Genomic DNA, 60,709 nt, shown 5'->3' with positions numbered 1-60,709 from the left:
TGTACATAAGTGTAATTACATAATTTGTATCAAATTCAAGACATTTTTCGACTGAAATACTGACTTGTGAAATGCAGAACTTTTCCTAAGAGGAAAAAATAACTAAAATAAATCTTGAGTCCCACAACACTTTCAGAGGCTATAGAAACTTCTAAAACAAATTTTGAAAGTATCTAAAAAAAATATCCCTATACTGAAAATAGTTGAAACCTTCACAAATGCATCTTTGAATGAGAAGAGTAATCATGGTAATAGAAAAGTTTTTTTCACCATGAAAATGACAAAAACCATGAACTAAACACACTATAAAATAACATTGATAAGACATGTTTTCGTGACAAGACCTAACATTGTCATCTTTATATAAGTGTATATCTACGTCTATTTAAATGCATTTAATTTTTCAATATAGAGAAAAACAGGAGCACCACGATAAACATAAACCTTTAAATGCAAGGACAGGATAGAGAAAATCAGGAGCACCTCAAAAAACCATAAACCTTTAAATGCAAGGACAGGATAGAGTACACAAAATAATACTGGTAATCAATATGATCATGAATACATGTATATTTAAGGGGCAGATAACTCATGTAAAAAGGGGACTATAACTGTGGATATCAGAGCTGAGTATTAAATGACTGATTCTAAGCATTATTATAAAATGAATCAAATGTTTCATCTTCCCTTACATATACCGCATGTATGTTATACCAAGGGGACTATAAATGAGGATATTTATCAAAGTTGAGTATTGAATGACTGATGCTAAGCATACTTATAAAATGAATCAAAGGTTTCATCTTCCCTTAAAATACACTTAGCCACAGCAGCTGGAACATATACCTCTACCAACGACCGAGTGTTCTTATTTGACCGACAAGGTCCTTTGACAAATTGAGCAGTAACATGGTGGCCATACTTGCCATCCGATTTAACGTGCTTAATCTGTTCAATTAAAGACCTTAACTGTGCTTTTCTATGATTAAAATTTCGTTCAATATCAAACTCTCGCCTCTGAAAAATATGTCTAATTTTTTCAAGTTCTGCATCACACATAGCCTTACATTGCAGCAACTGTTGTGTATGCTCACTATGCAATCTCATAACATTCATTTTAAACATAGGTATATTTATAAATCTGAACCTTACATAATTTTCCTTCATTTCCATTGTTTGTCTACATCTTAACTGCTTTTTTCTTCCCTCTAGATTTTCTTTCTCATATTCCCATTCTTGCAGTAATCCATTTAAGCTCGCCTGGTGTCTAAATTGAATTTCACTGAATTCTTGTTCTAGATTCATTATATCTTGTCTAGTGTGAGCCTCACTATCAAGTTTTTGCCTCTTTTTCATTGGTGAAGAGCAGTTCTTTTCTGCTTCAACAGATTCCTGTAGCCATATACATGTTAAATGAGTTCCTTCAAGCATTCCTTTTTTAATGTGGTTCTTACTGCGGATGTTTGAGGCAAAAGACAAATTTGTATTTGGATCTTGAATTCCTTTGCTTTCCCACTGATTAATTATATCTCTTACTTCGGGGCTTTGTATATCAAAATATTTCCTTTCAGCCTCATAGTCAATTTTACCAGTAACTTTTTCAATTTCTGGTTTTTCTTCATCGGTGATCTTGACCTCTGTGACCTTGACCTCAGTTTCCTTGACCTCTGCATCTACCTTTTCTACCGCATCCAAAATTTTCTCTTTATTATCATCAGAAGTTTTCATGAAATTTTTATTTACATCAGTGGGAGCAATGGTTGCCTCTTTTTCACAAACAGTTTTGTTTTTATCAACATGATCAATGGCCTTATCTGGTTGAAGTAAAATAGATATCTGTTCTTGCAATCTATATTTATTTTTTATGGACTCTGGTAAGTCTGTGATTGTCTCGTCCAATAATGTAGCCTCGTCTTCATCATCTAGATCAATGTCGTCTGCTTCACTGTATGTAAAATTATTTAATCCAAGAACGTCTTCTGAATTCGAAACATCCACTTCCGATTCGTCTTCCGTTATGTCAATGTCTGATAACAGTGATGTAGTTAAATTAGAAAATCTTCCCTGTTCTTTTGACTTTAATTCATTGGAAAAGAAGCTTTCCATATTGATCTTACTTAAATTATGTTCTTGACCCTTAGAAGGGGCCGGAATATAGCTCTGATCTGAACATTTCGAAGTTGAAGTTGAAGGAATATTCTGATTTGAGTCTTTTGATGTTGAAGGAATATTCTGATTTGAGTCTTTTGAAGTTGAAGGAATATTTTGATTTGAGTCTTTTGACATTGGCAGGTTTTTGTCAGCAGTACTACTGCCCTTTAAATCGGATGCTGTTTCTTTAGCACAAGAGTTTCCATCTTTTCTACTTTCATTATCATCTGGTGTTTCATTTTTGTTCTGTTGTTTAGAAATGTCAAACATATTTGCATGAATTTCGCTTTTCTTGGAATCAAGTGTTTCATTTTTTGCTATGATTGTTGTGTCAAGTTGGGACTCATCCATTTGAGTATTATAAATGGTGCTTGTTTTCTGATTTTCACCACTCTGACCTTGTGTATCATCATTAGCATACAACATTTTCCATTCTTTTAAGCTTGTTTTGTCATCAATTTGCTTTTCTCTATCTTCTTCGTTTACCTCATGGTCAAAAGACGGAGATCTTCTGGGTAGCATTTTTGTATCGTGAAAAAATTTATCCCAGTCATCGTCACTTCCCTTACATAATTTAAAAGTATCGGAGAGCAATTCATCAAAATCCATATTCGAAAGCTCTGATTCATCATTTTGGAACATTGATATCTTTTTACTTCCTGATTTGGCAAAATTTCTACTTTCATTTTCATTTCTATCTTTTTTCTGTTCTTTTATCACTTGCAGATTGTTTGATGCTGCCACTTTTGTAAGTGCTGCATGTAGAGGTGTACTCTGTGCAAACTTGGAGAATTTTCCAGAATCTAGAAATGAAGGTGTTGCAGGTTCTGACAGCAAGAATCCTGGATCCTTTTCAAAGTCTTTAATAGGTGATAAACCTAAAGCTGGAGTATAAGCTCCCTTTCCCAAATTTTCAATTTTATTTTTAGTATTATTCTGAGACTGTTTTAACCCATCTGAAATAGTAACATCTCCATCGGTTTCATCCATAGTTTGCATAAGTAAAAGCTCACTTTTACGGAGAGATTTTGGCGGGCTCCAGCCAGACATTTCTTCACTAGTTGTGGTATACATATCATCAGAGCATGATGTTTCGTCTACAGTGTCAAATTCAGAACAGCTGTACAAAGTTGAACTTTCAGACTTGGATGGTGATTTTCCAATATCAGGAACAAAGGTACTTGATTCTTGGCTACCCTTTTCCTGATTCTCAGACTTCCTTGGACTTTCATTGTTTACCTCTATGACTGTTACGTCAGCACCACATAAACTAAGAATAGACTGGTGAAGGTCATCTAGCTTTTCTTCCGAATCTGACATCATGGACACTAAATGGAGTTCTGAAAGATCAATATGAAACTGTTAATACATAATTTGTTTTGTCATTTTTGTATTTTCTTCTTAAATTGAACAATTTGAGGTCGGCAATAATAAATAAAGCATTTATTATTTCAGTACCGAGTAGTGATTTTACCTAAAAAAAAAATTTTCAATCAGAACATTTCCATTTTGCAATTTTTCACTGTTTTCAAGGATTTGCAATTATAATGCACCCATTAATTTCGCAATGTACAGTTTACATATATCATGCATATATAAACGTACATGTATAACAAAACTTTGTACATTACTTATTAATGTCCCAAAATCAATATTCAAAATGACTAATATTGTTAAATTCAGTTGAAACAAAAGAAGCTGTATGAAAGATTGACTAAACCAAAATTATTTAAAAAAAAAAAAGAATGCACTCCAATTCTTATATTCCTATTGTATGCTTATAACCAAGGTTAATATTGAATTACTGAGTAATAATCCTTTCTAGTTCAAGTAATATGGTTGGAAATCATTTGTGATCAATGTGCATCATTGTACATATCTATGCTTTTGAAGGACAAACAGGGAAAAGACTGTAAATATATGTCATACATTTGATGTTGGGTCCAAACAATGATTATTATGAAACAAGTGTATCTGAATCATAAATACTGACCACAGTGTCAAGTAAACAAATATTCTTATTATATATATATAACAAAGAGCATGGAAATACTGCATGCCCTAAATATTACCCATTACCAACAGGGAATTGAGGTCAAGCGACCAAAAAAGTTCATTTTTCACACAATTTGAATACTGTGGATTTCTTATCTTTATTGTTTGGAAAGAACTTTTATATTTGTAGATATTTGATTCCCAGGTCCTCATACATTCTAACATTCTAATAGATAATATGTAATTCGTTATACTTTGGAATGTGTGGTTCATAATATTTCAATCAATTTAATTGAAGTCTGGAGGTGGCATGTAAGATAACGGCTAGTAGTCTGTTGTTATCTATGTATTATTGTTATTTTATTTATTTTCTTTTGTTACATCTTTTGACATAGGACTCGGACTTCTCTTGAACTGAATTTTAATGTGCGTATTGTTATGCTTTTACTTTTCTACATTGGCTAGAGGTATAGGGGAGGGTTTAGATCTCATGAACATGTTTAACCCCGCAACAATTTTGCGCCTGTCCCAAGTCAGGAGCCTCTGGCCTTTGATAGTCTTGTATAATTTTTAATTTTAGTTTCTTGTGTATAATTTGAAGTTTAGTATGACGTCCATTATCACTGTACTAGTATACATATTTTTTAGGGGCCAGCTGAAGGACACCTACGGGTGCGGGAATTCTTGCTACATTGAAGACCCATTGGTGGCCTTGGGCTGTTGTCTGCTCTATGGTCGGGTTGTTGTCGCTTTGACACATTCACCATTTCATTTCTCAATTTTATTCCTGGGTAACCTCGAAATCCATGGAAATTGGTATCCAACGAATTATATTGTATCCACAGTTGTTTATGTCTTGATTTACTTACCATTTAAGTTGATATATATTCAAATAAGAACTAGAAAGCTACTGTTTCTGTACTTTGTTTATCTAAAAAATAAAATATCTTTATAGTCTTTTTAAGACATATCATACATAAATGCTACAAATATTTGACAAATCCTTGATCATATTTTTATACATTTACCATGTTTACCACGTTTACAATGCATTTCTAATAAAATTTTAAATTGAAAGGCAATCAATTTATATCCCTTGTGTATAAGATTTTTACCAACAGCTTTCATTCAGGCATTTACATACAGATGTACATGTGTTTGCCCTGCAGACATAAAACTTGTTTACAAATGTGAACATGACCTTACAACAATGTATTTGGACACATACATGTAATAGTAAACATTGATACCATTAATAACACAGATTAAAATATTAAAAGGACAGAAAAAACACAAGGACTTCAAAGGAGATTAAATATAAGTATTTCATCTGTAAATCAGTCAAATCATGATCAACATTCACCAAATGCATGATATGTATGGTCTATTCACATGATTTAGATTAAGTTTGTTTAAAACTGCACACAGGTTTTAAAAGGGAATTTTCATTTAGGTCTATATATAATCATGATATATAGATGTATAAACCCATATATGATGATACTCTTTTCCTGAGAAACAAAGTGAAAGTAGTAAAAAAAAAATTTTAATATATACAAAATTGAACATGAGTCTGCAATTAGAATACACTAATTTGGGAATTCAAATAAACATTTGAACTATACAAAATTGAACATGAGTCTGCAATTAGAATACACTAATTTGGGAATTCAAATAAACATTTGAACTAACTTATGTCAAGTTATACATGATAAACAACATCAAACAAAAGTTGTCTAAATTGTTTTTGAAGCAGATCTAAAGCTATCAAAATTCTCTTTAAAGCCACAAAAAATCAATAAACATCTGTGCCCAGAGAGCCAGCTCTTAGGGTTATCATTATGCATGTTGATACTATATCAAAAAAATCATTTTTTTCAAAAATCTGTTTCGGAAAGATAAATTACGCATAAATAAAAATTAGAAATACATTACAGATTAAAGTTAAATAAAACTGAAACACTTAGAAACAATAAATAATCTCAAAAGAACATACATGTAAGAACTTGGGGTGTCTTCAACCTATGCCAACATTTGATAAAAATATATTCAACCTATGCCTACAAACAAAATACAATAGGTGTTGTTATAACAATTATTAATTAATAAAAGGTAAAATACAGTCAGTATATTTTAGCATTAAATATTACTCTTCATAATTCGGAGTTAGAAATTCAAAACAAAAATAAAGTAATTTGCAAAATTATGTTGTAGTAAAAATGGAAATATCAAAAAAATTCTAAAAGACAAAAATTGTAAAATAAAACCCTTGATACTAGAAAAATTGAGTTGAACTAAATATTATTATAAAATTATAAAAAAAATAGACTAAATTTCTAAAATTTAATATCCAAATATCACAATACTTGAGAAGACTAAATTTCTAAAATCTAACACTTAAATATAACAATTATACATGAGAAAAAAAGATATGGAACTCCATCATCCAAATTGATAATTAGATAAATTAAAAATAATAAGATAATTTGCAAAATTAATATATAAAATGAGTAATTTTTATAAACAAACTCTCGTGGAGTCATTACTTTGTGACCAACATTAAAAGATGTCCAAATTAAGGACCACTTTGTAAAACCCACTAAAGACTAGAATATGCCGTTAAACTATCCTTACTCCTGAGATATGTTTGTGAAACTGGTGCTAGAGACTCAAGGATAAAGTTGAACATGACACCAGTTGATTGTACAGATGCAGCATCATATCTTATAGTGTGACTATTGAGACAATCATATTAATGAAATTCGTTTTAATCTCTGTATGTGTTGGAATTAATTGTGAACATGTAACTTAGATATTTTACAGGAGTCAGTCTTTATGAAATACACAAACTAATACCTTTGTGAAATAGATATCCTCAACACACCCAATTACCTACATTTTCACTAAAACTTGTAAAAAAAAATATATTGAGTATTCTTTAACGCTAGGTTTAAACTGGTTGTATATTGATTAGCCCCTAATTAATTTATGTTTTTATAACACTTAATCTGTAACAAATTATTCAACCTATGCCAACATTTTTTCACACAATTTTATAACTTTTCAAAATGTTGGCATAGGTTGAATGAACCGAACTTGGATAACATGGTATAGCATTGTATTAATTTCGAAATATATATGTTTCCTGACTGCAGGACCTACATGTACCTACATCTGTACATGTACATTTTTTGTACATTACTAGTAGCTATACAAATGGACATACTGTCTTATTTCTTACAAGGTTATTACATGTAGGTAATAAAATTAAAAGGCAATTAACACAATGGCATTGTGGATTACATAAATGTGTACCATTAACAATCTCACCAGGTGGCTAAAACCAATTAACCCCATGCATTGCAGTGTGGGATTATAAATGTGTACCCTGTAGGGTAGTCTCATCATGTGACTGTTTTTTAAAAATGCATCCTTCTTTTCTTATTGATAATAAAAATATTAAACTTATTAACATTTTATACTTTATACTTTTATACTTACGTACATGACATGACAATGATATACATATTTCAATAAAAATAATAGAAAATGTGCTATACATTTATTAAACTGTATATATTGACATTTTTTTTATATAGATATTGCGAATAGTTTGCCTTGAAGAGCTGTCATTTTTATCTAAAATACTATCTAATTATTATACTGCTGGGGTGTAGAAATATTTGCTTCTTCTTTTTTTTCTTTTTTTAGATTTTCATAGGTATATTGTTTAATGAAAAAACAAACATTTCATATTATGTTATTAAATTATTTCAAGTTTTTCTTAAAATCTATATCATGTATACAGAGCATACAGAGCATTTATAGGCAAATTATAAAATAAAATATTCAAAATCAACATTATTTTTGTTTCATCTAATCACTGCTAATGTTTTAAAATGTTTAACAGTATTTATAGTTCAGACTGTAAAAGATTAACAGTAAATGTAAATAATAAATTGAAGAAAGATAAATTCTTAGAACATCAATCTTTTTTGTATACTACAGAGTTGTTTTAAAAACTTGACATTTTCACCAGCATGACTAGAGATATGTACTGTACATAGTACATGTAGCACAGTATTCATCATTCATCGGAAGTTTGATTTCTTTAGATTTTGAGTTGAGATTCAAATTTATAAATACTTAATAGTACACATGGCAAGCAAGTCAAAAAGAATGACGAGTTAAGTAGAAAAAGAAAATGCTAACAGAGAAAAACATGAAACGCAAATGGAGAAGGACAAGGAGTACGATAAATTGGGTTATTTTGGTTTATTTAGTGCCAATGAAAGTGCCAAAATGAAACACACGATAATAAAGCAAACACTAAAAATTAAAACGCCAAAATCGTGTAACGGTACGACAATATGGTAATGCTTATTGTTGGGAATTTCCCCCCCCCCCCCCGTTATTTTATCATCCGTATATTTCCTACAATTTTATACATATTCAAATCTGCAAATAGATACCTACATTTTAGTTAAGCAATGTTAAATCAACAATGTTCACTATTTATCAAATGATTTATAGCTAACAATAAAATACTTCAATATTTATTGCAACCATTTATAGGGCAAGTAACTTTTTTTTCTCCAGACAAGTAAAATTTACAGTTTTACTTGCCCTGGGAGAAGTGCTCACAACAAATATTTCTACACCCCAGCAGTATAATTTTATTCTTATATGCGCATTTACATTCAATTTCTATTTTTCCAACTAAAACATTAAATACAAATTAAAAATATTATTTGCCATTATCAAATGACTAGGCCAAAATAAAAAGATTTTATGTTTGCCCAAACGCAACCGACCCAAAATAAACCTGCTGACTCCAATTCTTTTTTTGACGTTTTTTGGAGAATTTTTTTTTTCAGATTTTTTTCTTGTCTGCCCGTCATCGTATAAACTTAATGTTTGTCGTCTTTGCTTTTGAAAGTAGCTGTGAATAAGATAAAAAGAAAGCGTGTTAGAGATGCAGTTAATCGATATACAATGGTCTCTGTTTTAACGAAACGTAAAGAAGTAAAACATGTGTAGTGGCACAGTTTTTTTAAGCTGTAGTCGTCTGTTCTACCAAACCCTTACCTATATGCTCAATGTTAATTTCATCGTGTAATGGAATATCTGAAAGGAATATTCAGGTAGATTTGTTCAAAACCAAGTGCAATCGAATATTTTCAATTTTATTCAGACAAGAAAGAGATCAGGTATATGCAAATTTCAACCTTGCAAGAAGATTAAGTTTTTACTGAATAAAAAGGAATTATTTCTTGATAAATTGTTGTCTTTAATTATAATCTTCGTAAATCGTGTGAATAAGATGCCCTTTTACTCAAATAGTTCAAATTTACAAGTCCCAGTTGGCAAGATCAAAACGTTGCTGTTTGGGAGAATTTGATAAAATTATAATAGCTCACAGAATCAGAAATATAATCTTAACTGAATGTAACTCCTTCTCAATAATTTTGTTACAATATAAATATAAATCCCTTTTGACAAGAGAAATCTGACTTTTGTCAGAAATATTTTTTTCACATGTGCAAAAGTAAACATGGACGCCATATTGGATTTTTATACTAATTTGTGAGGAAGCCTCTAACCCGAATAATTCAGTCGTTATATTCCACTGATCTACGAAGGCTACATTAACGCCTGAACGTCTCCCTCTATCAAGACCGTCAACCGGAAAATTCACACCGCTATGCAATATGGGAATTTTTATTTAAATTGGCAGCTAAGGAAGGAGGAGTTCCAGATGTTAATTGATGTTAAATGATGTTAACTGATGTTAATTAATTATTATCGGAGTTGTGTTAATTGAACACATGTGTTTGGTAAGACCATTACAAGACAGCTGCGCAGGCTCATTATCCTGATCGCCGCCGATTGGCTCACTCTCACAGAGAGCAGGCGACGCGGCCAATGATCATAAGGAGTTCATGCCCTCTTGTGGGAGAAAATCGGACATGGAAAGGGCTTGAATTATTCAAGTTAGGAAGCCTCTAGAACCTTGACCTAAAAATAAAGTCTCCAAATTGTTATCTTTATGCAACTATATTTTATCAATAATGATTATTTGAAAAAACAAAACTTGATTATTTAAAGAAATAAAATTATAACAAATACATTTTTAGTTTGGATATTCTACAGAACATGCTTTGATCTATTTATAGCCAAATTAGTTTACCTGTGTGATAATGTGAAATATATTTTTTTTTAAACAAAAAAAGACACAAACTATGGATGGTAGATACTGTAATACTTCATATAAATATTTTAGGACATTTAATCTATTTAATTAGATATAGAATTTAAAACTGCAAACAAATTTAATCATAACATATAATCAGCTGATTTTTTTTTTTACACAAACATCGTGTTGATGTAACTGTGGAAAATCACTTCATTAATCCACCAGCCCTTTCACACATATAGCAATTGTCAGGGTTATAAACATCTCAGGATACAAATCGTATATATAATAGTAGACTTATTTATTTTACAGGTTTTAAATTCATGGATTTTGGTTGTCTCTACAAAGGTTGGACAGAAAAAAAAGATATACTGTTTTAATATTTTCATGCAAATTCTGAAAAAAAAAAAATTTGCCTACCTACCTACCCACACTCAGTCATCATGGGTCGGGTTAGTGCAAACTGAAATATTTTTAATTGTGGCCTTATTTTCACAAAATCAGGAAATGAACTAGTCCAAATAATTATGACGTCTTGAAAGGCTATTATAATTTTTTTATTTGACGCCTTACTTCGACGTTCGACGTTGAAGTAAGGCGTCAAAGAAAAAAATTATAATAGCCTTTCAAGACGTCATAATTATTTGGGAAATATAAAACTGGTAATTTTTACTTTCATTCACGATCACATGACAGTTTATCATAAAACAGGTTGCCGGTATGTGTAACCCTAGTTATGAGAGCCACTCAGCTATGCATACCCACATGCGGGTACAATCAGACTCTGCCACTCAGCTATGCATATTACCCACATGCAGGTACAATCAGACTCTGTCTATTTATATAAGATGTTCATTGAATATATTGTAAAGTACCATCTACACAAAGGAATGAACCAGTCAAAATGAAACATTGTGAAACCCCTGAATAATTCATAATTTTCATGTTCGTGTTGTGGCAAAAATATCTGTGGGAAACTTCGTCATGTCATACTTTCAAATTATGGCTTATGCGTTTACCTACAAACAGTTACACCTCGTGCACATTTCTTCTGCCAATTTAGTTGTTCAAGTCGGCATATTATCAAAGTGGCACTTGAGACAATTCTTTATTATTTCATGGGACTTTTCTTAGGTTTTCCCTTGAAAAAAACTTCAGTTCTCTGTTTCTGTTCCCGTTAGAGTGAAAAATCGGCGGGAACCAGAAAAAAAGTCAAAATCTAGCACAATCTGCGGAAACAAAATTGGGTACAGTTCCGTATTTTTAGTTCGCGAGACTAATCACAAAAGGACAAATATATTTATAATGAGACTGTAGATTAACCACATAGAAGACTAGAAGAGAGAGAAAAGTCAATACATAATATATATAGGATAAAATTTCAGAATCCATTTAAACAACAAACTTGATGTTAGCACCTATAAAAACTGAGAAAAACAACTTACAAGTAGGGTTACACTAATGTCCTGACAATGTCCTGACAATGTCCTGACAGAAATGAAAATGCTCAATACTTTTTCATAATTTGAAGGATTTACTTGAAATTTAGAATAAAGCAAGATGAGAACTTATATTTAATAAATAAAATTTAAAAAAATAAAAAAAATATTTATAAGAGTTTGAAAACTTGACCTGACCAACTTGACTTTGAAACTACTAATGTCCTGACCGATATGAAACGGATAAAAAAATGTATTATTATTGAAAGGATATACTTCAAATTCGATGCCAAGGCAGATTGAAACATTTGATACAAAAATATAAGAAAAAAAAAGAAAAAAAATATTTTTAAGAGTTAGAAAATTTGACCTGACCAACTAAGTACTCCCATGACTTATGTCCTGACCGGTGTAAAATGCTTATAACTTTTTTATTCTTTGAAGGATTGATTTCAAATTCGATGTTTAGGAAGATTATAATACTTTATATAGAGATACCAGAAAAAAATTTAAAAAAAATAATTTGAAGAGTTAGAAAACTTGACCTGACCAATGTCCGACTCTGCCGCCTGACTAATGTCCTGACCGAGGGAGAAAATGTTAATAACTTTTTATTATTGAAAAAAAAAAGACTTAAATTCCATACCAAGGAAAATGTTAGCCTTTAATATAGGAATTTATTAAAAAAAATGTTTATTTTAATTTTTGAAAAGTTAGGAAACTTGACCTGACCATCTTGATCTTCGTCATGAGGAATGTCCTGACCGTTATAAAAATGCCAATAACCTTTTTGTTATTTATTGGGATATTACCAAGTTTGGCATCAGGGAAGATGACAACACTAAGTGTAAGAATGTAAAATAAACATTTTAAACTTGACCTGACCAATTTTTCCCTTGTCCTGCATTGTCATGATCGATGAAGAAAGAAAAATATTGCTGTTTTTTTTCCTCTCTCTCTAAAAGACAGAATAGGCTTGATTCTTTAAATTATATGAATATTTAATTATTTTTTTTAAATATAGTTATGAAAGAACGTGTGCACTTTTTATAATTCATAATATATGTGTAGAAGAAAGCGAAAAGACAGTGACATAATAAAATTATGTCTGTTATAAGTTTTCATATTTCTATGTGATTCGAACATAATTCTACTTTGAATGCTTGTAAAAACATAATCTTGAAATCAAGAGAAGCCCATTTCCTGTCCATTATTTATGTTATTTGACATGTTTAATCCCTCATTAACTAAAAAACCAAAAATTGAGTGAAATAATTAAGAAAAATATAGATAAGTATAAACACTCAAATTTGTGTTAATTTGGATTAAGATAGGTGTGATTAAACTTTTTTTAACTATTCATGTCACTGTCTTTAGACTTAATTGCATTATGTACATCTTTATCATTTCATTATTAAATCATGAAGAAAAAGTGCATTTACTAAGTACCTAAATCATCTCTAATAACATATCACTTTTGTGATATCAAACTTGGTTATATCCCTTTCACTAACAAAAAAGTTATTGGCATTTTTTTTTCATGATGAAGATCAAGTTGGTCAGGTCTGGTCAAGTTTTCTAACATTTCAAAAATTAACAAACAATTTTTTTTCCAAAATTATTATTTTGAATATTGTAATTTTCCTTGGTAAGGAACTTTAATTAAGTCAATTCTTTCAATAACAAAAAAGTTATTAACATTTTCTGCATCGATCAGGAAATTAGTCAGAAAAGAGTCAAACGTTGGTCAGGTCAAGTTTTCTAACTCTTCAAATTATTTTTTTTAAATCTTTTTCTTGTATCTCTATATTAAGTATTATAATATTCCTCAACATCAAATTTGAAATCAATCCTTCAAAGAATAAAAAAGTTATAAGCATTTTACATCGTTCAGGACATAACTCACGGGAGTACTTAGTTGGTCCTGAGACTACTATAACATGTTATAGTACTCTCAGGTTGGTCGGGTCAAATTTTCTATCCTTAAAAATATTTTTTTTCTTTTTTTCTCTAATATTTTTGTATCAAATGTTTTAATCTTCCATTGGTATCGAATTTGAAGTCTATCCTGTCAATAATAATATATATATGGAAGTGTTTAACGACCTTGACTGGCCTTTCAAGGTCGCTAAACACTTCCATATATATTATTATTGACAGGATATACTTCAAATTCGATATCAAGGAAGATTAAAACATTTGATACAAAAATATTAGAAAAAAAAAAAAAAAAAAAAAAAAAAATTTAAGAGTTAGAAAATTATAATAATACATTTTTCTATCCGTTTCATATCGGTCAGGACATTAGTAGTTTCAAAGTCAAACTCTTATAAATATTTTTTTTATTTTTTTTTAATTTTATTTATTAAATTAAAGTTCTCATCTTGCATTATTCTAAATTTCAAGTAAATCCTTCCAATAATGAAAAAGTATTGAGCATTTTCATTTCTGTCAGGACACTGTCAGGACATTGTCAGGACATTAGTGTAACCCCTACTTGTGTGATAGGACGTTAATATTCAGTTGCTCATCAATGTTTGTCTACGCACACAAAATGATTGATAAAAATGTTAAATTTTTTGTTGATGTCCTTCATTCGTTTGGTCTTAATGCTACAGAAATACACTATAGGTAATCGTATGAACTTCGACAATGACTTTAGGTAGGGTGTCTAAATTATAATCCTTAGAATTTTTTAATAATTTTCCAAAATGTAGTTTATATAATGCTTTTTTTTAAATTACAACAAGACTGTGTCACTGGGCTTATTTTCACGCTACACACTGTTAAAAATTGACAGATTTTGTATAGATTATGCATGGAAAACCCAATTTTAAGCAATAAAGCGTAAACTACACCATAGAATTTTGAGATAACATATGAGAATATAGCTTTAATAGTAATGCTTTCAGTTAATAAAAATAAAAATGGGGTCACCGGACCTGTTCTCTTGCTACATTATAGAATAGGTAATTCCTAATACATTCTATTGTAAAATTTCCTTAATCTGAAGTATCTGTCTTTGTCTCACAAAGGTCGATTTTGTATGCAAATTAGTTCACAGAATCCAAACTAAACTTATTTGCATACACAATTGAATTTTGTCTTACAATTTTCCAATTAGGTAACAAAAGTCAAGTCTGTGTAACAAAACTGAATTTTTGTTAAACTGAACTCATTTTTGTTGAACAAAAGTCACTTTTGTCCGTACAAAATCGAATTTTTGTGTACAAAACCACAAGAGTCCCATTCGGCGCCCCGTAGCAAGCAAAACTATAAGCCATAATTTTTAATAATTCATTGATTGCTAAAATAGTAAATATAATGATGATTTTTTTTTAAATCAAATTATTTGTTTACTAGTATTCAACTGTACAGACTACCTGTTAAACAGACATAGTAATATACAAATACACTCATCATAGATACCAGGATTATATATTTTATTTGCACCAGACGTTTCGTCTACAAAAGACTCATCAAAGACGCTCGAATCAAAAAGTTAAAAAGCCAAATAAAGTACGAAGTTGAAGAGCATTGAGGACCCAAAGTTTCTAAAAAAGAAATTGCCAAATACAACTAAGTCTAAAAGGTTAAACGCGAAAACTGAACTTTGAGGAAAATTCAAAACGGAAAGTCACTAATCAAATGACAAAACCAAAAGCACAAACACATGAAACAAATGGACAACAACTGTTGATAAGATCATATTTTCCTGCGGTAGAAAAGCCTAAGTATTTCAAAAATTATAATTTAATACACCAGACGCGGGTTTCGTCTACCGAAGACTCACCAGTGACGCTCAGATCAAAATAGTTATAAAGCCAAACAAGTATAAAGTTGAAGATCATTGAAGACCCACAATTCCTAAAAGTTTTACCAAACAGGAAATTTATAAAAATGACCATATGAATTGATATTCATATCAACGCCGAAGTGCTGACTACAGGGCTGGTGATACACTCGGGGACGAAACGCCCACCAGCAGTGGCATCGACGCAGTGGTGTAAATAGTTTTCAAAGGTACCAAGATTATAATTTAATACACCAGACGCGCATTTCGTCTACATAAGACTCATGAGTGATGCTCAAATCAAAATAGTTTTACAGTCATTTGTATCACCAGAAGCAAACATGTTGAATACGTCCTTGCACATTTGCTGGTGAACCATTAGAAAACGCCTGATTTGAGTTTTTCGTTTTTAGAATCATGTTATTTTAATTCTATTTTTAATGTATGTATTATTTTTACTACCTTTGTTGAATTATCTAACAAACACCTTTATAATTTGCTTTATTTACAAGTATAAGCAATCAGGGACAATCATACACTCTTAGAACAATAAAAACTTTCAAAACATGGGGCAATCAGGGTTTTACGTGAAATATCATTGGCACTCATACCACTATCTATGTCAGAATTTTGATTTTAAAAACATGAAAAAAAGTAAAATCACAAAAATACTGAACTGAGAGGAAAATGTAATCGGAAGTCCATAATCACATGGCAAATGACAAAACACATAAAAAACGAATGGACAAGAACTGTCATATTCCTGACTTGGTACTGGCATTTTCAAATGTAGAAAATGGTTGATTAAACCTGGTTTCATAGCGCTAACCCTCTCACTTTGATGACAGTCTCGTCAAATTCAGTCATATTTACAATGATGCGTGAACTAAACAAAAATAATAAAAAAAATTAGTCAAAATATGGGTACAGCAGTCATCATCGTGTAATAATTTTAAAAGGAACAATCTAACAGAATTATCAAAAGTTCACGTGTCAAATACAATCTAAAGACTTTTACTGTAAATCACACAAAAAGGCAAAGGATTTTTATTAACATACTTTTCGTTCATTTGCATAAGGATTTTTTTTAAAAGAAAAGTATTCATTTGCTTGAAATAAATCTTGAGTAAAGGGTACCATTCTTTGAAAGAGGAAGTAGGGTGTTTACCTTAAAATTCGAGAGTGAAAATGTTTCTGTTTTTTACAATGACATTAACGGTTCCATGTTTCTGCACCAGATGCGGATGTCGACAATAAATATATAATTATTGATGCCTAATAACACTGAAATATATGTGGCTACAAATTGTCTTCTACAAATGTATAGATGAATGTAAATTATCTGTTTGTCTAAAGCCTTGCTAAATTTCAAATCTCCAAACAAATCGACATTTCAATTTCTCATGCTTAAGACGATAAGTTACATAACAATTGACAAATCATCAATACGCTGCTCAGAACATATTAATGTTAATAGATAATAATGTTTGCCTAGCTGTTTTTACCACTCAGAGTGAGATATAAAAAAAAATCGAAAAAAAACCACATTCTTGCTATCTATATTACAAAACAAATGTTCTATACATTTCTTTTCCATATTGCATAATGTTAAGAGTGTTAAAATTAATCATGCAAGTTTTTGAGTCACTCTGGCACAAAAGATCGCACGACATTGTCTATTGGGCCATTGCAAATTGGACATTGGTTGTGCTTCTTCTTCAGACGTCGGCAACACGATTCGCAAGTAGCCAAATGTCCACATGGCTGGATTGTTACTTCTGGCGGATTTAAACTACACTCAGAACAAAGCAGTCTTCTGTCAGTGGTAGATTCACATGAATGATGTCCAGCGTCTGTAAAGACAAATATTACATGACGTTATAATAATTATACTGATACATCAGTTGGAGGTCCCTTCTTTATCTTAAATTAGTCTCTCTTAAGCACCTTTAGATTTTGTCACTATCGGAGGAGAGATATCAGAATACTTCAACAATACTGCAGTTGAGGACGAAATTTGATTCAAAAGTCTTCATCTATCTATGTGATATACACATCACATACCTTTCCAGGCATACTTGACATAAGCGAAGCAAACTGATAACAGTATAATTTATTTGTTGTTGTTCAATAGAAAATAGCCTCAATGTTTATGATAAGGTGCATATATATATATGTCTCCTGTATTTTAGGAAATTAAACAAGGACTAGATATTCAAACGTTTTTTTCTGAAGTGTAATATGTAATATAGTATGTAAACTGGGAATCACTGTGCAAAATTTAAAGAGCTGGGTTTTTCCCGCAGCCATCAAGACATGCAAGATGTGTGTATGCTTCCAATATATAAAATTTCATATAAGGCTAATATTTTCACGTAGGATGCGCGTTTTGTCTACATAAGACTTTGCGGTTAAATTTAAACATCCGAACGGTAAAATTAAATTCAAATTTGAAGAGAATTAAAAACCGAGCATTTCTATAACATGTGTCAAAAATTGGATATATATTAATTAAAAGAGTCAAATAAACTTATTTACATATATTACACGCACCTTCTTGATAAGGGTATTGTGGTTTTGCGACGTTATCAAGTTGTGGCCTACTGGCCGACCTTGCAAAAACTGGGGGTTCCTCTTCAAACACTATCGACAATAGTTGAATTAAACCTAATAAATCCGAATCTGGCTGAAAATAGAAGTAGTAAAGGTTTGATATTTTTTAACAACACTAGCTTACTCTTACGTGTCTGTACACATACGATAATCGTACTATACGTGTAACAATTTCAGAAACCATTTTGTACCAAGTTTTTGAAGCAGATTTTACATTTGAAAATTTATGTGGTTTATTCAACCCAATAACCATAATAACAATACATGTTAGAAAAATAACTACTTTGTACTGTATGATTGGAGCACTCGAACGTTGTCCAATCTTCCGAATGAATCGAATCCGTCTTAGTTACTAGAGGTTTCCAGATTTGCTACGTATCAGGTACGGTTAGTACGTAACACAACCGTTGGTGTTGTTTGGGAGGTTTCATTTAATGCATGAGATTATTGTATGTATCATGATGAAAATAAAGAAACAAAATTTCAAATCAGTGATAAAAACCTTAATCTTTTATTTTATTACGATTTCTCTGCTTCTAGAAAACCTTGCACGTGATTTTATACGATGAAATTCATTTCATGCACAAACTGAGTTGCCTCGACCTTTATATTCTAAAAATAGATTTGTGTTTCTGTATGGCTATGTTTTTGTTTTCAGTATATATTAAGAAAAGGATTAGAATAAAGAATGTTTTCTAATACTCAAATATAAATTGGAATAATTAGAAATTATTTATTAATAATATCTTACTTGTACCTTACTGGTGTCGTTAATGACTACATAGACGGCTCCAGGGGGAGGGGGCTTGGCGCATGGATGGAGCGCCCCCCCTTTTATGAAAAGTTCTGGATGCATCACTAAACTAGTACACGTGCTTATGGCAAAATGAGTTCAAAATTGTGTTGATTTCTCATTAAAATAAATTTTTATTAATTAAGCTATCTTTTCGATCATTGGAGCAACATTTTTTCATAAAACGCAACACACATTGTAAAACCATCGATCTATCTTAATATCTATTGTTATTATGTCACTAGATATTGTTATTACATTAATATTTGTAAATATTGTCGCGAGTAAAATTGTGTATTGCACGTGCCTGGGAGTAGTATAATATAATCTACGAGGGGTAATGTTAAACCAATATTCATCCCTTAATCCTTTTGTCGTACAGCATTGCCAAAAAAACTTCATACAACACAGCGTATTTATTTTGTTCACTGATAACGACAATAATTTGACGCTAAATTTACACTTAGTCTAATGCAATAAGAATATGTCTTTCTAACTCTTCGTAATGGTGTACGGAAAATACTATGTTGCTATATAATGTCTTTTGCACCATTTACAACTGATTTATGGACTCAAAATTAAGGATCATTTTCATCGGTTGGTAAATGTTTCTATGTAATTTGTTCGGATTTATATGTACTAGTATCATGAATACGATACTATTTAAAATATATAGTGAACTCCAGTTTTTCTGAGTTTTCACTCTCGGCTTACTGCGAAAAAGATATATGATCAGTTGTGTTAATAAAAAGGGCATGTTTCTAAAATTTATAGACCATGTTGATTTTATGAGGGTATTTTTTTATGAAAAAAAACCCTTTAAGCCCGACGGTAAAGATAATTGTGCAAAAAAGAAGGATGTCAAGTAAATACGATATCAGCCATATCTCTATGCATAATTGTTCAAATTGAAGATGTAAACGATCTTGTATTTTTTATAATTTCTTTCCGTACGTCTGATTTTTTCTTTTTTTCTTTATTCAATTCTTCAACATATATATACAACTATGTACAACAGATATATTACATATAACACAAAATTATTACAAGGCAATGTTATTTAAAAGTATAATGACATACATAATCAGTACAATAATTAGAAATCAAACGTTTTGACACATTCGATTTTTTTGTAACAGAGTATTAATTTTTACAAAGTATGTCTCTCTGGACTTTTTCTTTATATTGATTGAATATCCATTGACAAGAGTTTTAGACCTCACGCGTACAGACTGAACAACGATTTGGTTTTGTATTAGTTTTGTCATTTTTCTTTTGTTATTAAGGTCAATTTATTTTGTTCGAATTCATTTTATTTGATCATGTTTTCTAAAAACTTACCAAAATAAATACAAAACTTTAACATTTTACAATGATACATAAATTTATTACAAAGAAATTTTTTAAAGTTTTAAATTTGTTTTGTAATTTAGCTTCTTTGTATCTATGTAGTTTCACGGGGAAATAACTCTTAACTATAAACCTTTCGTACCAACGGTTACTTGCAACGGTTGCTTGAAAGCATAATCGAGTGCACACGATATTGTTTCCCACGAATACAAGAAGAAACCACATGAAATTAGTCCCAAATTACAGCTAAAAATTCTAAAAACAGTTCTGCATATGATTCCTAAAACATGTGTTAATATAAAGTGTATGCATCAATAATTTTCAAAAGTTAAATGACGGCTCCCAATTCGTACTACGGTTGGTACGGTAGCAAATCTGGAAACCTCTAGTAGAGGTTTCTCAACATCTTACGAACGGACGAAACTCTACGAACGTATCGTTATAGAGCAGTAATTTTGTTATAATAAAATCCATAATAAATGTCTTTCGATACTGCAGTGTGTTTAAAAGACAACAGTAAACAACTTAATATCCTTTTTTTGCAACCTTGCATTTTATTGTTGTCATTAAACATCCGTGTTCTAATTTATTTTCTGTTGTTGACTGTGTCGTTTTCTTACGTTGAGTTTTGTTTGATGACATGTCGTAAATATGCGTTCGATTTATCTCCCTTATGTATAATTCAAAAAGAACATTTTTTATAATGTCCTTGATCTACGCATCTAGTTTGCAATTGGTTGATTGATTGTTCGGCAAATATTCCATTCATTTCATTGCGAAATTAGCGTTTGGTAAAGGATTGATAAGTGATTGAGATAACACAACTTTAATATATTTCATATATCCACATGTCCCTTCTATGCGTCCAATTGGTTTGAGTTACTATGTCGGAGAGTATCTTGGATAGATACGTCGTAACATAGCATTTTTATTTCTAATATTTATTGGGAATCAGTTTAAGAAATTTAAAGGTGCACTCTATCTATCGTTAGAAATAGAGTTTTGTGTGTTTTTGTTGAAAGTATGAGTGCTATAGCCCTAACAAAACTGGTAGTTACATATTTATCAAAATATATATTTACATATTACACCCCTAACTTAAAAGAAAAATGAGAAATATGAAAAACAGAGAAAATATGCACAGTATGCCATAGAAGCTTACGGAAACAATAAACAAGATTTTTTTTATGTATATATACTTATAATTATACTATAAAGGAAACATTCACACATATAATTAGAAACGCCATAACAACAAAACAAAAAACACAATATATAAGTTTAAATATGTATTTCAATATTTTTCTTTATTTTTCTTGTTAAGTCTACTTATTTATAACAACAAATCAATCATTTGGATTTTGGTGGTTGGGGCACAGAAGTTATTCCGGAACTTATTTGGATTTTTTTAAAAATTTATATCGAAAGGCGTTCACTCCTAGATTTATTTTACCTCATGTCCACGAAAGAGTTTTTACCGTTAATCAACTTCTAGCTAAGATTCAAAAAAGTTTTCTATCCCTTTCCATCCATATATCTATATTTACCTTTTCCACATAAACTAAATAGTGATGTTGTCATCATGTGTATTAAAATTTCTAACTGTCCTTCGATAAAATATTATATATTCTTCGCTTAAATTTATAGATCAGTAAGACTTTCAACTGTGTTGATTGAACAGTAAATTGTATATTATATAATATAGTCCGGCCGATTGTTGCAGATATAGAGCAGAATTGCTCACTTCATGAGGAAAGCATGAAACTTTGCATAGTAGTTCTTGGTTATATACCCTTTGATTTCAGCTATGGACCCACTCTAGAAAATCCAATATGGCTGCCATTTTCAAGATGGCGGAAAAACGTTGAAAAATTCAAGATTGTCCTAAAGGTATTCTATATAATTTCGGAAATTAGAGTAATGAATCTTTAAAAATGGACTTCATGTTCTTGAATTTGTTATCAACTAATTTTAAAGTATAAAATACATAATTTGTTTTTTCCAATAACACATAAGTTGCAAATATGGCTGCATTTACCAAAAAAAATTAGTGAAATTCAAAATGTTAATCAATATGTTACATGTTACTGTTATTGTTCTTAAAAATCTTTCAGTTTCAATGGTTGGAATAAAATAGGTTTAAACGAGTCGATTGACGTTAATATAGGTCGGTTAAATGTGGTGGAATAGTAGGTAACTCATCTGAACTTTGAGGCAGTGCCGAGGGCACCTTGTCTCGTGTCTAATCAATGCCATGTCTTACGTCACTTATCGCGTTTTTACCTTTCTTCAGGCGGATAAGACGATTGATCATCTACAATGGTAAGGTGGCAACTATTTCCTTTTCCAACTACGTGCGTAACCAACTTGCAAGTATTCAGCAAACATGGTCCAAAAATGCACTCCTGATCAGCACTTTATTAGTTTAAATGGTAACAATCATGTTGAATTTGGCGGAACTGTGATGGTTCGTTCTATGCAAACTAGCTGAGTAAAATCTCGTTTCCACTATTAACAAATGGCACATTTATCACTTTATTGTTGTTGGTAATTGTGGGAGTACTCATGTTTATCACTGCGCTCAGTGTGTCCAAAATAACTAGTCTAAGTATAACATCGTATGGTAATGGCTCTTTGCACACATCTCATTGTATGTTTACTCTATTAATGTCTAGAGTCGTTCCTTATAATCTCCCCAATAACAAGCTGTTAACCCAAACCACGTAGCGTTACGTTTTACAAATCTCCATTTTCTGCCGGAATTGATTTCGCATTAATGTGACCATTGCAGCATTGTCCACAAGCATGCTCACATTCTGGTCATGTATAGTACCTCGTACTACTAAGCTCTTCCAAATGGTTCGTCCGATGCTTTTTGGACGAGGCAGTGGACCGCTGTTCGATTTTGTGATGAGGTGATGTTTCATTGCCAATAGACTTTGAAATCTGAGTTGTCCTACTGGCCCGACCTTTTGCTCCATTGTTGGGATTACACTTTGATTTGCTCCGTATCCTGGTGAAGGTGACCGTTGTCTGAAATATTCGGGATTTCTTGCCTTACGGTCATAAAACTTTCGAGCAAGATATTTGTACTCAGACTCAAGAATCAACCAATCAAAATACAGGATTTGGTGTTTCGAGCATGATTTTTGTGCTCTAAGCACTGAGCAAAGTTTTATGACTTCAACCCCTGGAGGTTGTCCGTGGAGATGCTAACCGTTGTCTTAAGGGACTATATGATCTCTAGCTTAGTGGGGTGTTGCTGATCGATAGGCATTAAGCTTGGGTGTACTTCTATTTGCCGATTTACTGCGATTGTATTACTTAAGAGATCTTCCACGTACATATTTATCAGGTGATTTCCATTGAACTGTTGATCTTCCATGAGTATTGATCAAAAGAACCGAGATTATATTGAAAGGCCATAACATCAGCTAGTTTTGTGACAATTTGTGCGAGTTTAAGCAAATCATAATCCAAAGGACTGCTCATATTTTCTTTATCGGTCGGTGATACTGTGCCATCAGCAAAGTCGACTTATCAATGGTCACAGTTGGCATAATTTATCCATATATCGCCATCTGGTTTGCTTTTGAGATTTTCAATTGTTTTAACGCCTTGATTAATGTTTCTGGGTTCCTCTCTTTTACATGCCTTGAAGAATCTTTGTCTTTACATCCTCGACGGAATGTTTTGCTTCCAATCTGGTTTGATAGTCTTTCTTGCTGAAGCGCTGTTTCAAATGAATGCTTTTTTAAGGCCTTGGAATTATCATCTGTGTTTACCTTGCGAGCGTACTCATAGCCAACATCGGCCTGGCTATCACGAGCTTACATACATGTTTCCTGATTTCCCATTGTAATCTACCGACAGTTCGTTCAAATTGGTAAATGAACGCTTCCCAAGTGATGGATGCTCTTCAAATGAGTTTTTGCATTTTTGGCAGCTATGGGCTGCGGCTCTGGTCCCTTGCACAAAAATTTTCTTGCCATCGGTTATATTCTCTCTCCAGTGAGGAGTCTGAAGAAGAGCTGTTGCCACACTCTTTTTATTTGCTCTGCCCTTTCCTGGATTGGTCAATTGAGTCAGGTTGCTGTTATGGGAAGCATATTATAGCTCTAGAAGCGGACGAGGTTGTCATAATTGTAGTGATAAATGAAGAATTTGCCATGGACTCGACTCGACGGGGATGAAACCGTAAGTTGGCACTGCATTCAGCATTGGAGAAACTAGATAGAATCCACTGGCAGCCAATTGTTTCTGTAATTGTGTGCTGATCTGAACCAAATATTATTGACTCATAGTTGATGGTTAGTGTGCGTAAGAAGAACCATAAGCCTTTTGCTGGTATCCTTTATCATTACTAGAGGTTTATATATAGTATGTTCTTAAATGGAGATTACTGTTGAAGAATAATTTGAACTGTCTCATGCAGGGCCAAGGGCCCTGACATATTACTTTTGATTTGAGGTGAAGACACCTTCAACAGAGTTGCCGCGGTTGATGGTTCATGCGATCTACAATTTGGGTAAGACCCACGTCATGGATTTTGTTGTGTACTTTTGGTAAACTTGCGTTTTACTGGCTAAGGTCAAATTTTGGCTTAGATAATGTGTTCATTGCAGAAATATTAACTATTTCGATTGTCCACTGATTCATTAACAACAGATACAAGTTGTTGGAAGGTACCTTGCTGTTCAAATGCACTTTTAAATTGAAAAGTGTCCCCTTCCTCGGTTGTTGTCAGCTTGTTCATTCGTCTCACCACAACATTGAATATTTTATTGGTCTTACCATCAATTCCGCCAAGCAATTATAACTAGCATTATGGTCTATCATGTATTCAGACTGCTGAAGATGCTGAGATATTGCTTTCATATGTTTGTTATTAATATGCAGTGCCTCTTTCTGTTCAGCTTGAGACGGAATGAGACCAACACATATTTGATATATTTGCGCTTCGCTCTGTTTTATATTGCGGTAAATCGCAGCTGTTCTTTGAGCATTTGATTTTCTATCTTCTAAATATTCTTCGTTCAAATGTTTAATAGTAATTTCTGAGCTGTCCCCTGTTAAAGAGTCTTCAGCTGTGGGTTTCTTCATATTCCCGAGTGATTCAGTTTCTTCCATTTCAATGTTTTTGTCCTTGTTGTAATCAATTCCTGCCATTTAAATGATAAGTGTTTAACTGATTTTTAATTCACAGTTTAATGTCTCAAATTGCAAACTATTGCCACCAAAGAGATAAGATATAGACTGAATAATATCTTAAGGCAGATAAAACCAAATCACAGCTTTTATGTGTGACCAAGACATCAAATAGTGCAGATTTTGATGAAAGCTACTACTGCAGCTTTTTATGAAAGCTAACAGTTTGTGTACTAAATGACAATCAAGGATATATTAGAACGGACAGAACTAGGACAGATACCAAATGACACTATACATATATGCATCAATAAAAACCTTATATTCAGGTCAATTCCCATTAATGAGTATTTGCTTATTTTCAAGGCGGCCATTTTGAAAATAGCGGCCATTTTGTATTTCAAATAAAGATCAAAACAAAATCTTGCTAAGTACACCAAATCATCCAATTATGTTGATTTTTGTGCAACCAGCATGAAATCCACTTTGATTTGTTCAATACTGGAAAATACTTTAGAACGTACGGCAGCCATCTTGAAAAAAGCGGCCATATTGAATTTTGAGGGTGGGTCCATAGCTAATATTGATCAGTACACAAAAATATACCATCATGCAGAAATTGGTGCTTTCCTCATTATTTGAGCAATTTTTTCACCGATCGGCCGGACTAATATCAAATAAATATAATATGTATTTGATTCAAAATGTTTTTGAAAAATCAAGCATGCATATTTTACATATAAAAATATTTCAAAGAGAAGAAGAGCACAGCCGATAATCCAATATTATAAGATAAATTACTGCTCCCTCTTTTCTCGTTACGGCAAGTTACGTCAAGTTAGGGCAATTTTCGTTCGTTCGTAAGATGTTGAGAAACCTCTAGTTCGAGAAAAAACAAGTAATTGAAATGTTTGAGTTTTGTACTAAAGAATTCTTCGTCGAAATATTTTACTCAATAACATATCTGTTTTTTATGTACCACTCGGTCGACCAATCATGAATGCTATGTCAATCAATGGTAGTTTAGTACATGTAAAATAGCATGCCATGAAAAAGATGAGCACAAACATATGAAAATGAAGGAATATATGATGTGATTGTCTATAAATTGTAAAACAAATACCGTAAAGAACTATTAATACTATACAATTCTCAAGAATTACAAAATGATATTTTTATGTATGAAACCTCCCTACAAAGAAAAATAACGATATTAATGAATGTACAGAATGGTAACAGTAGTATACCTCTGTTCAAAAGTCATAAATCGATTGAGAAAAAACTTAATTAAATTACAAACTAACACCGAGGGAAACACATCAACTGATAGGTGGAAAACAACTGAACATCAGCAACATTTATTAATTTTTTAACAAAGAAGGAAAAATTGTTCTTCCAAACATTAAAACATTTAGTTTCAGACTGTATGAAAGTTGGCATTGATGAAACAAATAAAAGACACCGCCTATATTTTTTATAATTTCGGTGCGATTGATAGGTCAGACATGATAGAATATATAAAGTCAGCACTGGGTATGGTTTGAGACAAATACAAAAGGACTAGTCTGATTTAGGAAGGGGAATTCCGAGTGCTAAACATATCACATTTTGTTTTAACTTTTAAATACTCATACCGGTATCATAATATCCCAACAATCTTATATACCTGTTGCACGTAAACAATATCTCCTATACAGGGTTTTTCCACGTGGAACGGTACTTGCCTATCCCAAATTCATGTATTTGGTTTTGATGTTATATTTGTTATTCTATTAGGATCGTCTGATGCTTGGTCCGTTTCTGTGTATGTTACATTTTAGTGTTGTGTCGTTGTTCTCCTCTTATATTAAATGCGTTTCCCTTGGGTTTAGTTTGTTACCCCGAATTTCGATATTGACGGTGCAAAACAAATCATCTCTGTTACTTTTGAACATTTCAGGACTCTCAATGATTGACATCGGTATATCTTTTGTTTTAAGTGTCATTTCGTTAACCGCGAAAATACTTTTAGCGCATTTTATTATTTACTTACATATTTCCAGTCTTGCAGATATGGCAGATCAACTTTACCGTCTGCATCTACATTTATTCCTTGTTTTATCACCATGGTATTTGTAGGTTTTATATAGACTATAGGCGGGTTGTACGGATGTGTGTCGAGAAGAAATATTCCGATTGGAATGTTGAAAATATTACCTGAATTAAGAAAATGTAATTATAAAATGTATAAGGAACCTTAAGGTTTTTTTTAAACCATGACCGTTTGAAACGATTCGATCAACATTGTTTGGACTTTAATGCTATGTATTGTTTTTGACGTATACGATGTATTAAGTTCTATTTTCCTTCATACATTACCCTTTCTGTGAGTTTTGAGACTTCTAGTTTTGCCTTGTATTTATGTCCAAGTCCGAATGGCTATATCTTCTGAGTAAGATTATCTGAAGTTTTGCATATGTTTGTATCCTCTTATGAGGCTGTCTTCTGTTCCATATTGACATTTGTATTGCATTGGTCGTGCTTGCACGCTAATAACATTTATCATTTCGTCTGTTTTAAGTCTTATTGTATGAAATTTTGCGTAAATAATAAGTCGTTGGTCTGATGGTACAACAACTTAAGTCATCAGTTTCAAATTCGTATGACTGCGATCTCAGGTTTTCAGATGACATGCATGACTTATATAGTTTTTTTTATCATCTACATGTAGTTTTCAACACTGAAATTTATTATTTTGGAAGAAAATATCCGAGCACACATAGAAAAAAGTAAAGTCACAAAAATACTGAACTCCGAATAATACTTCTGGTTTAAATGAAACTGTTACCTTAAATAAAATAAACTGTTCAAAAGACAATATGAAAGACACATGATGAAATCTATATTATTAGTTACACAGTGTAAAATTGTACTTATACGGGAATTTATCGTGTCAATAAAACTCATATTTGGTTACCCGATAAAGTCCGTATGAGGACAATTGCACACTGTGTAACGAATTTATCATGATTTTGTTATCATACCACCTCTTTGTTGCTTTTTCATAATAAGTTTTTTTCTTCTATGATGCATTTTTATAGAGTAAATAGAGTAAGAGATATAATTCGAATTAACTTAATAAATAATTGCACTGCAATTTATTAGGACAATATGCGATGTTCTTTTAAATGGTCACTTTATTTCTATGATCTTTGTATTATCTATTTTGGTGTGTAGTACTGGTTTTATAAGTTGAGCTCTTTCCTGTCGATTTTTAGTATGTTCGATTGTTAGGTAGTTACATCACCGCCCAAACACCATTTAAATGTTTATAGAAATTTTGTATACTAATGTATTTTTCTTAAATATCTTGAAATACTTGATGCATGTCTTCCTTCGAATGTAGTCTTAAAGTGAAAATTCGATTTATCCTCCGTATACAATTGACTCATTAAAAAAAACAACTTTTTATTATGGAAGAAAAAACTCTAAATAAGTGATAACAAAATTAGGATAAATATGCCACACACGATATGAATGTCATTGACTGCATAAATTCCCGAATTAGGACAATTGCACAATTTTTAACAAATTTTTCTCACTTATTTAGATTTTTCTTCCATGATAAAAAGGTTTACATAAGAAAATACTTGGACCAAGTCAGGAATGTGACAGTTGTTCTACATTTGTTTGATGTGTTTGAGCTTTTAATTTTGCCATTTGATTAGGGACTTCAGTAGTTTTGTGATTTTCCTTCTTTTTTTTTTAGTTTTTTATTCCGTGATAAACAAATCTTGTTTATGTGGTCCATTGTATAAAACCTGATACTGAAGAATTGATACAGCAAAGTCTGTTAAATGACCCATATATCTGCTAAATGACTACGTTTTTGTATTCATCCGTATATCTGTTTTGGTGCGAAGGTAATACAATACAAATGCAAAGCGTATTAAACTTCATTAGGAAGTCTTAAACGCATATACATTAATGACAAGGATGTACCAATGCTTTAATATTTTAGTTGCAAACATGATGTCAACAGCCAAAAAAAACAAAAATACTCAAAAGAATAACTTCCCGAGCAGTAAGCTCATTACTTTTATTTTTTAATTTCTACTGGTGTTACCTGAGGGTTAAACTAAGTACGAAAATCACTATTACTTTTATTGAATAATTAAATTGTGAAAATTCAAATGAACGAGTTTGCATTAGGTCGTGTAGCAAAATAAAAACAAATACCTCTATAATTTATTGGTATCGTCCCATCCAAGTTAACCAGATCTTTTCGTGAACCATCATTAAATACTGAAATACAGATTAAGCTATTAAATCTAAACAGAAAAAAAACATAATTTATCACACTAGTTTAACATGGAAATGTGTTACCAATGAATGTCCTAATGTTTGTATGTATACAATATGTATAAGTATGCATATTATAGTATAATGAACTGGCAGGTTGCATTGCAACTTCAATTTTTTTTAGTAACATTTTAATTATTTGTGTTTTAAATATACTTATGCCTTTCCAAAAAAATGATGGATCATTATTTCGACAGTAAAGTTCCTCAAAAGATCAAACAAATCAAGAAGTATATTCGAAAGTAGAATGAACTACATCAGCATCAGACTCTACAAGATATAAAGAAAACATAGTTAAAGAAATTTATTTCCAAATGTAGAGGGTTGACACAGGCATTATAGTACAAGATTTAATATATTACATGTGTGCGCAAACTTTGACTGATCTATCTAAACCATATGTCGTAAAGTAAAACAAATACGAAGACCTCCACATGGCTGTTACAAACAAGATCATCAAATAAAATTTCAGAGTACAATTTAGTAACCAGGGTGAATGATTTACTCGTTACTACAGAAACCTTGATTAGGTGTTATATTTGATACCGCGCAGGAAAACAAAACATAGAAAGAGACATAAAAGGTTTCTAAAACGAAATAGTAATTTTTTACTTAATTTATGTTTGGATAAAAGAAACTCCCTTAGCTTGCTCTTGCATGTTACTTACTGAATGGCCCATGGCTTGGTCTCAAGTCTTTATACTGAGAGAACACTGCCAAAATGTCCTTTTTTGCTAAATCTGCATCTTTGTACTGAAATTGCAATAAAGTATTTCATTTAAGTAAGCAAATACTGGGAAATAAAGTTTTAACGATGAATTTGCATGGAACAAAATTGGAAATAATATTGTTATGACATGTGCCATATTTTGGGTATGTCAGAAAAAATCTAACTCAATTTGATTTTAAAAATCAAGCCTTGGTTATTACAAAAGAGATCATACTAATTTTCGAAAAGCGGACCAGGAGGCTTAAAATTGGTACTGGTCAATATTATTAGCTTAAATTGTACAGGAAACATTATTCGAAAAAGGTAAACTAATTAAATAAAGCAATATTTTGACCGAGTTTATTCAATCTGATTACTCGACTAAACTTGACTATAGAAAATACTAACCTTGGAGAGATACAATTTCAGTATCTGTGCATTACTTCCCATCTCTAATACTTTGTAGTTGTAACTTAACTTTATAACACAGCAAATTAAACTAAAAATGTTAAAAGTCTATTAATACTTTTTTCTGGGAAAGAAAGTGAAAGAAGGAAAAGATCATTTCTATTTTAAAGTGGGACTTCCTGGTGACGGTGACTTGATTTTAAATTTATCGATGAGAAAAAAATATTTAAAAAAATATAACTTTTTGGTGGATTTGTATACATATGAAATCGTTACAGTATTCATTATTATAAATAGATTGTAATGTCTCTTTGATGAGTCATTCTTCATCCTTTTTTTATTTTGTTCTCTATTTACTAGTAATCTATTAAGAAGATAACAATAGTTATGGTTTGATAAATGAGATATCAAATACATGTGTAATCGATAAAATTGTATTTGAAATGCTTATAGGAGCATCTATCTAAATTTAAATTAGAAGAAATTGTATCGAGCAATCTTTGCAAATAAGATAACCTAGGGAAAACTGAATCTTTTGGGAAATAAAGGATGAACAGACCGAATTTCAAAAAAAAATTTGCAAAAAATTTTGGTCTATAGTTTTCTATGTTGTGTCTTCTGTGCTGTTATTTATCTGTTTGTCTTTTTATTTTTAGCCATGACGTTATCAGTTATTTTCGATCTATAAGTCCCTCTGGTATTTCTCGTCCCTCTTTTAGAAAATATCTGTTAAATTCAACCTTTATATTTGTGAAAACCCGTTTGATAGGATAATAGGAGTGTACTCATATGGTCACATAATTTTACGTACATTGTTGAAATGCTCATATGGACTGGAACATATATATAAATCCTTAAAAGTTTGAAGGGTCTGAAATGGTATGATACTTCAAGAATTAGCTCTTCACATAACAAACTGTACCTTCTATCCCAACTGTTACAAAATGTTAACAAATGATGGCATTTTCACGAAATGAGTAATTCAAATTAAATGATGCTTAACATAACGTGATTTCATTATCTGGATAATCTGCAAACACGTGTGCACACACGCTGAAGTGCTGATCAATGATATCTATATAACATTGTAATACGTTTGTGGATTCAACCATGCGCTATGTAGTTGTAGACATTTATTAAAAGCAGCTTCACTTTTTCGCACCAAACCAACTTTTCCAGCAGCCGAATTTACGCTTTGTACAGACAAGCAAGTAATTGATGAATTTTTGATACATGAATAATTTACTGTCTCAATAATAAAAAAAAAGTGTTTCTTACGGTAAAAAAGGGTCAGTAGCCTGTTGTTCCGTATTTCTCGTTTTTTGGTGTGGTTCTTATATGGTTATCAAAGGTATCAGGCTTATAATTTAATACGCAAGACAGTAGTTTTCTCTACATAAGACTCATCAGTGGATCTCAGTTAAAAATAGTTAGAAAGCCAAACAAGTAAAAAGTTGAGATGCATTAAATTGTGCCAAATACGGCTGAAGTAATCTATGTCTGGGATAAGAACATTTCTCGTTTCTTGTTTATTTTTATATAAATCATACCGTTGGTTTTCTTGTTTGGTTGTTTTGTACTAGCCATTGTGGGACCCTTTATAGCTTCCTGTTCGATGTGAACCAAGCTCGTTGTTGAAGGCCGTACTCTGACCTATAATTGTCAACTTTTTATACATTTTGACTTGGATAGAGAGGTGTCTCATTGGCAATAATACCATGTCCTTTATTTATATTTAACAATACGAAAAACACCATTCTCTCTCTGCCCGTATTCAGAATATAACAAAAAAACAACAAAGTTTTTGTGCACACAAATTTCTTTTCGGATTGCTATATATGCCATAGGAACTAGATGATTTTCCGTCTATATGCAACCCAAAAATTATCAAAGGTACCAGGATTATGAGTAGATACGCCAAACGCGCGTTACGTCTACATAAGACTCATCAGTGACGCTCATATCAAAATATTTGTAAAGCCAAACAGGTAAATAGTAGAGGAGCATTGAGGATCCAAAATTCCAAAACGTAGTGCCAAATACGGCTAAGGTAATCTATGCCTGGGACAAAAAAATCCTTAGTTGTCGAAAAAAATCAAAGTTTTGTACACAGATTATATATAACAATGACCACATTATTGATATTCATGTCAATACCGAAGTTTTGATTACTGGGCTGGTGATACCCTCGGGGACGAAACGTCCACCAGCAGTGGCATCGACCCAGTGGTGTAAAAATTATCAAAGGTACCAGGATTATAATTTAGTACCCCAAACGCCAAACTACACAAAATGTATTCTTGAACAGATGTATTATGTTAAGGAGGGGTATTTGCGAACAATACCAGTCTAGAAAATGTTAAATTTTGCGAGCCGTAAGTCGAGATAAATTCATTCTCAAGACTGGTATTTTTCGCAAATACCCCTCAAGAACATGCTATATTTGTTTAATAACATCAAATGTTAACGTACAACCGCATTGCTGATCGTGACATCCAGTCGGATAGAGTATTTTTTGGCAAATACCACGGCAGCGAGGGTAAAAAAAGGCATATCCTTTTTGCATATACCACGGCATTGTTTAATAATTAACAATATTCATTTGATAAAAGTACTAAATTGGTAAAATATACACTGACTTTCAATTATTCTAAACCCAGGATTCTTCAATAAGGTGTAATTATACAAAAATATCAACAAGATAGAAAGAAATGCAACAGCAAACAGGGTATTTTTTCTTCAAATTTAAACATCGTGGAGTTTTATGAGATTTTAAAACCTAATGCGAAGGCCATTAAGATTACTAAACTATTAGGGAAACCATTCCTATAATTATTATAAAAAGAAATTTAAATCTTATAAAGAACTATTGCTTCTGCCTATAGCAGTTTTTAAAATTTTAAATACAAATAACTTTTAATGTTGATGTCGGTTACGAGTTGACAGCACATAATGAATGGAGAATGATTCTAAACTGTTTAAATATTTTAATCCAAGTTATAGATTGTCGAAGCGTATTTAGCATTTATTTTCATAATTTTCGGTAATATATGACTTTCAGACTGTTTTAATTGGATCAAAACTGATGAATCTTGTGTAGACACACGTGTGATTGTTACATGATCATGAAATTAAAAGAAACTGATATCTTAAATGAGTTTTCACAGTTAGGAGCAGGGATCATTGTGCTTTTTTGAATAAGTTCCTTACCATGAAATTGAATAATATACACAAAACACGCGTACGCCTATTAATCTCAGAAACAATTTCCTATGCGAAAATGTCATATCATGCATGCACCTGAAATGCTAATGGTCTATAATATGGCCTTTGTTATCAAATAAATCGTTTATATGTTTGTTACATTGGCGTTTGTTGTTCAGTGTGTCTGTTGTTCTGTTGCTTTCCTCATATAGTTGATGTTTTCCACACTTTTACTTTTAGTTTGTTATCCGGATTTGTTATCTCTCAATCGATTTATAACTTTTAAACAGCGGAATACCACTATTGGTGTCTTTATTTATGCTCTTAATCAGTAATTCACAATTATTATTTCTATTAGAAATGTAGTTTTTGTCGTTTTTTAACATGGTCTAAATTTTAATTGTTAAAAGTAAAAGAAAGAAGTATTTGAAAAGTAACTTCTTGTTGATTTGCAAATTTTTGTATTTGTAAGAACATCTGCATATATAATAAAAACACAGTTGGCCAGATAATTTTAATAATCATATACTTCCAATACTATTATTTTTAAACACATTTAATAAATCTTTTATCTAAAAGATTTCATCACCCCTACAAGTTAATCAACGTCTACAAGTTTATTGTTTTCAAAACAAAAAACATTTATCTGAGCCACTAAAAGGAATAAATTTACACAATGATGTGAACGGTGACTAAATGTACATTATGTGATTGTACCAAGTCAGGAATATGACAGTTTTTTTTATCAATTCGTTTGATGTGTTTGATATTTTGATTTTGCCATTTTATCAGGGAATTTCCTTTCTGAATTTTCCTGGAAGTTCAGTATTTTTGGTATTTGACTTTTGACGTATGGCTTTATGGGTTAATATGGAGGCAAATATTTTATACAAAATCTTTATTTCATGTATATTACAAAATATAAATAAAATCGACAGACAGAAATTACACACATATAAATTCAAAAAGAATATGTCTTCCTATATATTTAATGTTTAGGCCATGCCTAAGAATAAAGTAATTTAGAACAAAAATTACGATACAGCGTTAGCTATGACTACAGTTTACCTTAATGTAGTAGAACAGCTCTGACAATATGGAAAATATGGAACACGTGAAATCTGTTGAATACGATTGTGGGAGATAAAACACAATTATATTTGAATTGTATAAGTCGTTAAAATCAGAGGTACTAGTATTGGAAAAGTAGTAATATATTTTCGAATTATGATTTATTGTAGGACAATCATATGTCATTCTGAAACTATAAAATTAATTAAAAAAAGCTCTATTTTCAGAGGATAACTTCAAAGGCAACATTAGGAAACAAATAAGGAATGCAAAATAAAATAAAAGTATGCTGTATACATACAAAAAATCCTTACTTTCTGCTGCATCGTCTTGGTATTCAGAGACTACTCAATACCAAGAAATTAAATTTATGTGTTAACTCGTTTATGATTTATAATTGTTTTCTTTTCTTATAGTACAACTATTAGATATATTTGTGCACCAGATATACTGAATAAATTCACATTTTCTTCACAAAGATGTGCTTTAGCTTTTGGAAGCGGCAAAATTTAATGTAAACAAAGGAAAGACGATACCTTATGGTACATAAGATAGATTCTTCCAAAAAAAACTTGGACAATTTGAAACTTTATCTTAATGGTCTTAGTAGTGGAATTCTTACGAAAATCATTGTAAAAGTACAAAAAGAAAATACATACTTTTAAATACAGATCACATTGATATTTGATAACAATTACTAGGAGGGTTGGTATAAAAAAAATTTGGCCAAATTAATACAATTAAAAATTCGGAGCACTATTTAATTATGTAGGTGTTTTAATTTTCACCTAAAAGAATCTTATTGTAGATATATGAAACAAAGTTTTGCATTGATTTGCTTCTTTGTATATATTTAACGTCGTGATGACATCTTTGTTTATTCATGTAGAAACAGTACTTGTCTTCAATACCATTGTCCTTAATTTACAATATCGCAGAAAGTGTAAAAATAATATGACCAAACACAATACATAATTTACAAAATCTTGTCAAGGATTGTGATTTTTTAAAACAAATCTAAAATTTAGATTTGAAAATTATTTTTTTATTTTTTTATTAAAAAAAAAAAAGGACACAGAATATACCTCATTTACAACATAAATAATACAGTGATCCGTTGATTAAAAATTATATACAGCATCTTTAGTTATCTTTATGTTTTGTTGAATATTGACTGTATTGCAATTTTTTCTATTGATCATTGTTTTGCCTGTTGTTTTTTTTAATTATATGGGTTTTTTTCTCTTGAGTCTCATATTTTACAAGTACACTTTGAAAAGTATTACCTTTAAATATGCAGATTGCCAAATATTTCAAAAATACTTGTTTGGTTCAGTTTCTGTTTACCGCTATGATATAGCCGAATGGACTTAACGTGGCATTAATCACCAATAATCAATAAATATGTTTATATCATATGGCTCCCACGGAGCTCTACAAATGGTTTTACTGAAAAACCAAACAATCGAAAATCGAAAAGCTATATTATTTGATTATCCAACAAAACCGCATCTGTTGTGTCTTTTACAACTACATAATACAGTGTTTACTACTATGTTAATATGTACATAAGTAAAATGTTTCAAAATCAGGGTTACAGTTAATTTGAAATGGTCAACAAAATTAACAACAATTCAACGTCCTGTTATTAAAATGGTTATTGATTAAGTATTATCACAAGTGTTGAAAATGATTCATTTTATTCAGTGAGAACAAAGGATCCGTGTTGAAGGTCGAATACGAACTTTTACCTATGATGGTTTTGCTTTTACAAGTTGTGACTTGGGTGTAAAGTTGTTTCATTGGAAACTTTACTACATCTTCTTATATCTTAATATTCGTAGTGAAGTCTTAACTTAAGCTAGAAAAACTATTTTAAACAGTTAATACGACTGCTTGGTATGTAACTTTTACTTCAACGGATTACAAAGCTGCCATTCACATAAATTAAAAACTTATCGAAAAATTATTTATAAAAGCTTAAAAAAATAGAATAAAATAGATACTTCTATTATTAAAATTTGAACATGTGTCGAAAAGTTATTCTGTAATAAGGGTCCTGAGGGCCTTTTCTATCGGCCCTCTACAGATAGGACACTGTTTATTGTCACTCATAAGCTTCCTGCAGCATGATCCACACACTGCGAAATGGTTGCATGGCTGTATTGTAAATTCTAAGGTATACGTCAAACAAACTTTGCACGCTAGTCGAGAATTTGCTGATACTTGGGGTGTTATTGATAGGTTGTTTGTTTCTTCTGTCACTTCTGTAAAGTATACAATGATTTTTGGTTATGTATTGGTCAGTACTTATTGCAATATGAAATATTGATTCAAAAACTCCCAAACCAACCAAATTCTGATCAATTCAATTCAATTCAAAACTTAATGGTCATATGAATTTTCTTATGAAAAGTGACAAAAATAAATAATAATAACTTGAATCCGCTGGATTTTTTTTATTCAATCATGTGGTAAATATCTGAAAAGTGTTAAGAGCTACTAATAATCTATAAGTTCAAATATTAAAAACTTCTTGATTATATGTTCACACAATTTATCACCCTTTTTCATATTTCAACTAGTTTAATTATTCTTTTTTTTAGATGGCATATTGCTAATGAAGACAATATTGCAATCTTATTCATCATGTTTTAATTTGTATACATAGTTCTTCTTCACACAATATAAGTTTTTATAAAAACTAAACATTGGCCACATTCTGTCAAAATTGCATTTTCGAGCCATTGTACGATAAGGCTTGTATTTGGTCCCCTATTTTCTCATTTTTCTAATTCTGTTTTGGAAAGCCACTTATTATGTTTAACATTCCCTGAGGTTTGATGTTTGTGTGGATGAACTTCAAAACCACTAATTTTCGCAACTGGGTGAGGTCAGAGGCGTTAACTTTCTGTTATTATTCAAATATTGTAATTATTATTCGTTTTACAGGTTATTTTACAACCAATTTTAATTTTTTTAGTGCCTGCGCCAACTTGACCCAGGAATTTATTTATTTTTTTGTCATGATAACTGTTATTGTTGTATAAATCGCAATTATTTTTCTGGGTCACGTAGGCGCACGGTATTAAATTTTAAGAAGCACTGGCCAATAATCGTTATTTTACCGTTTTTGACGCCCTTTTAACCCCTAACCTGACCAAATTTCCGAAATAAATGGTTTTGAAGTTCATCCAAACAAAATTCAAACTACAAGGAATATTTCAACGTGATAAGTAGCTTTTCAAAACAAAGTTTAGAAAATAAGAAAATACGGGACTCTAAAAACGGGACTTATCGTACCTTGTCCTTCGTCACGTGTTTTGAAATATACCAATATATTGGTCAGCCTTGAAGTACGCATTGAAGTTTATGACATTTGAAACTTGAGTAAAAATAATTACGAATTCTTGAGAAAAGAAAACGGACCTAGTATGAAACATTCAGTGAAGTTAAACCTACTTTGAAAAAATACACTTGCACTACAAATGACAAAATGAGACTCAATTGAACTTTGTATGTATCATTAAAGGTAAACTGAAAAAAATTCAGCATATTAATATAAGGCAAAGTGGTTCCTCAGTCATGGACTCTCCAACTAAAATAATTTCAGTATTTGTTTTGAAACTCAATATATAAATTATATTCTATTCATTACCCGTTGGTTGGCGTTATGGAATATTTTTTTCACAGATGACGACGGATGTATATACTTTTCCTCGAATGAAACCTACAAAACTAGATTTTTCACCAGGTTTGTACTGACACGAGCAATATAATTGGGTTCAACATGAGGAGCAGCACGACCTGCTTAGCCTTACAAAGCGCAGTTTTTGATTGGGTTGCTGTGGCTCATTCTAATGCAACAACGTTTGTACGTTTATTTTGATTGGATAACGTCACTTATTTACATGGCATCAATTGATGCTATGGGACGTACGCGCAAGCGCAGACGGCATATGGCAGATTTGAAATAGATGTTTTAACGTTGTTTTCTGTCAGTTTCATTAGAATGGAGATAACAATATTGTATTATATGCTCCGTCGGAATCAATTTTGGATTTGATGGTCGCAAATACCCGTTTTGCCTTATGTTTTTGTTCTGTTGATTGTCTGCGGTGTTTTCTTTATGTTTCATTGCGGAATCAGTTTATTTTCGACTTGTGAGTTGTAAAATATATTAAGTATATGTCTCTCTTTTACTGGTCTTATAATTTAGATATTTGAAAGATGTTTTTCGTGATTATACAATTTTTCCGTACTTCAAGATCACGGCCTCAGAATGATAAGAAAATGTTGTTTTCACTGTTATATGATATACTGGTTATATTCATAAATATTCGTTTAAAAACGCACTCTGTGATTTGTTTTAAAGATACTTTTTAATAGCCGAAACTCAAAAAGGCCTACTAACAACGTAAACAGTTTTCATCGATATTTACTGGAAGTTGTGTGCGTCACTGAAGTTTATATATTACAGCCATCGAGAATAATATCAAGGAATATTACACGTAGATATAAAACAACCAACACATCTGAGTTTTTGACCCCGATGATAAAACTGTGTAAATGTTTACAAATATGAATATAGTTGAAGGTTTGATAGTGTAACAGTTGATAACCTCCCCAAAATTATAACCATCACTATTCATAATCGATCCTAATTTAGCTTTTTGTAATGACATTTTTCGTAAATTCAGATCTCAATAAAGTTATAGGTACAATGTTGACCTGTCCATTCAGATTCATTGTGATGACAAAGAGTACTTTTAGTATCGTGTTTATCTTGTATTTCGACAAGCAGATCCTTCTACATAAGTGGCACCTTTTCCCTATTTAGCCATTTGAAAATATCGTCAAAGGACCCAAATCTTAATCAACCGAATGGCGACTGACAATTTAAAAAGTGTTTTTAGTTGTTGATTTCTTTTCTTCATTTTATAAGTTTAACTGTAACCATATATAAATATACTACCTCTCATTTCAACATCATTCTGAAATGCAAAAATAAATCATACGCATTAAAGAAAAGTCATTGAATTTTAAACATTGTCAAACAGGCCTTATACGGAAGAGTTATCAATATTTACATGTACCTTCATCTTTGTGATACTGTATCAAGTAGAACGCAATATACATTAATTTCCCCCCCCCCCCCCCCCAAAAAAAAATGACATTGTTAAAACTTGCATCCGTATACTTGAATGATTTGTCTAAATAAGGAGCCCATTTCTTTTATCAAATAGTTATGTTTTGTAACATCAAAATTCTGAACATCTTTTTCACATTCCAACATCACAGTCATGACAGTACCTGATATAAAAAGTAGATAATGTTATTGCTATTATATTGTCATAAACTTTAAGCTTATATATACTGAAGAGATTCTATGCTCTTCTTTTGTCCTACATATTTCTAAATATTTAGAAAAACAACATGGAGGTGACCTTAAACCATGCAAAATCTTCTTGTTTTCGACTGTCGTTCTCAGTTTCCAAAAAGACTAATAAAAAAAAAACCCAGGAGTGAGTATTAAGCAAATCTGGCTTATCCTTGATGCTTTATAACTATAAGCTGTGTAAATTTCATGGGTCTCAAATTCTATGTCAGAACATGATCTGTTGTTGATGGCGGCTGATCAGTTATCTCTGTTTATTTGAAAACAATTCGTCTACATAAGGTGGATGGGAACATGATTTGTGGTATCATATACAGTTGTCTATTGTGAGAATGTATTACTTCAACTTGTCTTTTAGTGAATATAATTAGTTTTTGCTGTCTTTTTGGTCTTTGTATTGATATGAATGATGACGATAATTATCGAAAATTATAGAAGTAAGAAAATCAATTGAATGCAACTAAAAAGATCTACTCAGAAAAAATATTGTTCTAAGTAAATATAACATGTATAACAATGGTTATTCTGATTAATGCTTTTATATACTTACATCTTCTGACTCATCAACAAGATTTTTGCATGATGTTATTCCTTTAAGTCTGAGCTCGATTATATAATGACAGTCTGGTTGTAGTTGGAAGTGAATCATAATTGGGTCGTCGTCTCTCTTCCAGTTTTTATGTACTATTCCACAATGGAAACATGCAACGATGTCTGAAAAGCCTGCAAAAAGAAAAATCAAAAGACAACTGAAATTCGATGAAAATTCAAAAAGTAAAGTCCCTAAAATAAACATAGTTAAGACAGGAAATACTTAAACAGCACTTCAGATACATGACTTCAGTAAAATTGTTCGACAAGGACCAAAGTGAAAAACATTTGATATGATATTAATATTGATGAAATAGATACTCGGTTGATTGAATAGATTTAAAATGTGAAAAGAGGTTTTTTTTTAATTTGGGTACATAATCTTTACGTAAAAAGAAAAATTACAAAACAACTGAACTCCGATAAAAAAAATCAAAAACGGAAAGTCCCTAATTAAATTGCACAATCAAACGCTCAAAACACATCAAACGAATGGATAACAAGAATCATATTCCTGATTTGGTATAGACATTTTCTTATGTAGAAAATGGTGGATTGAATCTTGTTTTATAACTAGCTTAACCTCTCTCGTGTGTGACAGTTGCATCAACTTTCATCCCATTGCCAACGATGCGTGAACAAAACAAACAGTCATAGTAGGAACAAATTAATATTTTGCCAGACTTAATTGCAAATTCAGAGTGTATGCTTGCTTTCACGTTCACTTATATGTTTTCCATTCATAAACATATCTTAATTTACTTTAAACCTGCATCGACATTGTTGAAAGTATGAGTAGACTTGTTTGGTTGCTTAAACTGTAAAAATTATAATGTCGTCTGTCGTGTGTCAGAAATCATATGTAATACTCTTCATAAGTCATAATAACCTTCCGTCATTACCGATTTGAACAAAGAAATAACACGACGGGTGCCGTATACGGTGCAGGAAATGCTTAACATTCCAGAGCATCTGATTTCACTCCCGGTTTTTAGAGGAGTTCGTGTTGTTTCTTATTTATTATTTATAACTGTTGATGTAAATGTCCTTTAGTTTTGTGAGTCTTTGTTTACTCCTCGGTTTTGATTGTTATTGTCTTATTCAACTTTATTCGCAGTTTCTTTTCAATATTTCAATATTTTATTTAAAGTAGTAGGAAACCATTATTGTAAATCCGATAGATTATTTATGTTAAAATTATTACAAATTTCGTTCGAAGAGATACTGAAATATTTTTCATATACTAGATGGTTAGAACAACAATAGAAGTTAATGTCACTTCAGTGTTGCCCTCTTACTTTGGAAAAGCTTAAAATGGAGTTTGCAGTAAGTATTCAGTTAAGAATTTATGAATTAATTTTTCATGAATAGCGCACATACATGAGAAATTAAGGCTGAAATAGCTTTATGGTGCAATATGGTTCCGTGGAAATATCACATATTCAGAAAGAATTGTCAATGAAATTATCTAACTTTCTTTAAAAACAATTTCAAATTTGTCAAAAGGTTATGGTTAGATGAAAACGACTTTCGAGATCAAGAGTCAATTGAATATTTGACTGAATCAAGAAAATCCTATAAACCGCAACCTTCTGGCAAGTTATTTGTAGCTCAGAATAATTATTGTTATTATTAAAAATAATTACCTTTATAGAAAAATCCACTGTTTGCAAAGGATGATTCAGTCCATTTAGAACCTGATTTAAACCCAACAAATGATTTTATTCTGATTTCCAATTTGTCGTACGCTCTAAATTTTGCTGGTTTAACTCGTTGAGTTGATTCAGTCTCAGTTTTCTCGGTGAATAAGTATTTTTGTTTTATTTTTTGCTGTATTGCTGCTTGTTTAAGAAACGTTTGTTTTGCTTCTTCTTTTCTTGCCTTCTCTTCAAGTGCGTTTGTATGTCCGTTGAGATGAACGAAGCTATGATGACCGTTTACCACCGAAGATTCGCTGGTAACTGTTGAAGTACCAGTGAAACCTGTAGTGTGACCGGACAACAAAAGCTGGGAACTTTGATCTGCAAGCTGGTTTAAATATTCATTTGGAACTACAGCACAACTTTCCGCTTCGTTATGTCCGTTTGTAATACTCATATGATGTAAACTTTGTGTATTATCATCTACTCCACCATCGGTCTCAAGATCAGAAATATCATCGGTACAAAACATTTTATCCCGTATGCTCACGGAACTCTGGTTTTATTTTGAGAGGCTTTAGGTGAACCATTATCTGACGTCTTCTGTTTCCTATTAAACAATCTGAAAAAATAATTATAACAAAATGATAAACATGGTTATATCAATTTTTGCTCAATCTTTTTTTTTAATCTTTACCATGTTAACATTGATGACATGTACTTTGCAGCGCCCGTATCATATTAGAAATAAGTGATGTATTGTACAAGTCAGATGAAATAAAAAAAATCATTAGATCTTTGTGGGTTCATATTTTTTTTTCATCATAGCCTTTAAGAGGTAGATAAGTATAATAGTAAAAATCATGTATCATACTGGATTGATAGGGAAACTTTCATTTTTCCTCCTAATAATATGGGGTTTTTTTCATGATGGTCCACCTGAAGTATTAATGTCTGGTTCAAAACCGTAAATGGTAACCAACTTGGTAACACTGTATATATAATGTAGCAACCAGTATTTATTACTCACGTAAATATCGATAAACCGTCAGCAATATCTAGAAAAATCGTGAAAGTGGAACGCATTCTGATGCAAAAGTGTTCAGAATATTTGTTTATATGTGAAATTCAAACAAAACGCTTCACTTAATTTATCCTGTTCACAGACAATTTTTTTTATATGACACTGCAAAACTTAAATATAGTATACAGTTTAGAATAACTTAAAAATAAAACAGTTTTCTCGGAATATCAGTAGGTTATTTTTTTCTTGGTCCATTTAATTTATTAGAAACAGTATGCATACAAAAGTAAGACATCATTTAAACATGTCAAACCCAGTGAGCCTAGTCAGAAAAACTTCCCTTCTGGAATATATTCATGAGAGAAGCCACAGTTTCTTTAATTGGGATGACGAATCCTGTCCTTGCAGTCCAACAGAAGTTTGTGTCGGACTGGTAAAACCAGTATATGAGCACAAGACAGAAGAAGATCTGAAAACTCGGATTTTCCACGAAGAACTGCTTTTATTTCTAGTATTTTGGTATGTTCCTTTAAAAGATCTGGGGTTGAAGTCATGAAACTTTAATCAGTGCTCGGAGCTCAAAAATCATGCTCGAAACATGAAATCCAGCATTTTGTTTGGTTGATTTTGGAGAATTAGTACAAAAAACTGCTTCGAAAGTTTTATGACTTCAAGGCCTGGAGTCCACATTCTCGAGACTGAGAGCCATTCAGACGATCTCCTCAACTGAGGTTAGAGACATAAGTGAACAGACTCTGATATGGAACTGGAGAGGACAGAAGTTGGCCTCTCAAAACGTAAGCTCGAAAAGTCAACAAAACAAGCCAAGGATCTAATTCTAAACGAATGATTGGAACTTGAAATTCCTAATTCTGCGGCGTAGCTGGGAGCCAAAGTTGATGTAGATAACATTGAAGGGGTCGAATGTGTAGAAGACCAAGAGAAACAACGTCCGCTAGAAAAAAAATCAACAGACCTAGCAGTTGTATAAATGGGCCCTCAGAATTTCTTTTTTGTTTAGAACGAAACAGGTGATTTTTTTAACAAGATTCTGAATCTTTTCATAAAGAGGTAGAATTATATATGCTCTGATGAGTAATGAAATGTTCGCATAGGAAAATAAAGTCATGAAACGGAATCAGGTCTAACTTATTCAAATACATGAGAAAACCCAGAGAGAGAAGCAGTCTGACACTAACGTACCAGAGGGCAGCTTCCTTGAAAAAAGAATTGTCCCTCTTGATGCCTTGTGATGACCTTCCGAATTAAACTATTAACCGGGTTTATAATAAAACGAGCAGCACGACGGGTGCCACATGCGGAGCAGGAATTACTTACCTTTCCGGAGCACCTGAGATCACCCCAGATTGTGTTGGAGTTCGTGTTATCAGTCTTTATTTTTCTATGTTGTTTCTTATTTACTATCAGTTTGTCTGTTTGTCTATTCCGTTTGTAGCGATGGCGTTGTCAGTTTATTTTCGATTTATGAGTTTTACTGTTCCATTGGAATATTTCGCACATCTTTTAAATCTGCCAGATATTGACATGGGGTTTGAAGACTTCTTAGGACTACCTTATAACCTCCATTATTGATATGTTTTCTTCTCGAATTATACGAGCCTCAAGCGGATATAAAAGTACCTTGATTGTAATGTTTTCCAGAAAGAGAAACATTCATCATCACTGGAGCTAGAGTTTTGACTGAGTTGCTTATGAAACTTATTAAGTGGAACATTTATCATCTAAAGGAGACTTTCTTAGTAATGAGAGCACCCTTAAGATTATACGAAACTTTTACTTCAGTCAAAATTTCAGTTCTTTTGGAAAAACCTGTTATCAACAACTTAGAGACATCAAAAAGCATTGTCCGCCTGTAAGAGAAAAAGCTTGGCCTCAGGTGGAGGGGAAGTCATTCAGTACTGGACCACCAGCAGCCAAAAAATTCAGTAGTGCCTAAAACATGAGAGGCATGCATAAGCAGATTTTGGACCGAATAGAACGAAAGAGACGCAGTCCATTCGCAGGTCTAGAAAGAGTAAAAGCCTTAAGTAGAGACTAAGATATCATTATCTTAAGAACGGAACTGCTCAGTAAATGAGGCAAGTCCAAAATCATACACTTGGACTCAGTAGCGATAATCCCATCATCGTTGATCTGAAGAGGTGTCGGCATGTAGTTGAATTGGTAAATATTAGTATGCGACGTTGCATTGGTTAAAGACAGACGATATGAAGCCTCAAAAGTGTAGGATAGTCTCTTGGGTCTAGGTGGAGACTGAAAAGGTATCTTGTTGACGTCTCTCATAATGGTATACACATAATATCTAAGATCCTCCAACTTCAGCCTCGTGATCCTTACTGGAATTGGTAGAATATAACCAATTACAAGAATTACAAGAAAAGAAGGGGAATAGTAAAAAAACAAAATAACTGAACTCCGAGGAAAATGGAAACGGAAAGTCCATAATCAAATGGCAAAATCAAAACTCAAACAGATCAAATGAATTGTAACCAACTGTCATATTCCATAGCATGTGACGTGCATTTTCTTAAGTACAAAAGGGTGGCTTTAACATAGTTTTATAACTAGCTAAACCTCCCACTTGTATGACACAGGGGTAGGAAGACACAGAAAGTTTACAAACATTATCAGAGTTCTGAACTGGATTATCACATTCTTTGTTTGGAAGTAAAATCTTCTTCTTGGCTACTTGACTACCTGGGGCCACTAAAACACGTTTTTCCTCATCACTGGACACTGCTTATCTGATCACTTCCTATATTATGATCTGGAGGGTGTGAAATCACTAGACAGTTTGACCTATTGGCATTGTTCTACTGGTACAAAGTCTTCCATTTAGAAAAATAGACTGAAAATAAATGTCCAGAATGCTATTGCACCCATCGAATGAGAAAGTTGTCCGATTCTGTTCGTCGTAACTACAATTCCATTTTGTTTCGATCTATACATTTTAATGTCCCTCTGTTATCTTTCTCCCAACTTTTATTGACATAATATCGATCCTTTTGATAGGACAGACACGTCAATTGAAAGTCATACACAAAAACAACTATCAACTAAGTTTCTGGCTTGAAATAGATGACAGTGTTATAAACTAATTTACTTTCTTTGTTAAAATTTGCCTTTGTCTGTGTGTATTCATTAGCAGTATATCACTCATATTTTTTGATACAATTTGGGGATGGCTACCAATGTATTTTTCGAGAGAGAAAAAAAACGCTAAAGTGATGACTTCTGTTGGTCCAAAATTAAAAAAAAAACCTTCTATTCCTACATAAAATATACGAATTACGATTTTATAAGGTAATTTGATTTCAAAGGTACGTTAAGGTAAATAGGTTTTTTACTTTCAATTCATTCCGGAAAGATTTGTCTCAGTTATAAAATATCAAAAGATGCATTAAAGAGGGGAAAAATCAAAAAATTAAAATATAGCAACAGATTTTCTTTTCAATAAAAATAGTAGTTCAAATATAAAGAGTTCTATAAAGTGATAAATCCTTAATAAAAGAAATAAAATTAGAAAATATAATTTAAGCAATATGAATCTTGATAAATTCTCATGTTTTGAACCTATTGATCAGGATCTTTAATAATCGTTTGGTCCTCATGTATATCGTTAAAGTTTTATTGTTTATGTCATAATGCTTAAAATATGCCATAATGTAAAGTCATTTTTTTTATTTAATTTTTTTTTAATCGATGAATTAAGATGAATACAACTTTACGAATTGATTTTAGTTTGTATTTAGCCCTGTTATACTTTGAAATCACAGGTAAGAAGCGATATATTATTTGAATATATGTATGATGTATATACACATACTGAACTTGAACTGTAAATTTTTTTAGGTATACAACCCTCAATGAGAATGAGAAAAACTTTTTTTTTTTAAATAATATTGTAACAATTTCTGCTACCAAAGTAACTTTTACTTTCAACAGACATAATTTATGGCTAAGGAATACTTAATGTTTTATAACATATGATTTGATTTAAGTATTCCCCCTTTTGATACATTTTTTCTATTTCATACATTTGAGTGACACATTAAATTAGTAAGTATTATTTGAGAATATACTTATTTGTAAAGTTTTTGGCGCACTATCGTAAATTAGATTATATGTTCAGTATTTATCACTTTAATTAAAAGAAATACATAATTGTTATAAGAAAATATGTTTTAAAGAATGTTACAAGGAAGTTTAAGTAATGAGGCGGATCGATTTATAAATACGCACATCATTACTGACAATAACGTCACGTTGAAGGACTGTTTACGAAGGATATTTGACACTGAATTACCGACACTGAAATAAGTATGATCTTACAATTAGGGTTTGGATGAAAACAAAATCGACCATCTTCACTTACTTGTTATTTGAAATAAATAATTACTCCTTAAACCAAAATGGCTGCGTTATCTCCGTAGTTCGATTACATATACAGAAATCTATTTATAGCACTGGGAATTTTCATTTAAATCATATTATAACCTGTAAATTTTCATTTACCGGTATTTTAAATTCCGTGTTTAAACTTTGTTTAAGTAGTGATGTATGACTTTGATATATATAGTGATATATGTGCTATTAATTGTAAATTACATATGATTCTTGCTATATTAAAAGATATAACAAAAACACATATATATAATATTAGTGCAACATATGTTTTGTTGGATTACGTGATTGAATATATGATTGAAAAGGTCTGTTGTTTATGATTGATTTATTTCGTCAGTATTTGATTAAAATATCTTGAAATACCAAAAAACCGAAAACATGCATCTTAACCTAAATATTATATAAGAACATATTTTAAAGTAGCATTATATATCAACATTTACTCAACACTGTGTAGCATCAAGATTGGATATAATGTGGTCAAGTTGAATTCTTCTTATGCATGTTATGTTCAGTATATTCTATGTTTTATGACAACTAAAGTTGTGTGATCATGGTGATACTAATTCTACCTTATGTGGCTGCTATTTTATCAAATTGTGACCCTTAAGGAAGCTCGAGGGTATAAAATTCAGCAAAATTTAAACATTTTTTATTATAAATTTAATTGTTTACACTATTAGTTGATACTAATTGATATGGTACAAAAATCAACCAAAAAATCAATTCATGTTGGCCCCAGATGACTTTCAAACTGTTAATTTGCAATGTATGCACATATGATAATGAAAATCAAAACATGTAGGCAAGTAACTAAATTCCGGGTAAATAAAGGCAACAGTAGTATACCGCTGTTCAAAACTCGTAAATCGATGGGTAAACGATCATAAGGTGCAAATACTTTTTTCGTAAAGTTGGACACAAAATCGACACACAATTTTCTAAGTACTAAATTAATTTTCACATTTGTTTAAAAATATTCAATATGCTAATCAAGTGTTGTTCATATTGTAACTCATGAGATGAAATTTTTTTTTATTTGAAATTTTTGGTAAAATTAATTGTTTTTTGGAAATCTCAAAAAATGCAAAAAAAAGAAAAACACATGTTTTCGTCTCAAATCAATGTTTTAGATATGAAAACAACACACTGTAAATTTGGAACCTTTCGGATTAGTTTTAAGATTGTTGACGTTATTTTTTTCAATTTCACTTTACACATACTGTCAACGGTAAATCAATTGATAAATGTATTTTCCCGCGTTTCGGAGTATAGCGGGAAAATGTTGTCTAAAAGAAATGTTTATTAAGAACGGTATGTTTAGGCGGATTTTGTTATGTGAAGTTGTATACGTGGTTACGTGGACCAATCATTTGGATTGTGCCAATAAAGATTCTTATGTTAATGAAGTGAAAGCGAGTTTTTAATTTTCTTGTGTTTAAGAATCATTCTAGCCGCAGACGTTCAATATAAACTTCAATATTTCATAATAGGATATTATATATTATTTTGTTTTCTTGTGATGGAGTTTGGCATCAATTTCTAGAGGCGTGCCTTGCACTTGCTCCGAACACAGGTTTCCATATCAATTTTCTTTAGTAAAGTTTTGTGGTTTTTCCTGGGCTGCGAGGTTACGTTAAAGACGGATATATGTATACATACATACATAGATAGAGATATGGGCTATTATTTCTTATGCAGCAGAAATACTGCAATCTGATTGGTTAATTACCCCGGTGTAAATAACACCCCACCCTGTTTCACCCGGGGATAAATAAAATTTGCCAAAAATTTTAAATATAAAAATTTTGCCCAAAATGTTTTTAAAAAAATTTTGCTAAATAAAAAAAAAAAAAAAAAAATGAAAAAAATTTCCCTCTTAAAATCGTTTAAAATGTCAGTGAGGGGACTGAATAAGTGTTGTTGGTTCATTCATTCATTCGTGCAAGAAATACTAATTTTCAAGACGTTGGTTCGAATGGGCCGGTAAATCTGACCCAATACCACAAACACTCGAGATGAACACACTTGTACGAGCCCTGATCCTATACACTGATGGAACACTTAATAGAACTTTTTGAAACTAGGTATGTCTTGTTCAGCATCTTTTGATAATAAATGTAATCAGATTGCTCCAAAATTTGCTCGTTTTTCTTCATATTGGAAATCGTTCTAAACTACATTTGATGAATGTAATTTTTCAAAAAAAGGGTTGGAATTTTCTGTTTGATAACAGTTTTAAGTTTCACTTATTATTCAATAATTATAGAATACCTAATCGAAGAATTCAAATAGAAAAAAATATTCAACGCGTGACCAATCAACATATTAATTCACGAATGCGCGTAGCGCATGAGTCAATTATCAGTGTTGTTTGGCCACGCGTTGAATATTTTTCGATATTTGAATTCTTCAATTAGTTATTCTTTTTATTTCATTGACAAATGGCATTTTTTTAAAGAAATTAAAGTATAACATGTAAGGATCTGTATCTTGTTTCTACTCATTGACAATTAGTTTTGATCCGTCGTTATCGACGTCTTGACAACACCTATTGTTGTATGACGTAAATAATATACAATTACTGTCTTTTGTTTCGGTAAATGTGTGGTTTTATTGACTTTTGAAAAACTGATATTCACTGAGGCCAAAAATCAATAAAACCACATATTTACCGAAATAAAAGACAGTAAATGTTTAATTCCATATTCCGAGAGAAATTATTATGCTTATTTATTCAAAATCCCATTCATAAAGAAAAACCTACTAATATTTTATCACTATGGAATAACAACGTTTATTTCACGTGTGAAATTATCGGTTTTTATCTAACTGGGTAATCAATGTAATTCATTGCAACCAATGTAATAAAACACCATCTCATCTTGATGTCATACAGTTAAGCATACCATTTAGATATTTTCATCATTTCTATAGACCAACTACGGTTCCTTCTTTATTTTTTGTTTCTTATAGTATCTTCATCGACAACACTTTAAGACTTTGTTATCAACCTAAATTAATTGTAAGGAGTTTAAAAAATTTTCTATGGTTGAATACTTCTTTAACTTAATTTTTAATGTTTATGTATGTTACTTTTATATTTATATTGACAGTTTTGTTGTTTCAAGTTATTGTGGAGAGCAATTTGAAATTTATCGTCTTCGTCGTTGAATTTTGATTTGTTGATTAGGTATCTAAAAAAAAAACCATTTTGCACAATTACTGATCAATAAATTTTTTATACTCATGTTAACAAACCAATATACAATATAGGTTAACCATTGACGTATTAATATTATATTTGCCAAAGGTAACAAACATGATCTAAAATGGCACGATGCCAGATTAAAAATTATGTGATCTGGTACGCAATGAGATCATTTTTTTAAATAAATTAGTTAAAAATGTGAAATGATTTGCATTTTTTTTCCCAAGATGATAATGTTAATATACAATTGAAGGACAGAAGGCCCTGAACCATCTTTACATATAACATTTCCAAAAATCAAGAACACTACACACAAACGACACCAATCAACAGCAAAAATTAAGATGCTACATAACAAATTACGTAACTGTGATTTTTGAAATCGTGTAGAAGAAGAAAAAGAGAGCAAAATGTTTCGTAACGTTCATTATAATAAAGTCTCAATTCACCATTTTTTCCGACGATCCCATGGCCAATATCAGATGGTTAAAGATTTCATCTCACCTAGGCATTTCTCGAAGTAACTTTCCCTTTTTTCTACGATATAAACGTCCAGTATCAAATATTCTACGCATTCTTAATGGTTAAAAAAATAAACATAAGTTTTTTCAGTACAGACAGTCAACTGGAACTATTGAAAAAGAGGGCATACCAAGAAGACAGAAATTTGCCTCTCAACATCACAACTTAGAGTTCTTAAACGTTGAAAGTGCCTTATTCTATTGATATGTTTGCTCTAATTGATTTTTTTTTTTTATAAAAATGAATATTATCATTCGATCAGATGTGATAAAAGAATATGAAGAGATAAATAAAGAACCTGTGCGGCCATTAATTCCAATTGTGGCAATGTCAGCGTTTTAACGGGTGCAACGCGTGTTTTTGCCATCACTAATGCTGCACTATGTCCTTTCGATAGATACATATATGCTACCGCTCCATACGCTTTCATGCTTGCGTCGACAAATACATGTAGTGATCTTGAGTTTGTATTTCCGGTAAAGTATTGTCTAGGCAATTTCATACTTGTAACGATTCCTATGTCTTTTGCCAGATCCTTCCATTGTAACTGTAGATTTTCGGGTAGGGGTTCGTCCCAATCATAGCGTTCTTTCCACAAATCTTGCATCAAAATCTTTGCTCGGATACTAACTGGGCTTAAAAATCATAGCGGGTCAAATATCTTTGAAGATTCTTTCAGAATTTCCCGTTTTGTAATATTTGACGAAACAAACGGTAAAACTCGTTTTGCGTAAGATAATTCATCCGTTTCGACATTCCAACGCATTCCCAATATTTTTGCTTCTTTGTCGGTATCTAACACGTCCTCCTTGATAGCTAGATTTCTCACATTTTCGTTGTTTGAGGTCCATGAGCGAAGGTTAAATCCTGCATTTAACATCAGTTGTCGCGCTTCCTTGAAATAAGTTACGGCTTGAGTTTCATTGCAAATGCTAGATAAAATGTTGTCAACATATAAATCCCTTGTCAGTATTTTAGTAGTTTCATTTTCTGTTTGATGTAAGTGTTTTAGCAGGACAGCGTTTAAGATAAACGGCGAACACGTCGCTCCAAATAGTACAGACTTGAACCTATATGTCGCTAAATCGCTTTGTGGGTCAACAGGGTTATCTAACCATAAAAATCTTGTGACATCACGGTCCTGTTCATGCAGTCCGACATGTAAAAATGCCTTCTCGATGTCAGTTACTATGGCAACCGGGTTCAATCGAAATCTGATTAAAATCTTTGTAAGGTCGTTTAAAATCGGAGGTGTGTTCATTAAGCAATCATTAAGACTCGGTAACTGTGATGACTGTCGGCAGCTACAATCGTAAACGATCCTGATTGGTGTAGTTGTTGAATCCTTTTTAACGGGATGGTGTGGGATATAATGTACAATACCTTTACTAATATCGGGATACTTAACCTTCTCAATAATCCTCGGCGTTCTTGATCATTGAATATCTGTCCATATACTTTAAGCATTTTGGGATCTTGACTTAATTTTCGAATTACGTTTTCAGTTCTGCGTTTCGTAACGAAGAAGTTGGTAGGCAAGGGTTCATGATCTGGTTTCCATGGCAACTTTGCTATGTACTTGTTTTCTCGAAATTCGATTGCTGACTTTTGATATGTTTCCATATAATCTACCGTTTCAACATCTGTCGTGCTGCTATCTATTCCTAACGACTCTAATTCCCAAAATCTTTCTAAATTGAACTCCTCTGGTTTGTGCGATGTCAATATGTTGTACATACCTACATTACTCTGTTGTCGATTAGATGTTGAAATTGGACCAGACAATAAATAGCCAAGTTTGGACTTTACGGCAGTTGGACCATTTCCTCTTAATATTGTATCCTCTACGAAATCCCAATAGAAATCAGCTCCGATGAGCAAGGAAATTTCAAAAGAAGAGTTGTCTTCTGTAAACGGATGAGCTAAACGTAATCCTTTCAGGTACTTGAATTCTCGTATACCATTACCGATGTAATTGGTTAACGGACTGGCGATGTTCGGTACTACTAGAACCTCAACTGGAATTTTCGTTCTGTTTATCGACTCTACGTATACGCGTGCTCTTGACAAATGACGGACTTTGCTGTCGGTACTTCCAAATGCCGATAAATGTATGGTTTCTGTTCCAAGTATTTCTAAATCTATTTTCGACGCTAACTCCTCGGTAACAAAAGAGCGCTGTGCTCCTTCATCAAACAAAATGTGCGTATCAACATATCGATTTCCCCCAACTGGTGCAACGGCAGATTTTAGAAGCACGTTCGAACGGGATTTTTCTTCAGACGAATGAAAACTTGCGGCGATCAATGTATCTTCGCTATCATCAACTACGGCATGAACTGACGTTTGCCTATCATTAGTACATGTATTTTCATGGCAGAGACTTGTGTGGTGCTTTTTATGGCACTGTCGGCAGCGAAATTTCGATTTACAATCTACGGAACGGTGTGATCCTAAGCAGTTAAAACATAACTTCTTTTCTTTGACGATTGATAGGCGTGTATCGTGATCTGTAACATTTGGGCATTTTGCAGGGTCATGTAAATTCTGGCAGAATATGCAAGGCTTTTGTCGTATATTTTGTGTTTGTCTCTCACGGTTATCGAATGTAACTACTTTACTCGGTGTATCTTTTCTATTAGCGCTTGTCAAAAACGATGCGGTCATTGTAGTAGGCTGCATTGAATCCATAAACGACGACGAGCGTTGTCCAGCTTCAATTAAAGTGATTTCTTTTAAAATTCCACGTCTCAAATCAATCAATTCCCAATTATCGGAACCGTTTTCACGAGCTAAGTGTTGTCGTATTTCTGACGGAAGCTTGTTCAGTATTATCGGAATAAGTAATGCACCATACGATTCTCCGGAACGGCCTAACGATTCAAGACCTCTTATATAAGCCTCTAACTTGTCGTAATAAACACGTAGACTGAGTAGGTTATTTTGTGGTGCTCTAAGTTCTAGCATGGCTTGCATATAAGCATTTGTAATCTTATGCGATTGTCCGAAGCGCTCCTTTAAAAGTTTAATAGCTTCCATGTAATTTGAGTTTGTGAGCGGTAACCCGTCAATAGTTCTTGCAGCATCATTAACAAGCTGGGATTTTAAATAACTAAATTTCTGTACGTCTGTGAGTGTTACATTGTAATGGACGGAAGATTCAAAAGAGTCCCAAAATGTTTGCCAAGTCAGAATTTCTCCGTTAAACATGGGTAGTGTAAGTTTCGGCAAATGGTGATTTTGGTTGCTAGGTTGCTGAACGGGATACATTTGTGTTGTGTACGGAACAGAAGTGTGTTGATTAACGTTTTCAAAAGTGTGAGAAGATATTGCGTGATCATGCTGTGGGATATCATTATCAGTACATACTTTTTTTGCGAATGTTTTCCGTAAATGTCGTATTTTGGTGTTCAAAAAGAATTTGTACTCATCTGCATTTAGAATTTCCTCCTCGATGTCCTCCTCCTTCAAAGAATTCATAATATCTTCGTCCAATGCACTAATAGTTTTCTGTTTTTGAATTAATGTTTCTAAAAGTTCAGCACTTTCTTCATTGTCCAAGCTTGATTCATCTTCCGTTTTTCGTAAAAGTCTCTTTACTGCACTTTTGTGACCGGCTCTGACTGCTTTCAGCTTGCTGTCCATCTTTTCCAATGGTCACGGCACCATAAATGTGCGGAATAAACTAAGAAAGTCGTATGTGTACTTTGCGTTGTGTTTACTTTGCGTATAATATTTACAATGGCGAAGCCCATACAAGGTGTAAGCAACGTCACAAGCATGTGAACGTAAATACGGGAAACGTAACGTTATAGATTCGAACTATTCTCAACAGAACCTTCCATCTTAGCATTGATATTTCTTCATAATATCAGAAAAGAGAGGGACGAAAGATACCAAAGGGACAGTACAAACTCATAAATCTAAAACAAACTGACAACACCATGGCTAAAATTGAAAAAGTAAAAAGACAAACAATAGTACACATTACACAACATAGAAAACTAAAGAATAAACAACACGAACCCCACCAAAAACTAGGGGTGATCTCAGGTGCTCAGGAAGGGTAAGCAGATCCTGCTCCACATGTGGCACCTGTCGTGTTGCTTATGTGATAACAAATCCGGTAAATAGTCTAATTCGGTAGGTCACATTCATGAAAGAATGTTAAGGTGAACAATTTTTTTACTTAATTTATTGATGTCTATTGTATTGGGTGGTTTTCTACCATTTTGATTTCAAAAACTACCAACATGTTAATTTACTTTCCCCAGTAAATACATTGCGAAAGTCGGTCATACTATCTAAACTGTCTTGTAAAAGCTGTTTGCTTCGTTCTAAATATTTTTCATCTGATCTTTGAGTTTGATAGTCCCTCTGATATCTTTCGCCCCTCTTCTGTAAGATCAAAATCAACCATTTTTCAATACATTTGTACTAAGATTTATCAAAAGTTAATTAATTACTTTTTATCATGCAATGTCATGGTTTATATTACTAGTATCTGACTAATAAACCGTCAACAAAATATTATTTTTTATAAAGATTTGCAAAATTTAGTATCCTAAATTACCGACAACACTAAAGTGTGATATTCCTTTCTAATGCGTTCATGTTTTAATACGCCCTACGGCTCATTTAGAATGTTAAATAAAACTCACTAATAAATCTAGATATAAGCCTTTAAAAAATATTATCCATTCGAAATAAATAACTGCATGAAGTAAGACACAAACTATTAGTTACATAGTGTATTGCTTCGCTCTCACCCACATAATTTACTGACCCTGTATATATCATATTAGGTCACTTATTCACTATGTAACGAATTTATCTTCAATTGGTCTGCACTAAAAAAAACTGATGTGAACGATAAATATCTATTATCAACAATCTGATATAACAATATTAAACATAACTATAATAATCAAACAGTGCCTAAGTCGTAAATCCACTACTAACCGTGTATTGAAATAAGCCCCGCCTCCCTACTAACCTAATATTGAATATACACGGTCTCCACGAGGTCGCTTTAAACCAATCATATTCCTAGAAATGTATAGGAGGTATGATAATATTAGTTACATAGTGTGTTACTGACCTAATATGATATATACAGGGTCAGTAAATTCCAAATGGGGTGAGAGGTGAGAGCGAAGCTCGAACCCCATATGGAATTTACTTACCCTGTATACATCATATTAGGTCACTAGCACACTATGTAACGAATTTATCTTACCGACTATCTTTATTTGTTGAATTTAGACTAGAGTTGTTTTATCTGCTATCATAACAGATCATCTAATTTCTGTATAAAAAGTGTTCAAGTGTTCAATTTTAAGAAGCTTCTTCAATTGGTCTGCACTAAAATATAATGTTAACGACAAATATCTATTATCAACAACCTTGATATAACAATATTAAACAGATCTTTCACTACTTTTTAATAACCAAACAATGCCTAAGTTGTAAATCCACTACTAACCGTGTATTGAAATAAGTCCAGCCTCCCTACTTACCTAATATTGAATATACACGGTCACCACGAGGTCAATATTAACCAATCATATCCCTATAAAGGTATAGGAGGTAAGATAAGTATTGTTAATTACCGATAACAGTGTATGACAAATACAAGACACATTGTAAGTAATTTATTGTACCACTTAGTTTATGGAAAAGGGAGAGGGGTATGTATTTTTTTCTATTTGTAATGTCATTTCTATCGCGGAAAAGTGGTTATTTTTTTAACAATTTTAATTGAATCGAATGAAAAATTCAGAAAGATTGTCTTTTGAATTGCAATACATTTTATTAACATATAATCAGGATATAATTATATACCCTCCGTACCCGACCCTTTTCTGAGTTACGTTAATGTTATTCAATAAAATATAAGATCATCTTATTAGTTGATCATTTGATAGAGTAAAAGGTATACATAAATTTAAAAAAGTTAAGAACTGACACAAAGACGAATATAAATACATGTAGGTCACAGTATGATTTCCTATTCAGCGTTTGTCTTCCTGAACATGCATGAAATATTTGCCACTGGACGTTAAGCAAGCAACCAAAAATCAACCAACCCATTCAGTGTGACTCAATAATAGTTATCAAAGGTACCAGGATTATAATTTAGTACGCCAGACGCGCGTTTCGTCTACATAAGACTCATCAGTGACGCTCATATCGAAATAGTTATAAACCAAACAAATGCAAAGTTGAAGAGCATTGAGGATCCAAAATTCCAAAAAGTTGTGCCAAATACGGCTAAGGTAATCTATGCCTGGGATAAGAAAATCCTTAGTTTTTCGAAAAATGCAAAGTTTTGTAAACAGGAAATTTATAAAAATGACCACATAATTGATATTCACAAAGATTTTCAAAATCTAACACACGAATATGTTAAATCCGGCTTTTTCTTTATGAAAGTCTATATTAAAATTCATCTCACATATATACTAATGTTTCTTTATTGTAGAAAAAATTAACAAAACTGCACGCGTTATTTGTTTCTAAAATTAAAATGCAGGCAATGAAGGTTTCTTTTATAACAATCATCGATTGAACTTTAAAATATAAATTTCCAAATCGGCAACAAAAAACTATCAGACTAATAAAATTTTGAAGTAAAATATAGATTGCATTTTTATCAAGGAAAATAATGACCTCACACAGGTCATTATTTTATGCCTTTGGGCATATTTCACTGAAACATGGTATCGTCCGGGTTGATTCTGAAAAAGAATGACCTGTCGTTCTGAAAGAAAATAACTCCATTTAGGTATATAAATTAGGGAAGCAACTTATTGTTGCCATTCTGGTTCGCTAAACTTGTAAAACGAGAGTACTATTATTGTTGTTTCATGTAAGGTAGTTTGGGGGCCTAACTGATTTTCGTGTACTTTTATAACAATTTGAAGAATCCAACATTTATTTTTGTGTGTATATTTTCCTTATTCAATTAAAAAATTTCTACACTAATGTAATTGAACATTTTTGTTGCCAGTATGAATCGGTTATTCGCGATATTCTAATCTGATCGGTCATGGATGAAATTGGAAAATAATGTGAAAAACTGTACACAATTTTTCGAACCAAGTGAACGGAATTGTGCATGTTATTTTAGTTTGAGGCATATCGTTAAATCATCTATATAGAACCAATTCGGACTGGATCAAATTTTTGTTTGCTCCATTTCAAGATGTCTTGTAAAATATAACACGACATCAGCATTTGTAAATCAGGTTTACTTTTGTCTGTGTGTATGTGTTAAGAAAAACACCAACTATATATTCTTTAAAGTACATTTATAAAAGTAACCTAAAGTTTCCACAAGTTTTGATTCACAATTCTTATATCTTTATGATTCATAAGAACAAATGCAAGAATGATTGGACATAAAAATCAAATCAACGTATCATGAAGTTCAATCATTTATTGTAATGAAACATTTCTTATGCAAAGTGATGACTTGGTCTGTTAAAAGAAAGAGCATCACTGAAAAAATTAGTAGTGTCGAAATGCGCATCTGGTGCAAGAAAATTGGTACCTTTAATGTTATTACTATCACTGGATTGATGCCTCTGCTGGTGGACTGTTAGTGCCTGAGGGTACCACCAGCCAGTAGCCAGTACTTCGGTACTGGCGTGAAAATACTGACTTTTTGTGTTATTTAAATTTGCTCTTACAAAATGTTAGAAATTATTATAAATTAAGGAATGTATCTTTCTCATGCAAAGCTCTGATTCCTTTCAAGGATTTTGCTATACTTTTTGCACCTTTTGGATTATAGCTCTTCATCTTTTATATAAGCTTTGGATTTCAAATATTTGGGCCACGAGCATCACTGAAGAGACATGTATTGTCAAATTGCGAATTTGGTGCAGGAACATTGGTACCGTTAAAGTTAATACCAAAGTTTTATACGAAATAACAATGTCATGACAAAACACTTGAAACAACAGTATACAAAACAATATACAGAACAATAAAAACTAAGCAACACAAACATTGCCAAGACCAGGGGTGATCTGTGATGAACTGTCGTATTGTTATGTGAATTCAAACTTGGTGATCAGTGAAATGCTTGAGGTAACATGCGGGAAAATGAGGGCTATATTGTGGCTACGACTTTGACAAAAATACCCGTCGTAGTATGTTACAAAAGAAAGTGCATAACGGTCAACCAACTCTAAATTATCTTCAAAGGAATGATTACAACTTCAAAGCATGGACACCTTGGTTAAAAGTTTTTTAATAAGCACTCTATCAAGGAAATAGTGATAGGAAATGCAAGCTCTTGAATGTCGTATCAACTGGTAAATATCTTAATCAATTTAAGTACGCTGCTGTAATGTTATTTCATAAAAACGGAAATTAAAATGACACTTTGAAAGCTGAAATCATCTCTTTTGTCCTAAAGTTAACTTTGTAAAGAAGCTCCTGTATGTTTTGTGTTAATATATTAATAAACCGAGAAGAAGAGTTCCCATAGGGATGTCGATTGGTTGTTAAAAAATATAGTTTTCAAAACGTAACAAATATACTGTCAATAAAAAAAGCAAGAAATCTTAGATATAGAGAATATTATTTTTTAACCATAATGAGGATTTTTTTTAATAGCACAATGTATCCCTCCTTGAGACAGGATACTTTTACCTTTAAAGTATGATGTTCCA

General features: G+C 31.8%; 3 protein-coding genes across 3 annotated transcripts; all 3 read right to left on the bottom strand.

Annotated features, from left to right (window-relative positions):
* Positions 1-346: 346 nt before the first annotated feature.
* LOC134687242 (uncharacterized) lies at positions 347-11,513 on the bottom strand. The gene is made up of 3 exons (XM_063547379.1): positions 11,362-11,513; positions 5,016-5,077; positions 347-3,491 (listed from the first exon to the last, which is right to left on the bottom strand). The coding sequence occupies exon 3, from the start codon at positions 3,472-3,474 to the stop codon at positions 769-771; it is 2,706 nt and encodes a 901-aa protein (XP_063403449.1). The 5' UTR covers positions 3,475-3,491; positions 5,016-5,077; positions 11,362-11,513; the 3' UTR covers positions 347-768.
* A 5,608-nt stretch (positions 11,514-17,121) lies between these two features.
* Positions 17,122-31,055, bottom strand: LOC134687241 (tumor susceptibility gene 101 protein-like). The gene is made up of 6 exons (XM_063547378.1): positions 30,937-31,055; positions 30,488-30,572; positions 29,697-29,762; positions 27,511-27,674; positions 18,128-18,260; positions 17,122-17,427 (listed from the first exon to the last, which is right to left on the bottom strand). The coding sequence occupies exons 1-6, from the start codon at positions 30,976-30,978 to the stop codon at positions 17,219-17,221; spliced, it is 699 nt and encodes a 232-aa protein (XP_063403448.1). The 5' UTR covers positions 30,979-31,055; the 3' UTR covers positions 17,122-17,218.
* Positions 31,056-36,282: 5,227 nt separating this feature from the next.
* Positions 36,283-48,340, bottom strand: LOC134687239 (baculoviral IAP repeat-containing protein 2-like). The gene is made up of 5 exons (XM_063547375.1): positions 48,261-48,340; positions 42,847-43,462; positions 41,160-41,332; positions 40,187-40,205; positions 36,283-37,478 (listed from the first exon to the last, which is right to left on the bottom strand). The coding sequence occupies exons 2-5, from the start codon at positions 43,370-43,372 to the stop codon at positions 37,252-37,254; spliced, it is 945 nt and encodes a 314-aa protein (XP_063403445.1). The 5' UTR covers positions 43,373-43,462; positions 48,261-48,340; the 3' UTR covers positions 36,283-37,251.
* Between the last annotated feature and the right edge of the window lie 12,369 nt (positions 48,341-60,709).

This window comes from Mytilus trossulus, chromosome 10, assembly GCF_036588685.1.
Source record: "Mytilus trossulus isolate FHL-02 chromosome 10, PNRI_Mtr1.1.1.hap1, whole genome shotgun sequence".
In the NCBI taxonomy this organism is placed as follows: Eukaryota; Metazoa; Mollusca; class Bivalvia; order Mytilida; family Mytilidae; genus Mytilus; species Mytilus trossulus.
Note: the sequence above shows the minus strand (reverse complement) of the source record. Positions and strands in the feature narration are given on the sequence as shown.

Coding starts and splice junctions, on each gene's coding strand:
- LOC134687242 (XM_063547379.1), bottom strand. CDS start 3,474: ATGATGTCAGATTCGGAAGAAAAGCTAGATGACCTTCACCAGTCTATT.
- LOC134687241 (XM_063547378.1), bottom strand. CDS start 30,978: ATGGGAAGTAATGCACAGATACTGAAATTGTATCTCTCCAAG. Junction 18,261..27,510: donor ATCTGCAAGACTGGAAATAT/GTAAGTAAATAA, acceptor TTCTATTTTCAG/CCAGATTCGGATTTATTAGG. Junction 17,428..18,127: donor ACAATACCCTTATCAAGAAG/GTGCGTGTAATA, acceptor TTGTCTTTACAG/ACGCTGGACATCATTCATGT.
- LOC134687239 (XM_063547375.1), bottom strand. CDS start 43,372: ATGTTTTGTACCGATGATATTTCTGATCTTGAGACCGATGGTGGAGTA. Junction 41,333..42,846: donor CAGTGGATTTTTCTATAAAG/GTAATTATTTTT, acceptor TTCTTTTTGCAG/GCTTTTCAGACATCGTTGCA.